General features: G+C 38.3%; 3 protein-coding genes, 2 long non-coding RNA genes and 2 pseudogenes across 8 annotated transcripts; 1 reads left to right on the top strand and 6 right to left on the bottom strand.

Moving 5' to 3' along the window:
• Positions 1-163: 163 nt before the first annotated feature.
• Positions 164-1,942, top strand: LOC133790408 (small ribosomal subunit protein eS21y). Its single transcript, XM_062228038.1, has 4 exons — positions 164-315; positions 607-688; positions 1,235-1,367; positions 1,701-1,942. The coding sequence occupies exons 2-4, from the start codon at positions 639-641 to the stop codon at positions 1,764-1,766; spliced, it is 249 nt and encodes an 82-aa protein (XP_062084022.1). The 5' UTR covers positions 164-315; positions 607-638; the 3' UTR covers positions 1,767-1,942.
• A 5,292-nt stretch (positions 1,943-7,234) lies between these two features.
• LOC133790407 (uncharacterized) lies at positions 7,235-9,358 on the bottom strand. Its single transcript, XM_062228037.1, has 2 exons — positions 8,906-9,358; positions 7,235-8,447 (listed from the first exon to the last, which is right to left on the bottom strand). The coding sequence occupies exons 1-2, from the start codon at positions 9,308-9,310 to the stop codon at positions 7,560-7,562; spliced, it is 1,293 nt and encodes a 430-aa protein (XP_062084021.1). The 5' UTR covers positions 9,311-9,358; the 3' UTR covers positions 7,235-7,559.
• Positions 9,359-12,268: 2,910 nt separating this feature from the next.
• Positions 12,269-13,110, bottom strand: LOC133789731 (uncharacterized; annotated as a pseudogene).
• Positions 13,111-37,203: 24,093 nt separating this feature from the next.
• On the bottom strand, positions 37,204-41,300 carry LOC133790405 (E3 ubiquitin-protein ligase BIG BROTHER-like). Of its 4 annotated transcripts, none has more exons than XM_062228033.1 (9): positions 41,155-41,300; positions 40,457-40,545; positions 40,202-40,356; positions 39,634-39,871; positions 39,172-39,206; positions 38,935-38,979; positions 38,157-38,284; positions 37,730-37,838; positions 37,204-37,630 (listed from the first exon to the last, which is right to left on the bottom strand). In XM_062228033.1, exons 3-9 carry the CDS (start codon positions 40,340-40,342, stop codon positions 37,580-37,582), a joined length of 747 nt encoding a protein of 248 aa, XP_062084017.1. In that variant the 5' UTR covers positions 40,343-40,356; positions 40,457-40,545; positions 41,155-41,300; the 3' UTR covers positions 37,204-37,579. The 4 variants fall into 4 exon arrangements, with proteins under 4 accessions (XP_062084017.1, XP_062084018.1, XP_062084019.1 ...); XM_062228034.1 differs by lacking the exon at positions 41,155-41,300 and adding an exon at positions 40,848-41,127; XM_062228035.1 differs by lacking the exon at positions 41,155-41,300 and adding an exon at positions 40,647-40,825.
• Positions 41,301-43,199: 1,899 nt separating this feature from the next.
• LOC133790404 (uncharacterized) lies at positions 43,200-47,667 on the bottom strand. The gene is made up of 3 exons (XR_009874006.1): positions 47,467-47,667; positions 44,101-44,239; positions 43,200-44,009 (listed from the first exon to the last, which is right to left on the bottom strand). It is a non-coding gene; the product is annotated as an uncharacterized LOC133790404 (long non-coding RNA).
• LOC133790403 (pentatricopeptide repeat-containing protein At2g22410, mitochondrial-like) lies at positions 44,253-46,799 on the bottom strand (annotated as a pseudogene).
• Positions 47,668-48,697: 1,030 nt separating the features above from the next.
• Positions 48,698-50,494, bottom strand: LOC133789368 (uncharacterized). Its single transcript, XR_009873538.1, has 4 exons — positions 50,370-50,494; positions 50,215-50,289; positions 49,697-49,758; positions 48,698-48,978 (listed from the first exon to the last, which is right to left on the bottom strand). It is a non-coding gene; the product is annotated as an uncharacterized LOC133789368 (long non-coding RNA).
• Between the last annotated feature and the right edge of the window lie 21,595 nt (positions 50,495-72,089).

Genomic DNA, 72,089 nt, shown 5'->3' with positions numbered 1-72,089 from the left:
TTATTTTTTTTTAAAAAAAACAAAAAACAAAAATAGTTATCAAACATATTTTTATTTTTTTTAAAAAAATAATAATAATAATATTTCCATTTTTGTGTTTAAAAAATTTAAAAACAATATAGTGTCTAAAAAATTATAAACCTTTCACATATGATAGATGGTTTGATTTGATTGGCTAAGCTATTTATTTACTCTGTGCGCGAGTACACAGAATCATAAATGGTTATCGAAGGCTGATATATACTTTAGCGCCGACCCTCCTCTAAAACCCTTCTTCTCTTTGCTTCTCTGTATCTCAAGTCTCATCACATCTAGGTATTTGCCTTTTCCTTTTCTCAATTTTTTATTTTGTTAGTGCTTTCATTGTTGTGTTGTTTCTATCTTTTGATGGTAATTTTCAGATTGTTAAAGTTTTTTTCTTTTTAATTATTTTTAGAAAAGTATTATTTATCGTGTGTATATTTTCATATAATTATAACTTTGTTCCTGTCTTTATAACGAAGCTACAAAATTTATTCCGATTCTGTGATGTTAACAATGAAAAAGGATTCTTTTTCAGTTCCTTCTACTTCTAACGTGTTTTTTATTATTTGGGTTTTTGTATAGGTTTTCCAGAGAAGTTAAATTCACTCGCCAATATGCAGAACGACGAAGGTGTTATCACAGAGCTCTACATTCCCAGGAAATGGTATAAAACACATTTTAATCTGTTTTGGCTGTTAGTTTAGTTCATAGCATCTTTGTGTACTGCTTAAAATTGTCTTGCATTGTTCAGTATTAGCCACTCATAATCAATTATATACAATGCATTCAAATCCCATGAAATGGTGTATAGTAATAACACAGTTTAATCAGTTTTTGATACTTAGTTTAGTTGAAATCATCTTTTCTTTTGTATGTACTTTAGCTCAAATGGATAGGCACTTGGTTTCCTTCTTGGGCACTTAAATAGCAATTACTACAATTAACTATAGTTTTCTAGTCTCCAATTGCTTAAAATTGTATAGTATTGTTTAGTATTAACATAGTCAAATCCCATGAAATATTATTATTTGTTTAGGCTTGACTTGATTGAGCTCATTTTTATCCATTGGAACTCTTAAGATAGCAATGCATTGTTTAGTGCTTAGTACTTTTACACAAATAACCAATAATATACGGTACAAGACAAATGGAGACTTATGTTTGAAAGCGAGACTGAGCTTCATGGTCTAATTCATGTGTTTGGATGCAGCTCTGCAACCAACAGGCTGATCACTTCAAAGGATCATGCATCTGTTCAGATTAACATTGGACATTTAGATGAGAATGGTGTCTACACTGGCCAGTTCTCTACCTTTGCTCTTTGTGGTTTCGTTCGTGCTCAGGTTCACTTTCGAATCTCATTTTCATGGTTTTCTTTTCCATTTTCTAGTAAAAGGGTATGCATTTTTGTCTTACTTTTCAATGTATATTACCTTTTGATGGTCAGATATATTGATCTATCAAGGTCTGGATGGTTGTTTAGTTCATGTGGATTGTGATTGCAGAAACAAAAGGCTCATAATTGTCATTTGAACTTTTGTTCTCTGACTGAGCATTTTCATGTGCACCTCATTGCATGCTTAAGAAGCTTGGTTTTTTTGTTACCAACTTCTTTCTATTCACAACTCTCACTCACATCACAGCTAACAATTTTGGCCACTCTATTTTGTTGGCAGGGAGATGCTGACAGCGGTATCGACAGGCTCTGGCAGAAGAAGAAGGTTGAAGTTAAACAACAGTAGAAAGTATCATCAAATATGTTGTGGCAGAATGAATCAGAACCACATCTCTTTTTCCCTGTCTTTTGAATGATAAACCATGAAAATTGACATTTTTTTAGTTGGAGACTTTAGTTTTTGGTGATATTATGTAGTTGGGATTGATTTTTACAATGAAGTTATTCAACTTTCAAGTGTTACTCAAATTTATATGCCTCTTAATCATGCATCATTGGCTTCTTCTTCATCATAAGTTTCTTAAATCACCAAATGCTTGTTAGTGCCTAGCTCAGGGAATTGACCAGAGACATTCCCACGCATTATATTTACGAAAGAGTAACTAAGCTTAGGATTTGTTTGAGGTTTTGCCATTTTTTTTTCTTCTCTTCTAAGCATTCATTTCATTTGTCGTGCCAGTATGAAATATGGGGAAAATGTTATTACATCTATTAATTAATTTATAATTAAATGTATAATTTTTTTCAGTAAATTATCTTTTCACCCTCACTATTTATTAAATTTTTCTCGGAAAATTTGGCAAGACCCACCTAATTTTTTCTTTTCTTTTGCACCCAATTCTCTTCTCTCCTCCCAAACAACCTTTTTTTTTAGGGAAATTTGATTAATCATACTTACATTAGCTTAATAATTAAAATTTGAACCAAAGTTAACCACCATATGATATCAATGCTCATCTTTCATTTAATACCAAAAATACCCCTCTCATAACACCTTTCCTCTCTATTCTCCCTCTTCCTCTCTACCTCTCTTCACCATACATTCTCTCTCACTCTCTCTTCACCATACGTTTTACACACAAGATTTTTATACTAAAATCTTGCAAGAAAGATACACATTCGGACATTGTGGATTGTTTGAGGAGAAACACCAAGCTTTGTGTTATTTTTGCTCATAGTGAAGATATTAAATGGGTAAGTGATTTTCTTTGATTCTTGTTGTTGTTGGTTACTTTTATGATTCATAATGCTGTTTATATGTTGGATCTATAGTTTGTTGGTATTTTTTGCTGTTTTTTTTGGTGAAAATCGTGTTATGTGAAAATCTGCGTTTTCTTGGGTTCCCTGAGTTTTTTTCTAAATGCCCGATAGTGTCCGATAGAGACCCGATACAGGCACGATAGTTGTTGAGTTTCAAGGTTAGGGATGAAGGTCCGATGGCAACCCGATGGTTGCCCGATAGTTTGGTTACCCGATGGTTATAAGGGTACGATGGCTACCCGATGGTTGCCCCGATTATTATTTTAAATCTACACATCCTTTTAAGTACGATAATGGATCGATAGTAGTCTGATATATGCCCGATAGTTATTATTAAGTTACTGCTGACCTAATAGTACGATGGTACTCGATGTTACCCGATACTTGCCCGATATTAGTGTTTTAAGTGATCAAAAAACATAAATAAAACTTTGCCCGATACCGCCCGATATGGCCCGATACTGGTACGATTCCCAAACATTTGAACTAAATTTCGACATTTTGTTGCCATTTACTGATTTTTTTTCTTTGTACATGATAGGGTCAACTTTGTTCGCGTACTTAATGTATAATGGTGTTTGGGAGCGTGAAGGTAGAGATTGGGTTTTTAATGGAGCCGAAAATTTAACGTTCGAGTTGGAGAAGGACATAACTTACTCACAACTTGTTGAACTTCTGTACTCAGAGCTGGAGGTTGACAAAGTGCAGTATGACCTGAAATTAGAAGTGAATTATAAGTACATGAAAGGGTTAATGTATCGGCCTGAACTTATAAGGAATGACAAGGGTGTAAGCTTATATTTGTCAATGCTTTTGAAGAAGCCAGATGAATTTGTTCCCCTTTTTGTGACTTTGGTGGAGAAGAATATCATTGTTGATCGTAATCCTCCACCAAGTACTGTTAAGGATACTCGTAGTGAGGTTGGGACTTATGTTCCAGAAACAAATCCGGAGGTGCTGGTAGCCACTGCTATACCTGAATCAAACCCTTTCATACCAACAGTTGACCATGTAGCACAGATGCCATTTCATGATGATTTTCCTGATTGTCCTGACCCTGAAAATGATTTTGAGGGCAATGACGACCAAGAAACAGAGGTCCGTTCTCAAGCTTTGAGCCTGAGTCCACTGTCGTACCAAATACCGAGGCAAACAACATGTAGAAGTAGACCCCGTAGAGAAGATCGCCAAACACCTGGTACTAGTAGTAGTCGTCCAGACGGAACAAATGATGCTAGAGAATTTAGTGATCCACTCTCTTCTTCGACATATTATAGTAAATTCAAAGCTCAGATGTTTACAAGAGAAGACATTGAGGATAATAGTCACTATATATCTATGGGTGGCACATCGGGCGGGGAGATTCATTTAGGAAAGTTTTTCAGAGACAAGGAACATTTAAAGAAGGTTGCTGGCTTGTTTGCAATGAAGAAGGGATTCGACTTTATAGTTAAGAAGTCTGGTACTGATGTTTGGTATATTACATGCAAGGATCCTGATTGTGGGTGGAGGTTAAGAGGGAAGAAGAAGTAACTTTCTAACATGTTCGAGGTGACAGCATTTGAAAATGTACACACATGTTCCCTCGATGTTCGAAAAAAAGATAACCGTCAAGCATCACCTTTGGTAGTTGCCGAACTGATCAAGGATAAATTCTCAGTTAACGGTTCAGATTATTTAGCCTCCAAAATAAGAGAAGATATGAAGAATTCTTTCGGGATCGAAATGAGTTATGAGAAGGCTTGGAGATGCAGAGAGAAAGCACTCCACATAGTTAGGGGTACGCCTGAAGCTTCATATTCGAAGTTACCTGGGTACTTGCACATGCTGCAGTTGAACAATCCCGATTCCATTACTGATTTCAAGGTAGACGAGGGTCGCTTCAAGTATTGCTTTTTTTCTCTGGGTGCTTGTAGGCGGGGATTCAAGTTTTGTCGACCTGTTATATGTATTGATGGGTCCTTCTTGAAAACTAGGTATGGTGGCCAAATGTTGTGTGCCGTGGCATTGGATTCAGACAGCCACATATTTCCGATTGCTTTCGCAATGGTTGACAGTGAGAACCACGACTCTTGGACCTATTTCATGAGGAAGTTGAAACAAGCGATTGGTGATGTTGAGAACTTAGCATTCGTATCGGATAGGCATCAAAGCATTGTTCATGCTTTGGAACTTGTCTTCCCTGATGCACCCCATGGCGCATGCTACCACCACATTATTATGAACGTGGCTAGCAAGTTCAAGACTGATTGCTTCACGGATCATATTTACAGTTGTGCATACTCGTATAAGAAGACAGATTTTGAAAGAGAATTTGAAAAGATAAAAGCAATGGATGTTCGAGTTGCACTATATCTTGAGGGCATTGGATTTGAAAGATGGGTTCGTGCGTACTTTCCAGGGGACCGTTACAATGTAATGACAAGTAATTGGGCTGAAAGTTTCAACAGCAAAACTAAGGACGCAAGAGCCTTCCCGATCACTGCTTTTGCTGAATTCATCAGGTTTACTATTCAAACATGGTTTGCTACTCGAAAGGAAAACGCTGAAAAGTGTAGCACGACTCTATCACCAGTTATGGAGGGGGACTTGTCATGTCAATTTGAGAAATCTCGGTTCTTAAGCGTCGACAGAGCTGGACCTTATACATTTAATGTCCACCCCGGAGGAACAGTTCAGAGCGGTGGTATAGTTGATTTGGAGGCACGACAATGCAGTTGCGGCCTATTCCAAATCATGAAGATTCCTTGTCCACATGCATGTGCTGCTGCTCAAGAACGAAATATTAGCATATACGCATTGTGCTCTCAATATTACACAAGAGAGAGTTGGAAGAGCACATATGAGGGGACAATTATGCCAGTTGGTGATGAGGATGATTGGGAATTGCCTGAAGACATTAAGAACATCCAAGTTGGAGTACCGATTGAGAAGAAACCTGTAGGCCGACCGAAGAAGCAAAAGGTCGGACGAATTAGGAAAAATCGATATCCTTCTAATGGAGACAAGGTTGTGATACAACGATGTTGTAGCAAGTGTGGTGGTAAAGGGCACAACAAAGCGTCTTGCAAGTACCGAGGTTAACTTGTTTTGTTTGTATTCTAGTTGACCTATTATGTTTTATTTCTGCTTGAACTAGTAATATTTGTTATGTGCTGGATTTTGCAGGTTTTTTTCTGTTTTTTTCTCCATTATGAAACTCTTAAATATGTAATAATCCAGTGTTGGTTCGATAGTGCACGATGCCGGTACGACAATGCACGATATTGTTTGTTGTAGGATTATTTAAATGTATCTTACAATATGGTACGACGTTGCTCGATGTAGTACGATAGTTAATGTACGACATTAGGGTACGATAATGTACAATATTGGTCTGATAATGGTACGATGGTATGGTTTCAGTACTGTTCGTGAAATTTGTGAGGCAAGTGAGGGTACGATAGAGTACGATAGTGATCGACGATAGTACGATGCAAAGATTAAGCACATTAAAATGTAGTAATTACAAAAAGAGCAATCAAAAAAATTATACAATTCAAAAAAAAATTAAGACCGTTCAACATAAGTTTTGGTAGAATAAGTCTACACACCACCTTTGCCTAAAAAGTTTCATATTATTGACAGTTACATTATCAAATGGTAGTTGTAGAAGCTTATGTTCAATATGCTCAATTACGTAACATCCGCAATCGCCACTGCATTAGAAAATAAACAATAATTTAATAAAGTTTTGTAATTAAGAAATAATAATTAATATGTGATATTTAATAAAGTTCACCTGGATTTTGTTTGCGGTACGAATTCACGTGGAATGAGTTTCCAATCGAAGGGTCTGACCTGACTCTCTGATGCTGTCAACTGAGGCGCGAGTATAACGTCATGGTTCTCAAATAAACCGGACTGTCGTAAGACCGACGGGAAAATGGTACACCAGTCAACCATCAAGCTGATCAAATCATTTTCGGAAATTGATCCAATACTGGAGTCAAAGATGTTGAGCATCCACCCATTCAGGTCTGCCTCTACAGCTACCCAATGCATTTGGTCTTTCAAGAAGAGGGCAAAATAAATGAACTCCTTGTTCTGCCAACTCGGTAAGAACTGGACTGCATCACCCCTAACCAAGTCCAATATACTGTCATCCCAACTAAATCTAGAGTAGTCAGAACCTGGAAAAGCGTCCCACCGACCCTTCAATGATTCGGGAAAAATTATAGGCATAACAACACATTTCTGAGGGTACACGTTAGGATAAAATTCTAGACGCCTCCTCATGAGATGGAATGCTGCATCTAAATGCTACATTAAAGGAAAATCAAGTCAGTAACCACAATATCGTACCAAAATAAACAAACAAAAAACTATCAGACATGAATATAGTAACTATCGTACCCCAATCGTACCATTATCGTACCCCAATCCTACATGAATATAGTAACAATAAAACCTTCTATCGTACCAATATCGTGTTAATGTCGTACCACCATCGTACCTTTATGGCAAAAACTAGTATTATACACCATCGTACCCACTAGCGTCCCACTGTCGTACCATCATCGTACATTATCGTACTACCATCGTACCTAAATTGTCCCACTACAAATTCTAAAATTATGATGGTAATAGTAACTACTTAACAAATTATATCGTACCACTATCGTGCTAATGTCGTACCACCATCGTACCATTGACATATAAACAGTTTATAATTTGACACTTATAATTATCGTACTACATTCGTACCATATCGTACCCATATCGTACCACTATATATAGAAACATTTAAATAAATTTTCAACATTATTTAATTATGAAGTTATAGAAAACTTACAGAGTCAGAAAGCCATGTCCTCGGAGTATGCAGTTTCAGGAACCAAGCAGCATCGTGTGTCCCTGAGAAGCATTCCCTCGGATATTTATTCCCAATGGTGCCAAGCAACCACTTGTGAAAGGTCATAAGTAATTTACCATCAACAACCCTCAATGGATCCACATTCACTGCTGTCTTCGATTTCTTATTCCTTTTCCTCATTGCAGTGTACTCATCGAACCACCTAGGCCTCTTTCTTTCTCTCCTCTTCTCCGGTGCTGGTGGAGCTATGTTTAAGAATTGTACTTCAGAATCTTCAGTATCTCCGATTACAGTAATTTGCATATCCTCTGGTGTGCGAAAAATGTGATCATCTACATCATCAGGTCTGTAATCGTTAGGGAGAATGTCTTCATCTACAGGAGACTGAGGGCCTTCTTCAGTGGACTGAGGGTGTGGATCTGGAACTGGCCTACTAAGATCTTCCATCATTGTCATCAGCTTCTGCAATTGACCCAAGATCTCGGACTGACCTTTAATAAGGGCACTTTGTTGCCCTTCAACCTTTTCCAACCTGGCCAAAATCATAGAGTAGCCTGGTTGCTCAGCTTGGGAGGAGGTGCTGGCATGAGGTGTTGATGGGGGAACCTCAGGTGCCTCAGGTTGAGCTGGTGGAACCTCCTTAAAAATATTTGCTGCTTCTGCTTGCTCAGCTAACTTTTCAGCAAGCTTTTCAGCCTGGCTCTGTAAGGCTTCCTGTGTAGGCTGTCCATCGGGACCCACCTCTAGTTCCTCTAACCCCATGTCCACATACAATGGGGCTTCATTGTCTGTAAGGGTCCTCACATACTGTTCTTCAGCAGGTCGGGCACACAGGTAGGGGTATACTGTCAACTGCCACAAAAAACAATGCATATTTAGATTGGAAAGTAAAACAATATAAAAAATAAGTAATTGTCATCTGTGAAAAATGGTAAACTATCGTACCCCAATCGTACCCATATCGTACCCATATCATGCAATTATCGTACCCATATCGTACCCATAACATAACAATATCGTACCCGTAAGTGAGAATTACTTGCTAACTATCGTACCATCATCGTACAACATCGTACCAATATCGTACCTCTACTACTACATTAACAAAGAATACATATCGTACCCCCATCGGACCATCATCGTACCAAATCGTACCACTTAGTCAGTTTTCAAACAGTTGACAAAAAACCACAAAATAACCCCATAATCGTACTCAAATCGTACTCTATCGTATTCCTATCGTGCAGTACCCATAAAATTGCATATCTAGAAAAAAATATAGAACATTCAAAAGTAAAGTAAAAGCTCACCTTTTTGGCAAACAACTTAATAAGTTGCTCTTTGTGTATCTCTACTTTCTCCTTGCTCTGCCAGTTGATCATTCTTGGTATGCCTTGGCCCAATCTCACAGCATGATCCTGACCCAACTCAATGATGGACTCAAAAGCCCAATACTGCAATGCTGCAGCATACCCATAAATAGAGTACTTGGCCTCCTTCTGAGTCTTTCCTTTCTCAATCTTCTTCTGTAAATGCTTCTTCATTTCAACAAAGTCTTTTTGACAAGTTTGTAACAACTTCTGGTATGATATCTTCCCCCACGGGTACTGGAAAAAGAAGTCAACGTCGTCTACCATCTTCAGCATGTCAGTCCAAACCATCAACTTCTCCTCACGACCTTTCAAAACACCCTCAACTAATAAGCACAAACTCATCTTGTACACATCATCAACTATTTGACAACTCTCAAAAGTTCTGCGCAGTTGCCCTATGCTCACTGGGGAATGACCATTGAAGTACTCAAGAATCAACCCATCCGAAGTGGTCTTCGCTTTAATCTCAGCTTCAGACGGTCCGGCCTCAAAATTTAAACCAGTAACTAAAGCGAACTCCAATTGGCTAAATCTACATCTTTTTTTCCCAATATAAAACTGGACTTCGTCAGTCTTCTCCCCTCTGAATTTGTGCAACAACAATTGATGGACTAAGGCACCAGAAAAATTTAATGGTTCCGCCATGAAGAACTGTTTGAAAGGGGATTCCTTCACCCTATCCAATAAACCACACTGTATAAATTTTGCTTTAATCTTTGGAAAGTACCAACTGCCGCGCCAAGTGATACGTCCCGTAAAATGTTCCTCTACTGGAACTATCAGTTGTGGAGGTCTTAAGTTCTGCATAAAACAAATAAATACCCAATTAAATAGAATAACAAAAAAAAACATCAAATTTTATATTCTGCAATATACTATCGAGCAACTATCGGAATCTATCGCACCATATCGGACACCAATGGAAAACTGGAACTATAACATTATCGTGCACAATCGTACCTCACATCGTACACCATCGTATTATAACATACACAACAATTTGTTCCCACTATCGGGCACACATCGTACCCAACATCGTACCCTATCGTACCTCCATCTTCAACCTCAAGTTATCAGAAAACACAACCTATCGTACCACCATCGAACCACTATCGTACCCCTATCGTACACTCATCTTCAACCTGAAGTTATGAGAAACACAAATACTATCGTACCCATATCGACCCACTATCGTACCTTATCGTACCTCTAAAAAAACCCAGAAATTTTTTTCAAAATTTTACGGTTTATCAAATTTCACACAGTCAGATTTAACACAGTCAAATTCAACAATACATACTATAACATTTTTTAATGGAGAAGAGATTAAAAAAACACATACCCTAGACATTTTTGCGCAATGGGGTGTCGGTTTTTCTTCTCCGGTGAGGGGTTGGAGCTTGGTTTTTCTTCGTCTCCGGTGGGGGTTGGGGCTTGGTTTTTCTTCGTCTCCAGTGGGGGTTGGGGCTTGGTTTTTCTACGTCTCCGGTGGGGGTTGGGGCTTGGTTTTTCTTCGTCTCCAGTGGGGGTTGGGGCTTGGTTTTTCTACGTCTCCGGTGGGGGTTTTTCCAACCGTCGGGTGAGGGAGAGAGCAGCGTCGGGTGATGGTGGGTGAGGGAGAGAGAAGCGTCGGGTGTGAGTACTTATGTTGCTCGATGGTTTTGTGGGAGTGAAGAGTTGGGATTTGGGAGGGAACGGGAAATGGGCAGGGGAAAAGCCGAAAGGTACGGTTTTTATTAAGTTTTTTTATCACTATCGTGTACCATCGGGTAAAATCGTCTACCATCGTACTATTGGGCAAGCATCGGGCACTTATCGGGTATCATCGGGTACCATCGTGTACAATCGTACTAATAGGTCTGCATTAACTTAATAACAACTATCGGGCATGCATCGGACTAGTATCGATCCATTATCGTACTTAAAGGGTTTGTAGAATGAAATAAATATCGGGCAACCATCGGGTAGCCATCGAACCTTAATGACCATCGGGTAACCAAAACATATCGGGCAAGCATCGGGTGGCCATCGGACCTCATCACTAACCTTGAAACCCAACAACTATCGTCCCTGCATCGGGCCTATATCGGACACTATCGGGCATTTAGAAAAAATTCAAGGAACCCAAAAAAACGCAGATTTTCACAGACCACGATTTTCACCCAAAAAACAGCAAAAAATACCAACAAACTACAGATCCAACATCTAAACAGCAATCTAAATCATAAAAACAACCAACAACAACAAGAATCAAAGAAAATCACTTACCCATGTGTATCTTTTTTGCAAGATTTTAGAGAGGAAAGGTATGGGATTTTGTTATGAGAGGGGTATTTTTGGTATTTTGTTATGAGAGGGGTATTTTTGGTATTAAATGAAAGATAAGCATTTGTATCATATGGTGGTTAACTTTGGTTCAAATTTTAATTATTAAGCTAATGTAAGCATGATTTATCAAATTTCCCTTTTTTTATCACTTTTCTCTCATTTGTCCTCTCCCTTTTCTTCTCTACCAAGAGGATTACCTTGATCTGCTTCCACTACCTCTACAATGTTGTCCTCATTCTCACCCACAGGATCAGTAAAGTCCAATTTTGCCTCACGAGGTGAATCATCTCAAACTCTATTTTTCTTTGTTGCCTTTTTCTTGGGCTCCGCCTTAGGGACCTTGTTAGAAACAGTATTTATTTTCTTCACACCTTTACTTAGGGGTGTTTATATCAACCGCAAACCACAGTTTGGAACCAAACTGCGAAAAATCGTAACCAATGAAACCGTTTTTCGATGGTTCGGTTTAACTAGACTGCTCAACTTTAATAATTTAATCACGGTTTCTAATTTTTTAAAATCAATTAAATCGGACCGGGCCATAATTTTTTCTAAAAAAATAATTTTTAGATATAATAGTTCAAAGGTTTGAACCCTTACACTTAAGTTAATGTAAAGTCTACCAAACAATCCAAATCAAATAATTTAATTATTTATGAAATATTTTTAGTAGTATTTAATACATGCACAAGTTTCTAAAACTTAAAAAAAAATGTAAAGCCCCACATTGTTTAAAAAGTAAATACTTTTTTTCTCACATTCAAATACTTAAACTTACAACAACAAAGACAAAAAACTTCTTAGTAGACTTTTATGGTTTTATTAATATTGTTTAAATACAATTATTTAGTTAATTATTTTATAATAAAAAAATTTTAATTTTAATAATTTAGTTATATGATTAAAATCAGACCAAATCGTACCAAATCATTTATTTATGGTTCACATGAGCGGTTTGGTTTAAAAATTCTTCTAAACCGCATCAAACCAAATCGCGTGTGCCCTCCTACTTTTACTTTTAAGTTTCTGTAGCTTATTTACATCAAATGCCCCAATATTGGAGCTTGTATTTTCTTTACCATTGAATACCCCATTCACCGGTATCTTCCGTGTCAACATTATTACCATTGGAGAGACCGTTCTCCAATCTACGACCTTTTGGACCATTTTCATCTTCACCACCATTAGCTGAACCATCACTCTTTTTCTTACTTCCTCCTTCAGGTTTTTGCACCTGCCCTTCCTTTTTATTATTAGTCCTAGGCTTGCCTACTGGCTTCGATTTCTTCAATTCTTCAGCTCGTGCCTCAGCTTCCTTTCTAAGTTGCCTAAAAGCTTCATCAAAGTCATTGTAGACTGTTCGTTTAGGATCACAAGTCTCAGCAAACTCATGCTTCACCATTGAAAGCAGTTCGTCCACATACAAGAGATGGAGGATTCGTTGATACACGGCAACAAAGACAAGGTCTAGCTCGTTATGGAAAGTCCATTTGAGGGTATAAGCAGCTCCTGGACCATCATAGTTGTAAGATGCAGCACCAGATCGCTCCTCCAAAAGACAGGACCGGATCAAAGTGTCAATTCGAGAACCTTTTAGTGCATTTCCAAGCTCCTTGCATGTTCAGAGGATTAGCCCTCCTCTGGTAAATATCAACAGCTGCTCTAACATCTTACTATTACATAATACCCTGAAATCATATACTAAAAAAAATCAAACCCAAAACACATAAAAGAAATTCAAAATGATGAAAGGAACCCATCTAGCAATTAGATGAAATTGATTAAATGTGAAAATCTGATTATCTTGCATCAAAGCGAACGGAAAGTATTTCAGAGATGGAAAAATGAACGAAAATAATAGAAGAAAAAAGAAGTAAAGTATTCCTGGAGTCCAGGGCCGAGCATAGGTCGGTATATGGCTGGTTTTTTCTATTCTAAAATTCAGATTTCGATTTTTAGTTCGGATTAGTGCGATCCAAAAACCGACCAACCTACTTACAACACTAGAAAAAACTGACCGATTTAGACCGTGGTTCAATTGGTTTAAACCGCCCAAACTGAACTTGATATTTTTTCTTTTAACATAATTTTTAAAGAAATTTAAGTTTAAAAAATGTATATTATTGAAATCTATTTTTTTAGCTTTTTTTTTTAATATGAAATTCATTCATTTAATTTGTTAACTTTATGATTTGAAAATCTAAACACATGGTTACATTGTTATATCCACAAATTTGGAACTTAAGCATATTCGGTCGGTTTCGGTTTGTACGGTCGGTTTGCAACCAACTTATAAATCGACCGATTTAATGTCGGTTTTTGCCAATGCGGTTTCAGCGGTTTTTGGTTCCGTCAGTTTCAGTTTTTTAAGTGTTCGGGCAGTCGGTTTGAGTAGTTTATTCAGTTTTTTTTATTTTTTGCACAATCCTACCTAGGGAGCTAATCAATAGAATTGTTTAATTAGGAGTACTTGGAAAAATGACTTCTTTTTATAGTACAATTTGCACTTTGGCCTAGTTTTAATAGTTTTTAACTAAATAGGCTCTTTTATTAATGAATTTTTTGTTTTACCCATTTTACCCTTAAAATAAAATAATAATAAATTAAAACAAAAACCCTAATAACTATCATCTTCTTCCCCACACCCATCCACCCACACCCATCCACAACCACCCCCGTCGCCACCGCCACCGCCACCACCAACGACTATTGCCCCCTATTGCCGGCGAACACTACTCATCACCGGCTACCGCCATTTCTCCACAAATCTGGCCACCACTCATTCAATTATTGGGAATCTATTGGTAAAAGGCATATTAAAATCCCCAAAAGGCAAACGACCATAAAACTAAATTTTTTTTTCTACTAAGATTTTAAAGGCATTTCCATATAACATATATTAAAATATGAACCTACCAAACAAAATAAACCCCTATCAATTACTAAACTCGGTAGATAAATGATCTTGAAATCATCGAAACAAAGAAAAATTAAAAACCAAACAAACTCAATTGAATAAAAAAAATGAAATATGCAAAAAAGAAAGGAAAAGAGATAATATTACTCATGCAGACACTGAAAAAGAGAATAAATAAAGCACATGAGCTACAACCTGAAAGTTCCACAACATAGAGAATACATTTAAAAATGATCTATTTTCATCACTCTAAAAGGTTCTTCACAACATAGAACTCATCTGGAAACTTACTGTAACCACCATATATATGAGCAAGGAAGAACAAGGAGGACTAATATATCTACGAAGCACGAAGTTCAGGGTGAAGTAGTTATAACGCTACAAGAAATAAAGATGGAATTCATGCTTATGCATTTTCAATCAGGAGTATGGCATAACATTTAAACCACGTCTCTTTAAACTGTAAAACATAATGTCTAAACTCTAAATCATAACTTCTTAAAATTTAAAACACAAGGTTTAAAATTTAAACCACTATGCTTAAAAATCAATACCACAACAATTAGCACTATAAATGTAAACTATAAAGCAAAATGTTTAAAAACTAAACCATAAATCCTCAAATTTTAAACCACAATGCTTAAAATTTAAAACACGTCTCTTTAAACTATAAAGCATAACATTTGAAATCACAACCACAAGACCTTCAAATTAAAACCACAAGGATTAAAATTTAAACCAGTAGACTAAAAATAGAAACGAATAGACTTAAAATCTAAACAACGTCTCTTTATCCTATAAAACATAACATTTAAAATCTAAACCAGAACTTCTTAAAAAATAAACAACAATCTTTAAAATTTAAAGGACTATGCTTAAAATCTAAACCACGTCTCATTACACTGTATATTTAAACCACAAAGCATAACATTTAAAATCTAAACCATAATTCCTTAAAATTTAAACCACGTCTCCTTATAATTTTATTTTATTTTGGCTAAATCATTGATCAGCAATAAATCTTTTATGTAATGCATGTCTTTCATATTAGAGCTTTATTCATGTGAATTTTATTGTATATTAAAACTTGGTAACACATCTATATATTGAATAAAACATAGTTATTAATGTGAATTTATGTATATCATAGTTATATTTTTACATTACTTTGATTTATAGGCTTCTTCATTAAACACTAAATATATTACTTATTATATTTTGAAGGCCTAATTTAAGGCCTCGTATGGTGCTGTGTTGAGGCGGCTCGTTACATATTTTATCAACAGAACGTGATTAATTCTTAGTTTTATTTAGTCACTGCATCAGATAAGATTAATGCCTTGATACATTTTGGTGTCATTTTGATAAAAGGAGCAAATCAAGATCAACCAACAATTGTAAGTTCAAAAACATTTGTTTGCATGTTCATTAGTTTTAATGTCATTTTGTCTTTAAATTTCTCAACACCCTACAAAATTACAAAAGCATTTCTCGTCAAATCATGTTCCTTTTTATTTTTTTATCTCGATCCTATTTTCATATTAACTAAGATACAATGTTAGAGCATCTTGTTTAAGATTATATTATATGGATTTATACATTTTTAGATCTTGTGTTTTGTCTCATTACTTGTTTGGACTCTGTGTTTTGACAAATTATTTTTTGGACCCTATATTTTGTAAAATAGTTCAAATAGGCCCCTAAACCTAATTTTGATGAATAAAAAATTGAATATAACAACACCATTCTTAGAAAAAATGACTGTATTTTTGTTCTGAGTAGTTAGTTTGATGGATTATTTGCAATTTTAGTTCAAAAAACTTTTATCAAAATCAGGTTTAGGAATCTATTTGAACTATTTTATAAAACACAGGGTCCAAAAAGTAATTTTTTAAAATACAGGGTCCAAACAGGCAATGAGCCAAAACACGGGGTCTAAAAAAACATAAACCCTAATTATATTAGTATAAAAAAAATTATTTTTGTCAAGGAACTAATGAGAAAATACTAGGTAACATCTTGATAATAAAAGTCAAATAAGAGAATTGTTTGGACTTTGGAGTTGCATTATTAAATTAGTTATGAAGACCTTGTTCCAAATTGTTACAAATGGCTAGCACGTACTTTGTTCTTATTTGAAGTCGGTGATGTGTGTAAGTTGACTGCTACATATGATGCACCGACAATAGATAAACTTGGTGAATAGATTAGATCCTGGTTGAAGTTTATTCAAAATTAATTTCTGATGAATTTCAATCACAGATGTTCTCCAGTAGAATGAATAATTCATTTGATAATAATTAGAGACAAAAATGACATTTAATAGGAATATATATGACTTTTCCCATTTTGGTTGAAAGCTAGCTACAATGACATCTTCAATAACCAAGATGCACAATACAATCCTTGCAATTTTTGATTTTAGAGAGAATCTTGAAAAATCTTATGATAAGGTGTCTTTTTTAAAGCTTTGGTTTGATATTATTGGCCCAAAAAAGAAAGAAGTGACTTAAGGTGTCTTTATAAAACTCTGGTTGATATATTGGCCCAAAAGAAAAAGAAGTGGGTTTGGATAATGTCATAGAAGCATAGGAAATCAACCATATTTTCACATTTCTAAATTAAACAAAGTACCTCAATATAAATGATCACCGCAAACAAGCAAAGATTTTAATTCCCTAAAAGTACAGTAAACATATTGTTATTGTATCAGAGCCTTAAAGGCATAAATAATGGTCTGAGACACTATTTAATGGTTATTGGAAAATCATAGAGTAAATAGCACCAAATGAAAATCATAGACTCAGCACAAAAATCAGCATGGTGACTCAAAATACAGATTATATTCAATGGAGAAAAGAATATAAAAATCATTTTGAAAGTGCATAAACCTCTCTTTTCCCTCTGCCCTTCCAAAAATCATCCCAACACGATGGAGCAATATAAAATTTTCATTTTTGTTGCCCCCAAAAAGAATTTCGATATATTAAAATCCCAGAACAAGTCTTCTACTATAAACTTTTCATTCAAACAAAATTGAAATATGTAAATCCTATAATTGGCATTTTTATAGAAATATCTTTTTTTCTTAAAAGAGAAAATGGTTGATTTAATTGTTTCCTTTTATTATAATTTTCGGAAATAGTTGTTTTCCTTTCTTATATTTTTCGGATTTGATTGGAAAATATTTGGTTTCCTTTATTCCATTTTTCGGAATCTCTCTTTCTTTTTGTGTGATTTCTGGTCAATAAAATGCTTCCTTATTTAGCATATATTGCCTCTTTTTGTTTATAAAGGAAACAAAGGTTATTTGGTACTTACCCAAAGTTATTTTGTGGTTTATTTGCTGTCATATTTTCGTGCAGCTCAAGGATTGCAATCAGGAAACTGGTTTTTAATATCATTAATTATTGTTTCCTTTTTGAGCTTGTTTTGATCCGACACAGGTCTGAGCTGTCCCCACCGATATCGAATCTGTCGGATCAGCATCTTCTAAATAAGGCAACTCTTCATCAATCAAGATTAACAACTGTGATTATTGCCTTTATTAGAAGAACTCTTTCTCTGTCTTTGTGAGCACGAAAAAGACTCTATAAATAGGGCTCTAAAGGCAGTGAGAAAGATGAACTCTTTGGTGCATTATTCGTGAGCTTTATTGTAATATTTGAGAGTTCTTCTTTGTATTCAAGATCATAAGTATTCATGTGATCTTGTTGAATTATGAGTGTTTAGTTTTTAAGTGATGAGCTTATACCATGTTCATGAGTGAATACACATTGTAATTTGAACACAGCGTTTGTAGTCTTCGGGAGAAGATTTTTACAAGCCTTGCGTCGGGAGGATGCAAGCACTCGCTGACCATTGAAGGGAGTTCAAGTGGTTGAGCGTTTCAATCAAGATCAGATTAGTGAAGAGAAGTACAACAAGTTGCGGCAAATCTCAAGAGGGAGTCTTGTTTTGTTTAAGTCAATGTTTTTGTACTTGTGATTCTTTATTAATTGGTTTTATTCTCTGGGTGTGGCCCCAAGGATTAGGTTATCCGAAAGGATTTCTGAACCTTGTAAAAATTCGCTGTGTTCTTTATTGTTTTGCACTGTCTTTTTATTGTGTTCAGTTTCTGTCGTGACAAGTTTGGTTTCTGTCCCGACAGAACTGTAATCTGTGTAAACAGTTAATTACCATTCCGCACTTTAATTAATTTACTTGGTTTAATTAATTTGGTAATTACTAAAAACGGAATTTCATTTGGTATCAGAGCGGGTCACTCATTTCTGAGTGTGATCTTGGTTTATTCCGTTTGTTGTTCTTGTTCTTGCAATGTCTTTTTTCACAGAAGGAGGTTCCATAACTTGCCCCCCTTTACTCAACGATTCAAACTATCCATATTGGAAAGTTCGAATGAGAGCCTTTATCAAATCTCAAGATGAAAAGGCTTGGAGAGCTGTTTTAAGTGGTTGGACTCCTCCAGCAGAAAGCGATGATATAACTAAGGTAAAATCTGAACTTGAATGGACTGATGCTGAAGATAAACTGTCCAGTTACAACAATAAAGCATTACATGCCATTTTTAATGGTGTTGGTGAAGGCTACATTAAATTGATTTCTTCATGTGTTTCGGCCAAAGATGCTTGGCAAATTCTTCAAACTCAATTTGAAGGAACTGCTGATGTCAAGCGTTCTAGGCTTGTTATGCTCACAACAAAATTTGAAAATTTGAAAATGAATGAAAATGAAACCCTCACTGAATTTTATGAGAAATTGTCAGATATTGCTAACAAATATTTTGCTCTTGGTGAAAAACTTGAAGAAAATGTTTTGGTTCGAAAAATTGTTAGAGTTCTCCCTGACAGGTTTCAGACAAAGCTAACAGCAATTGAAGAAGCAAAAGATCTGGACAAAATGAAAGTAGAGGAACTGATGGGTTCACTTCGAACTTTTGAGCTAAACCAAAAAATTAGACAAAAAGGTAAGACAGAGGAAAATAAGGAAAAATCTATTGCCTTGAAATCCTCTAAAGAAAAGAAGGAAAGTTCGGATGATGAGGATGATGAGATGGCTCTGTTGACAAAAAATTTCCAAAAATACATAAAGAAATTGGGAAACAAAAAGGCCATATCCAAAAACCCAAAAGGTAATTTTTCTAAACCCTTTGAGACTAATAAAAAGGGTATTCAGTGCAGGGAATGTGAAGGATTTGGACATATTCAATCTGAGTGTGCAAATACCTTAAAGAAAAAGAAAGTCATGACAGCCACATGGAGTGATCAAGACTCTGAACAGAGTGATGAGGAGGAAAATAGTGTTGCCTTAACCTCTGTTCACAAAGGTATTGTTTTCAATTACAAGGATGTACTATGCCTTAATAATTCTGTTCAGAACAATGAGAATTCAGATAGTGATTCTGATGATTCTGATTTAGATGAGGAGTCATTACAAGAGTCTTATAAAATAATGTATGATCAATGGCTGAAAGTATGTTCTGAGAATCGTCTAATGGCTGGCAATAATAAAAATTTTGTTAAAAAAATTGAAAGTCTTGAGATGATTATTGCCTCCAAAAATGATGAAATTGTTTCTTTGAATAAAGAAATTGAGTTTTTGCAAAAATGTGTCAAAATGCTTAATTCTAGATCTGGAATTTTGGATGATATTCTTTCTGTAGGAAAAAAGGTTGGTGACTACAGTGGATTAGGATCTAATGGATCTGAGTCCTCAAGAAAAACGGTTTTTGTAAAATCTATGAATTATCCGTCTGTTGTGTCAACTAACCGTGTTGCAGGAACAAGTCACGATGCTGAGAGGACAGAGTTTCCATCTGTTGCAACAGATCTACAACTGAAGAAAATTTCTCCAAAAAGAAACATTGAACATTTTGTACCAGTTTGTCATTTTTGTGGGATGAAAGGTCACATAAGACCTAAGTGTTTTTCTCTGTTAAACTTGTTCAAAAAGAATTATGATAAACACTTTGGTGGTATGAATCAATTCTTGACCGAAAGAAATTCAAAATCAAAAACAGTATGGGTCAAGAAAGTTAACTCTGTTTGCTTGGCTACTTTTACCTGTCACAAAATGCATGCATCTAGTTCATGGTACTTTGATAGCGGTTGTTCGAGACATATGACAGGTAATGCCAACATACTTACCAACTTCAAATCCTTGAAGTGTGGAGTAGTAACTTTTGGGGATGGAATGACAGGAAATATTATGGGTAAAGGTACTCTAAACATTGAAGGGTTACCGAAACTGAAAAATGTGCTTCTTGTTGATGGGCTGAAAGCCAACTTAATTAGCATAAGTCAAATTTGTGACCAAGGTTTTTATGTTAATTTTTCACATGATGAGTGTAATGTTTTAAATCAAAATGGTGATATTATTCTCAAAGGCTCTCGTTCTTTGGATAATTGCTACACTCTCACACAAAAATTCACATGTCATGCATCTTCATCAAGCTTTAATACTACTGACTTGTGGCATGAAAAACTTGGTCATATAAATTTCAAAAACCTGAAAAAGATTGCTAATGCAGGTCTCATCCGTGGTATACCCAAGTTGGGTAAAGAATCGCTTGGTAAGTGTGAATCATGCCAATTGGGAAAACAGTTGAAAATTTCCCATAAAGCATTGTCTGATGTTAATACTTCAAATGTTGTAGAGTCCAAGAACTTTACTTAGCTAAGATAGATAATAGTATGATAGTATTTATAGCATTATCTTTGTTACTATGGATTTTTGGTTCAGACCGGGAATTATTTGGACACTCATAGTAGTACTTATAGATTTTCTAAGTTTTACCTATAGTTTAAGAATATTAAGTATAACCTAAGGTTTGATTAATGTGACTGATATTAAGGATTATATTTATTATATTATAAGGTTTAGACATCAACCAATAGGATTTTAAGCACATGTTATGAATGGTAATTAAGGATTAAGTATTTTGGAGGATTAAATTAAATAAGGGTAAAGTTTGAATGTTATAGGGTCAGTCAGCAGCTTTGAGTACGTTGAGGGCTTAGTCAAGGCTGTTTACTCCATTCAAACTTAGCTAAAAATGTGTAATTTCGTGTTTAAATATTCAGCGTGTGCCGATATATCGCAGCTATAGGGGGCGATATGTCGCAGCACGTAAATACGGAAAACACGAAACGATGCACGGTCGCCTCGGGCATACTGGCCCAGGCGATATATCGCCTACAGGGGGCGATATATCGCCTCCTTCAGCATGGATTCAAACTCTTTTGAATTCATTTCCTTTCAGCCATTCAAAATCCTTCAACAGTCCAGCATCTTCTGAACGAGTCTTCAGCCTCTGCTGAACGATTATTCAAATGATTTTCACTTAAAAAGCCATTATTTTTATTCAAGTAAAATCAAGATATTTTCATTCCCAAACTCTATAAATAGGACCTAGTACCCAGCCATTATTCACCATTTGCTCTAAGTTCAGAGGCTGCTAGTGTTAAGTGAGTGAGAGAGTGTAAACACTTGGTTTGGGGAAAAACTATAAGCTTAAACATCATAAGCTTATCAAACACTTGGGAAGTAAGTGAGTGTTATAGTATTTCGGTGGATGTTAGATTGATCTTGCAATCTTTGAGGTAAACCCAAAACTCTAGTCCTTTCTGTATTCTATGTTATTTCTTTTCTCAAAACCTTCTACTCAGTCCCCTAACCTTATTCTTATTTTGGTTAGGGAATCCAAGCTCTTAAGCATATAAGTTGGTAAGCATATTTTCGTTTAATGGTTTAGTGTTCCTATTCTCTTTGATTTCATCTCCTTTCTTTAGACTCACCCTTGTTCATTGTGGTTTTAGGAGTGTTCCAAAAGTCCTAACTCAGTCCATTTTATCCCGGTAACTTTGGTAAGGAAAATAGGCTAGAATCAACATGTTATGTGCTTATGTTATCTATATGATTTATGTCATTAAAAGTGTTATGATATGTATATGTGTATGTTTGTAGGCTTGGGCATATGACCCATATGACTAACAAGACCCCAAATGGGTTATGGGCATATGACCTACTTAGCTAGTAGGACCCCACTAATCCCATGGGCATATGCTTGTTTAGTCTATGGGACCCCAAGTAATAATGGCCATTATAATAAGTGTATTATGTGTTATGATATGTCTTTACGTTATTATGACATTATGTTTATGTTTATGACTATGTGTTAGATTTTCCTTGCTGGGCATTAGGCTCATTCCTTTCTGTTTATGTGCAGGAAATAAGCTTTAGAGGCGGAAAGATTCGTGACGCTTAGAGGATGTGTATCGATGGTGAATGGAGTCAAGGAGCCGAGCGTTATTCAATTCGAGGATGTAGTCATGTTTATGTTTTTATGGTTTTAAATGTATTTTCCGCATTTTCTATGTAAATCTTTTTAGTTTTTAAGTTATTTTTGTTTTAAAGACAATGGGTACCCATATCCTACTTATTTTATGAAAGTAACCTTTGTTTCCATAAGTTTTCAATAAAATTATGGTATTTCCGCAAAAATGTAAGTTTTATGTATAGATTCGTTAATGGTCCAAGTAGTCTAGATTAGTGGGTCGTTACAGTTGGTATCAGAGAAAAAACGGTTCCTTCGCATGAAGTTCTCCTCGATACACATGCTCAAAGCTCCGAATCGGACCGCCAAGTAAGTGTTTAAGTTACAAGTTACAAGTTACTTTGTCTATGTGTATAGCTAACACTTTTAGTGTTTATGTTTTCAGTTAAGAATGAACGGAGCTTTAAGCAATGAGGATATCCGAGCCATTAAGGCTTTAAAAAGAATAAGGGAGCCAAGAAACACTGTAGGAGCACTAGAAAAGATCACTCGAAGATTGATCTTGTTCCACAAAGAGATAGGTCACCTTCAAGAGTCTAAGAAAATCATGATGAGAGCTGCAGAACAATATGTCCTAGTAATTAGGCTTTTAAAAGATTTTCCTTCAGCAATTTTAACTTTAGAAGAAATATGGGAGAATGTAAATAATGATGATGACTTACAAGCAGCCCTAAGATATTATTCTCTCATACTTAAGTTCACCTATGACTTAGAGTTTCAATTCACTAATGAGCAACAACATAGGATCTTCTTGAATCTTCCCCGAGGAAATTTTGAGGCTCAAGACAATGATGATTATAAGGAGATAGATAATGATATGCTAGATGAAGGATCGGATGTAGAAGATCCCGATTTTTAGAATAGCTAGTTTTTCATTGTTTGTTTTGTTTATTTCTTTATTTATGATTGTAATAAGTGAAAATCTTTTTCCAAATTAAGTTCATGTTATTTTATCATCATGTATGAGTTTGATTTTATTTTCGCAATCATCATAAGTAATAAATAAAATGAATAATGACTAAGTTCAGTGAAGGTGGATACAAATCAATGAACCAAGTTTCCTTATTGAGAGTTAGGGGGCCTTAGTAGTGGGAACGATTTTACTGATCCCAGCCCTCCCTCAATATGGTTAACTTTGGAACAAAGATAAGTTTCGAGCCTGAGAATTAAGTCATATAGGATGATTAGAAACACACTTAGAAAATAAAGATGACTTGTTTTTCTAAGTATAGAAACCCACTCTAATAATAAATAAAGACCTATATAATTTTTCATAAGAAGTCATAATAAATAGGTCCGAGATATGTTTGTTTTAGAATAAGTTTTTGCCTTAGAGCCTATTAGGGTAAGTTCTAACAAGTTCTCGACTGTTAGAACTTTTGGTGAAGATGTCGCTCCGAAGATCTGCACGCACCAACGGAAACGCCTCCAACGTTGTTCCAACGACCAATGATGCCCTCCAGTTCGCAGAAGAGGAGTGCGTGCTACTACTAGCCGCAACGCGCCGACACCATCAGCTGACAACACCGTGGAAATCGCTAGACGGCGACAACAAGTCGAGGAACTCTTGCAGCAACAACGTCAACAGGCGCAGACTCAGCCCCAGCCTCCGCCGCAACCGCAGCCGCAGCTACAACAAATGGCCCTAGCACCCCAACAAGTTGGTCCATATGGGGGATGGCCAGTGACGAACTACGCACCACATCCAGTACCGAATATGGAGTCAGTATATGAGAGGTTCCGCAAGCAGCACGCTCCAAACTTTAAAGGGACTATAGACCCCTTTGAGGCAGAAGAGTGGCTAAGGATGTGAAGCCAATTCTTACGCACATGAATTTCAGTAATGCAGACCGCATATCCTGCGTCTCGTCATTACTCTGGAAGGATGCCAGAATATGGTGGGACTTAGTTCAGCAGACTAACGATGTCACCACCATGATATGGACAAGATTTGTGGAGCCGTTCCACAAGAAGTATTACTCCTCGGCAGTCATCACTAATGATAGAAGAATATGCTCGTCAGTTCAACAGATTAGTCAAGTTTGCACCAGAGTTGGTCCCAACCGACTTTACGAGGTTGACCAAGTTCGTCAGAGGACTTAGACCAAAGATGGAATTAGGGGTTAAGCTAGCAGACCTGGGAACTACAACAAAAAAAAAAGATTCAGAGGAATGCTAAGAGGGATTAAACGATGGTTCCAGACCAAAGTCTTTGCATTGACCCAAGGAGGAACCCATGCTAGTAACAAGCATTTATAGGTCAGATCATATCCTCAATAGTATATGTATCGCTAGATTGGTAGCAGTATACTCGTATATCTCGTTAGGAATGATAGAAAAACTAGACAAACCTAGTGAAAGATTTAGAACTAGGTTTGTAACCGAGTTGCCTTCGGGCAGAGTAGTTCTATCATCACGAATAGTACGAGGCTTACCGATCAAGATTGAGGACATAGGACTAGAAGGAGATCTGATAGAGCTAGTAATCAAGGACTTCGACGTAATACTAAGCATGGATTGGCTAGCACGGCATGGCGCAACGATCGACTGCAAACGCAAGAAGGTGATGTTCGAAACTCCTGACGGCCAGAGACGATGCTTCATGGGACAAGCTTCAGGATTACGCACCCCGTTAGTGTCATCTCTCAAAGCTCAGAGAATGATGGAGAAAGGATGCCAAGCATTCTTAGCCAGCATCACGAATGTGGAGAAGGAGACATCACTCAAAGTTGGAGATGTTCGGGTTATACAAGAATTTCCAGAAGTTTTCCCCGATGACTTGCCAGGATTGCCGCCAAATCGAGAAATAGACTTCACGATAGAATTAGTACCCGGCACCGAGCCTATCTCTAAGGCACCATACCGGATGGCACCTACGGAACTCAAGGAGTTAAAGACACAGCTATAAGAACTCCTAGACTTGGGTTTCATTAGGCCAAGCCATTCACCATGGGGAGCTCCGGTACTATTCGTGAAGAAGAAGGACGGAAGTATGCGCATGTGCATAGACTACCGTGAGCTGAATAAAGTGAACAAATACCCGCTACTTCGGATTGATGATTTGTTTGATCAACTCCGAGGCGCGACTGTATTCAATTTACGGTCCGGGTATCATCAGCTCAAGGTAAAGGGAGAAGATATTCCTAAGACAACCTTTAGGACTCGTTATGGACGTTACGAGTTCTTGGTTATGTCTTTGGGTCTTACTAACGCACCAGCCGCGTTTATGGACTTAATGAATAGGGTCTTCAAAGACTATTTGGATAAATTCGTCGTTGTGTTCATCAACAATATCTTAGTATACTCCAAGGATAAAGTAGAGCACGAGGAACATTGAGGATGATTTTGACGCGATCGAACGAGCATCAACTTTGCGCCAAGTTCAAAGAAATGCGAATTTTGGCTTTCGCAAGTGGCGTTCCTCGGGCACATCATATCAAAAGACGGAGTTGCAGTAGATCCATCGAAGGTAGAGGCCATGAAGGATTGGCCTAGACCAAAGAACGTGTCAGAAGTAAGAAGCTTCTTAGGGCTAGCAGGTTACTATAGAAAGTTGTAGAGGGCTTTTTCTAAGATAGCTACTCCACTCACCAACCTGACCCGGAAGCAACAAAAGTTTAACTGGAACGATAAGTGTGAAGAAAGCTTCCAATTGCTTAAGGATAAGCTTTGCTCAACACCAGTACTTAGTGTACCGATACCCGACGATAAGTTCGTTGTCTAATGCGATGCATCAAAGCTAGGATTGGGATGCGTGTTGATGCAAAAATGACAAGGTGATAGCCTACGCCTCACGTCAGTTGAAGGAGTATAAGCAACACTATCCAACTCACGATATGGAGTTGGCAGCGGTGGTCTTTGCGTTAAAAATCTGGCGCCATTATCTTTATGGAGAACGGTGCGAGATTTACACGGACCACAAAAGTTTAAAATACTTCTTTACGCAGAAGGAGCTCAACATGAGGCAGCGCAGGTGGTTAGAGTTAGTAAAGGATTACAACTGTGAAATCCTATACCACCCAGGGAAGGCGAACGTAGTTGCCGACGCGCTTAGTAGGAAAAGCTATGGGAACTTAGCAGTCTTTTCCGGAATAGAAAAGCCGCTTCAGCAGGAGCTTATCGGTGCCAGAATAGAAGTGGTTGTGGCAAGCTAGCTAACTTGTCTATCCAATCAAATCTGCTAGAGGACATACGGATTGGTCAGAGACATGAGGAATCGCTAGCACCACATATGGAAGCAGTCAGAGAAGGCAAGAATACAGATTTCTCAATATCTAGCCAAGGTTTATTGAGATATAAGGATCGGGTATGCGTGCCAGACAATCAGAGTATTAAGAAGACAATCCTAGAAAAAGCGCATAATGCCCCGTACTCAGTTCATCCAGGGTCTACCAAGATGACTTATGACATCAAGGCAGTCTATTGGTGGCCAGGGATGAAGAAGGACATAGCTGAGTATGTATCTAAGTGTCTGGTATGCCAGCAAGTGAAAGCAAAGCATCAGCGGCCTGCAGGTTTATTGCAACCGCTTAGCATACCAGAATGGAAGTGGGACGATATAGCCATGAACTTCGTGACGGATCTGCCAAAGACGAATAAGCAGCATGATTCCGCTTGGATAGTAATAAATAGACTAACCAAGTAGGCTCATTTCCTGCCTGTTAAAACTTCATGCACGGCAGACCAATATGCAGACATCTACATCCAAGAGATTGTACGATTGCATGGAATCCCCAAGACGATAGTGTCAGATAGAGGATCAGTATTTACGTCAAGATTTTGGAGAAGCTTATAGCAAGCCATGGGTACTGAGTTAAGCCTTAGTACAGCTTTCCATCCTCAGACAGATGGGCAGCTGAGCGTACGATTCAGATCTTAGAGGATATGCTATGCGCGTGTATACTTGATTTTGGAGGATCGTGGAATAAGTACTTACCACTGATCGAGTTCTCGTACAACAACAGCTACCAGTCAACGATCGGAATGGCACCTTATGTGTTGCTATATGGAAGAAGGTACCGATCACCGTTGCACTGGGACGAGGTAGGAGAAAGGCAGCTTAAGGCTCGAAGCTGTTAGACAAGCTTAAGAAGCAGTAACGCTTATTAGACAGCGTATGCTTGCAGCTCAAAGCCGACAGAAAAGCTATGCGGATACCAAGCGACGCGATGTGGAATTCCAAGTTGGAGATCAAGTCTTCATGAAGATATCTCCTATGAAAAGTGTCAAGCGGTTCGGAAAGAAAGGCAAGCTTAGTCCCCGATTCATAGGTCCTTTTAGATATTGGACAAAGTGGGAACAGTTGCGTATAGACTAGCCCTACCGCCAGCACTAGCCGATAGTCACAACGTCTTCCACATCTCAATGTTACGCAAATATGTGTCAGACCCATCTCACGTCCTCAAATACGATACGATAGCGCTCCAGAAAGACTTAAGTTACGAGGAACGACTGGTTAGCATCCTAGATAGAGGGATGAAGTAGTTATGGTCCAAGAGCTTTCCTATAGTCAAAGTCCTATGGAGCAATAGTTCTGAATGCGAGGCAACGTGGGAGTTGGAGGAGGACATGCAAGGCCGGTATCCGGAGTTATGTGATAAGTAAATTTCGAGGACGAAATTCTTTTTAGTAGGGGAGAATTGTAGAGTCCAAGAACTTTACTTAGCTAAGATAGATAATAGTATGATAGTATTTATAGCATTATCTTTGTTACTATGGATTTTTGGTTCAGACCGGGAATTATTTGGACACTCATAGTAGTACTTATAGATTTTCTAAGTTTTACCTATAGTTTAAGAATATTAAGTATAACCTAAGGTTTGATTAATGTGACTGATATTAAGGATTATATTTATTATATTATAAGGTTTAGACATCAACCAATAGGATTTTAAGCACATGTTATGAATGGTAATTAAGGATTAAGTATTTTGGAGGATTAAATTAAATAAGGGTAAAGTTTGAATGTTATAGGGTCAGTCAGCAGCTTTGAGTACGTTGAGGGCTTAGTCAAGGCTGTTTACTCCATTCAAACTTAGCTAAAAATGTGTAATTTCGTGTTTAAATATTCAGCGTGTGCCGATATATCGCAGCTATAGGGGGCGATATGTCGCAGCACGTAAATACGGAAAACACGAAACGATGCACGGTCGCCTCGGGCATACTGGCCCAGGCGATATATCGCCTACAGGGGGCGATATATCGCCTCCTTCAGCATGGATTCAAACTCTTTTGAATTCATTTCCTTTCAGCCATTCAAAATCCTTCAACAGTCCAGCATCTTCTGAACGAGTCTTCAGCCTCTGCTGAACGATTATTCAAATGATTTTCACTTAAAAAGCCATTATTTTTATTCAAGTAAAATCAAGATATTTTCATTCCCAAACTCTATAAATAGGACCTAGTACCCAGCCATTATTCACCATTTGCTCTAAGTTCAGAGGCTGCTAGTGTTAAGTGAGTGAGAGAGTGTAAACACTTGGTTTGGGGAAAAACTATAAGCTTAAACATCATAAGCTTATCAAACACTTGGGAAGTAAGTGAGTGTTATAGTATTTCGGTGGATGTTAGATTGATCTTGCAATCTTTGAGGTAAACCCAAAACTCTAGTCCTTTCTGTATTCTATGTTATTTCTTTTCTCAAAACCTTCTACTCAGTCCCCTAACCTTATTCTTATTTTGGTTAGGGAATCCAAGCTCTTAAGCATATAAGTTGGTAAGCATATTTTCGTTTAATGGTTTAGTGTTCCTATTCTCTTTGATTTCATCTCCTTTCTTTAGACTCACCCTTGTTCATTGTGGTTTTAGGAGTGTTCCAAAAGTCCTAACTCAGTCCATTTTATCCCGGTAACTTTGGTAAGGAAAATAGGCTAGAATCAACATGTTATGTGCTTATGTTATCTATATGATTTATGTCATTAAAAGTGTTATGATATGTATATGTGTATGTTTGTAGGCTTGGGCATATGACCCATATGACTAACAAGACCCCAAATGGGTTATGGGCATATGACCTACTTAGCTAGTAGGACCCCACTAATCCCATGGGCATATGCTTGTTTAGTCTATGGGACCCCAAGTAATAATGGCCATTATAATAAGTGTATTATGTGTTATGATATGTCTTTACGTTATTATGACATTATGTTTATGTTTATGACTATGTGTTAGATTTTCCTTGCTGGGCATTAGGCTCATTCCTTTCTGTTTATGTGCAGGAAATAAGCTTTAGAGGCGGAAAGATTCGTGACGCTTAGAGGATGTGTATCGATGGTGAATGGAGTCAAGGAGCCGAGCGTTATTCAATTCGAGGATGTAGTCATGTTTATGTTTTTATGGTTTTAAATGTATTTTCCGCATTTTCTATGTAAATCTTTTTAGTTTTTAAGTTATTTTTGTTTTAAAGACAATGGGTACCCATATCCTACTTATTTTATGAAAGTAACCTTTGTTTCCATAAGTTTTCAATAAAATTATGGTATTTCCGCAAAAATGTAAGTTTTATGTATAGATTCGTTAATGGTCCAAGTAGTCTAGATTAGTGGGTCGTTACAAATGTGTTAGAATTATTGCATATGGATCTCATGGGTCCTATTCAAGTTGAAAGTATTAATGGCAAAAGATACATTTTTGTTTGTGTGGATGATTTTTCTAGATTTACTTGGGTAGATTTTTTAAGAGAGAAATCAGATACTTTTGAAGCTTTTCAAACACTATGTACAAGATTGAGAGTTGAAAAAAATTGTAACATTGGAAAGATTGTACGAATAAGGAGTGATCATGGTAAGGAGTTCGAAAATTCTGTTTATGATGATTATTGTAAAACATTTGGAATTTTGCATGAATTTTCTGCTCCCAAAACCCCTGAACAAAATGGGGTAGTGGAACGGAAAAAACGTACCTTGCAGGAAATGGCCAGAGTTATGCTTAACAGCAAAAAACTCACAAAGAAATTGTGGGCAGAAGCTATTAATACAGCTTGTTATACAATTAATCGTGTTTTTCTGCGCCCAGGTACAAACAAAAGTCCTTATGAAATCTGGAAAGGTAGAAAACCCAATGTTAACTACTTTCATGTTTTTGGGTGTCTATGCTATATTCTTAGAGATCGTGAGAATCTAGGCAAATTTGATGCTAAGAGTGATATGGGAGTTTTTCTTGGTTATTCCACTAATAGTAGGGCTTATCGTGTCTATAATATGAGAACCCAAACTATTATGGAATCAGCTAATGTGGTTGTAGATGATTTTAAAGATTTTTCTAGGTACTCCCATGAGGAGGAAATTGACAGGCTCATAGATGTGGCGGATCCGACAACACAGCTTTCGGAGGGGACAACAGCCACTGCTGACGTATCAAATGACAAGTCTGTCGAAACAACAACAGGGCAAACAGAGAAGGAAAATCCAGTTATTTCCTCTAACTCCGTTCAAAAAGAACCATCAACCAGAGTAAAAAAGAATCACCATTCTGACCTTATTCTGGGAAATCTTGAAGAGAGTATGGTCACTCGAAAGAGGTATGTAAATTTGGTTCAATTTGTTTGTTTTACCTCCACTTTGGAACCTAAAAATGTGAAGGAGGCCTTAAATGATGAATCATGGATCAATGCTATGCAAGAAGAGTTAGATCAATTCACAAGGAATGAGGTATGGATTCTTGTCCCTAGACCGAGTCATACCAATGTTATAGGTACAAAGTGGATATTTAAAAACAAAACTGATGAATTTGGGACCATAATAAGAAATAAAGCTAGATTAGTTGCACAGGGGTACACTCAAGTTGAAGGAATTGATTTTGATGAGACATTTGCCCCTGTTGCAAGACTTGAATCCATAAGATTATTACTAGCTATTTCATGTGTTCTTGGTTTTAAATTGTTCCAAATGGATGTAAAATCCGCATTTCTAAATGGTTTTTTGAATGAGGAAGCTTATGTGGAACAGCCCAAAGGGTTTGAGGATCCTTACAATCCTAATCATGTTTTTAAATTGCAAAAAGCTTTGTATGGGCTAAAACAAGCCCCACGGGCTTGGTATGAGAGACTAACTCAATTTTTGGTCTCTAAGGGATACAAGAGAGGGGGAGTAGACAAAACACTGTTTATCAAAAATGTTGATGAAAATATTATGATAGCACAAATTTATGTTGATGATATAGTGTTCGGTTCTACTAATGATTCTCTAGTGCAGGAATTTGTGAAACAAATGCAGGAAGAGTTTGAGATGAGCATGGTAGGAGAACTCAATTTCTTCCTAGGTCTTCAAGTAAAGCAGTCTGATGAAGGAATTTTTATTTCACAAAGCAAGTATGCAAGAAGTCTTGTGAAAAGATTTGGACTCGATACATCTAAACCTGCTAAAACACCCATGGGTACCACGGTCAAATTGTCTAAAGATGAAAATGGGAAGAAAGTTGATCCAACTCTTTACAGGAGTATGATTGGGAGTCTCCTTTACTTAACTGCAAGTCGCCCTGACATAAGTTATAGTGTCGGAGTGTGTGCTCGCTTCCAAGGGAACCCCATGGAGTCTCATGTGACTGCTGTAAAAAGAATTATTCGTTACATCAATAATACTCTTGATTTAGGCATTTGGTACTCCAAAGAAACAAATTCTAACCTTGTATGTTATAGTGATGCAGATTGGGCAGAAAACACTGATGATCGAAAAAGCACAAGTGGTGGTTGTTTTTACTTAGGAAACAATTTGGTCTCCTGGCATAGTAAAAAACAAAACTCCATCTCCTTGTCAACAGCCGAAGCTGAGTACATTGCTGCTGGAAGCTGTTGTACTCAACTTTTGTGGATGAAACAAATGTTGGCAGACTATGGGTTTGATGTTAAAACTTTAACCATTTTTTGTGATAATACAAGTGCTATTAATATCTCCAAAAATCCTGTTCAGCACTCTCGCACCAAACATATTGACATTCGTCATCATTTTATTAGGGAACTTGTTGAACACAAAACATTGATTTTAGAATATGTTGAGACTAACAAACAAATTGCAGATATCTTTACTAAAGCCTTAGACACGGTCAGATTTGATTCCCTCAGGAAGTACTTGGGGGTTTGTTTTATTTGAAATTTCCAATAAATTGATTATCTTGCCTTGCATATATGTTTTTGTAAATCTTTCGTCCTGATTGGAAGAAATTTGATGAGCATATTTTTTTTTTTATTTTAGAGAATGATTGTTATAAGTCCTATACTTTGTTGGAATAAAAAACCATATTTGAAAAATTATAGATCATCAAATTTATATTTGATCAAATCATTATATTTGTATGAGCATTCCTAATCCAGTTTCTTTTTCAAGCTCCATTTTGGAAAAGTGCTACCTATACTGATGTGTGAAAGCCGACACTGAGTAAGTTGGTACCAGGTAATTAGCAATTATATTGGAGGATACTCTACCAGCGTAAAGGGCTACCATCAGTATAAGAGTTATAGCCTCCATTATGGTTACAAATTGGAAAAAGGCTAAAAATCGCCAAATATGGGCAATGACCCTAGCTTTAAAAGGCCAAAAAGAAACGCCAAATTGCTTACACTTGCACACACATATGTCTGTTCTAGACTGTGTAAGATGGCTGTAAGACTCATACATATAATGAATTGACTCAAATATGTTTTGTGTGTGGTATGTTTTTCGAATTATGGTCTCTTAGTATTTGAAGTATAACTCATTTCTCTAATTTGTGAAAAATATGGTTATCTTGTTTCTTCTGAACAGGACTTGGGATTTATATGGACACATATGGTATGGCAATTTACACTTTATTTTCGGCAATTTTGTATTAAAAAATAATAAAAATTTTGAAAAATAAAATCTGTTATCTACCGTGTACTTAAAAAAAAGGGGTTTGAAAAATTAATTTATGCAATTTATTTGTTTTATCTCAATATATTCTAAAAATATTCAAAAGTTTCCAATTTTGAGGTGTGACAGAATTTGTTTTAAAAAGGGAGATATTTTGGCATTTATCACTAAAAATCCGGTTACCCATTTTTGGTTACCCAATCTTGAACTTGCCTCATTTGTGTTTCGAATACTTTATATATTCGGAGTCCCTTTGGTTGTTTTATGATCAGTGTTTTCTTGTTAAATCTCTCACATATAACCGAAGTGTTTAGGGTTTCTTTCTTTGTGTGTTTCACTTGTTTCTTTCTTAGCAGCCATGAAGACTCAAGGCCGTGGTTCCTCTTCCAAGTCCGTGAAATCTCAGCAGGAGACACTTCCTGTATCTGTTCCCACTGCCACTCCTTCGGTCCCAGCATCAATTCCTGCTGTCTCTCCTACTCCAGGCCGTCGTTCTAAAACCACAGCAAGAAAGAAGGTTCTTGCTCTTTCGGGTCCTATCAGTTCATCTATTCTTGGTGCTTCTAGCAAAGGAGTTACGTTCCCGAATTTGGATGCTGAGCAAATTCCTGCCTCGGCGGTTTCACTCGCCTCTCCCAAAGATCAAATAAAAGTCAAACCGGCCTTGGCAATTAGTCAGTCCAAATCAATTTCTACTGAAGATGTGTCTGCTCCATCTGATCATGACTCTGAATCCTCACTATCTCCTGATGTGTTGACACCCAAGGCAAAGGGCAAATGTAAGTCCAAAGTTGTTGGGTCGAAGAAAGGGAAAAAGGCCAAAGTGACTAAATCTAAAGGTACCAGTTCCATCTCTGATTCATCTCCTTTATCTCGTTTTAAATTAAAGGCCAAAATCAATCCTCCCCCATGCACCTCATCGGAGGATGTCTCTCCCGAGACGGAAGACTCTCAGCCTGAGTTGGATCCTTCTTTGACCGAGCCCAATCCTGAAGTACCTCTTGATAATTTGGCTGAGGAGACTGACTCTGAAGAAGACCCATCTGAAGCCTCTCCAGTTGCATCGGACCCAAAAGGCACCACTCCTTTGGCTTTTCCTGAATTGTCGTCCAAACTTGTTAAGCAAAAAGGTGCTCCTGCCCGTACCTCAGGTTCTTTCAAAGCTCACTCTATTACATTCTGTTTTAATGATAATGAGAAGAACATGCAATTCTATGACCATCGCCATTTTATTAGTGAGCGAAATTTTCTTTTTGCTCCTCATCGTGTTTTTGGGGTATTGCTTACTTTAGAGGAAAGAGGTTGGTTGCGATCCTTGTCTGGGTTTGATGGGTTTGTGCCTCGGGTTGTTAAAGAATTGTATGCAAATTTGAATGATGAATTATTAGACCAATCTTCTTTCATGTTTCATAAAGTTTATGTTAGGGGTCATTGGTATAATTTTAGCCCGTCCGAAATTACTAAGGCTCTCAATCTCGTCCCTGTGGAGATTGATGATTCTATTGAGTTTGCAAAGGATCAAGTTTTTTCTGAACTGGTTGGTCAGGCTATGGTGTGGGAACCAAGCACCTCTCTTCGTGTCACCGATCTCACTCATTTCTATGGTGCTCTTTTCAAGTTTGCTATGTTTAATTGGATGCCTACCACACATTCCTCCACCATCACTCAAGATATGGCCTTCCTGTTGTTCAAAATTGGTACTAGAGTCGCCATAGATCTTGGAGCTGTTATTTTTGACCAAATCATGTCTCTAAGTGGTGCCAAACGTAAGGGGCAACACTTGATGTTTCCTCAAGTCATTTACAAACTTTTGGACTCTCAACGTCCTTTGAAGAAGTCCCATGAGACCTTGACTTCTCCTTTGGTTGGTCCCACCTATACTGTCAAAGATGATCATGCTCCGTCCACCGCTCGAAAAGTCAAAGGAATTAATCTGGCTAGTCCTGCTTCTGGCAATGTTGTTACTGACACTCCTGCTGTCCCGACTGATCTTGGTGCTGTCCAGACAGGAATCACAAGTCTTTCTGTCCGGTTCTCTCTCATGGAGGAAACTCAGCGCCAAATTCTTGCTTCATTGACCACTCTCCATGCATCCAGCTCTCCTGTCCCATGATAATCTCAGTTTCTTTGATCTATTTTACTATTGTTAGTTGTAAAAGAACACTTCATGTGTCTTTCTTTTGGTTTCATTTCTTTTTGGTTTCTATGTTTCTTTGGCATTTTTTCAGACAATGAGGGGGAGAGAGTGACTCTATTTTTAGCACTTTGATTATGTTGCCCTGCTGTTTCATATTGTTCTTCGATTAACTGTGCTTTGGTTATCTTTCGCAGGGGGAGTCATTTTTGTTTATTTTGTGACTCTTATGGTTTTAAGCACTTACTTGTGTTTTGCAGGGATCTTTTAAAAATAGATATTCCTTGTCTATAAAATTGCCAAAGGGGGAGATTGTAAATCCTATAATTGGCATTTTTATAGAAATATCTTTTTTTCTTAAAAGAGAAAATGGTTGATTTAATTGTTTCCTTTTATTATAATTTTCGGAAATAGTTGTTTCCCTTTCTTATATTTTTCGGATTTGATTGGAAAATATTTGGTTTCCTTTATTCCATTTTTCGGAATCTCTCTTTCCTTTTGTGTGATTTCTGGTCAATAAAATGCTTCCTTATTTAGCATATATTGCCTCTTTTTTTTTATAAAGGAAACAAAGGTTATTTGGTACTTACCCAAAGTTATTTTGTGGTTTATTTGCTGTCATATTTTCGTGCAGCTCAAGGATTGCAATCAGGAAACTAGTTTTTAATATCATTAATTATTGTTTCCTTTTTGAGCTTGTTTTGATCCAACACAGGTCTGAGTTGTCCCCACCGATATCGAATCTGTCGGATCAGCATCTTCTAAATAAGGCAGCTCTTCATCAATCAAGATTAACTACTGTGATTCTTGCCTTTATTAGAAGAACTCTTTCTCTGTCTTTGTGAGCATGAAAAAGACTCTATAAATAGGGCTCTAAAGGCAGTGAGAAAGATGAACTCTTTGGTGCATTATTCGTGAGTTTTATTGTAATATTTGAGAGTTCTTCTTTGTATTCAAGATCATAAGTATTCATGTGATCTTGTTGAATTATGAGTGTTTAGTTTTTAAGTGATGAGCTTATACCATGTTCATGAGTGAATACACATTGTAATTTGAACACAGCGTTTGTAGTCTTCGGGAGAAGATTTTTACAAGTCTTACGTCGAGAGGATGCAAGCACTCGCTGACCATTGAAGGGAGTTCAAGTGGTTGAGCGTTTCAATCAAGATCAGATTAGTGAAGAGAAGTACAACAAGTTGCGGCAAATCTCAAGAGGGAGTCTTGTTTTGTTTAAGTCAATGTTTTTGTACTTGTGATTCTTTATTAATTGGTTTTATTCTCTGGGCGTGGCCCCAATGATTAGGTTATCCGAAAGGATTTCTGAACCTTGTAAAAATTCGCTGTGTTCTTTATTGTTTTGCACTGTCTTTTTATTGTGTTCAGTTTCTGTCGTGACAAGTTTGGTTTCTGTCCCGACAGAACTGTAATCTGTGTAAACAGTTAATTACCATTCCCCACTTTAATTAATTTATTTAGTTTAATTAATTTGGTAATTACTAAAAACGGAATTTCAAAATATATATTAAAACAACACCTGTATTGTGCATAAATGAAACACAGAAATGAAAATTGTCATATCTGCAAAATATCACATATTTCTCTTTCTCTTATACCAAAATCAAGGATGATCCTTTCCTATTGGCTAGCTACTCTTGATGCATAGCTCATTTCAAAAGCATAGTAAAAAAAAACATTGCATCTCAAAGATAAAAACATCTATAACAATGTTCCACAACCAAAACAATGAAAAAACAAACAAAAACTCCACAATTCTTTTTAACAGTCAGAGCTGTACAAGCTTTTTTTTTTCTTTTTAAGAAAAGGAAAACAGAAATAAGATGGACTATGGGTTCACCATGTAAACAGAAAGCATACTCCTACCTGTGACTCAGCAATTTCGTATTTATTATAAAAGCTAATACAATGCTTCTAATGGAAGTGGAAAACTAAAAGCCCAAAAGAAAAAATTGAGAGAAAAAAAAAATGGAAAGCTTAAGCAAACATCGTTGGTATATTGAAGAAAGATACCCAAAGTTAAGGAACAGAGAAACAAACGATCTCTTGTTTATATCTTCTAGCGTTTTGATCCATCACCAAACACCTCTTTGTAACAAATGGGGCAAGCCTAAAAAAAATCCCATGTAGACGTTGTCAGAAAAATTTGGGTTGAAACTAAACTAGTTGTTACCAATGTGTTTTTACCTAAAAGATAAACAGTTTTTACCTTGTTAATGCTTAGCCATCTGGTGCCGCAACCAGCATGGTAGACGTGCTTGCATGGTAGAGTCATCCGTCGATCATTTCGTTTATATTCCATCTGACAAATCACACACCTACATCCATTCAAAATAAACAGGATTAAATGTTATGAAAGAACAATTATTTTTATTATTTTTTCAAATATGAATTTATGATCTCAAACAAGCTCCAGCCAAGCAATATAACAAAAGGCTCCCATCCAAACTTCTAGTGGAATCTCACAATATTGCTTGCTTTGTTTTGTTCTCAGTAACAATTTTCTGAGTTTTATCCTATATAAGTGATGACATAAAGCATTCCCCAAGAGCAAAAGGAAGTATAAATTGCAAGGCACAAACATCATAATTTCTTGTACGGTTTGTTGGTTTCAATTCATAAGTTCAAATGTTTACCTCTCGTCTCGTGATTTCTTTCTCGTGAAAAAGCTACATTTGTATTTTGAGACTGGAAGTAAAGCAATTTGTTCTTGTGAAAGACCTCGATTTTGAGTTCCGACTGCCTCACCTAACTCAAGTAATTCCTGAACATGAAATGATAAATCACGAATAATTCTTTAGATAAACAATAAAAAATGGTGGGAGGAAAACACAAATAAAGCAGGTTACTAGCAATTAACCAAATGGACATATTCACACTCCAATGTTTAACCACTTCTGTAGGTGTAGAGGAATCACTTTCAATACCAACACACATTCTTCTCTCAAAAACAGTTTCTTGTGATTTGTAATAAACTGGTGTGATTGTGAAGAGTGTGTGTTGGTGTTTACTGGAATACACTCTGCAACTCCAAAAGTTGCTTAAACTTTCAGAGCGTGTAGTGGAATATAGGTGATCTCACAAGGTCAGAAACCATCTAAAAATATGATCTGACTGAATTTTTTCCTTCCGACAATCTCAAAAAGAGATTTTATGACCAACTTATGTAAAATAAAATATTCAACCCAGCATTTAAAACACATTGAAAATCTTAAGTTTTCTACCAGCAATCAATTAACTTCTAAGACAAGAAACTCGAATGTTAAAAAATTTCATCCTTTCAAAAGACAAGAATCTAATGGAATATCATCAACTTTCCATAATCGGAAGAAAGAAGAAAACACACAAAAATTTCATTGCTTTCATGCATGAATCAAGGGGAAGGGCACATAGCAGCTCTTTTAAAACTCTAACCTCGTAAGTCATGTTATCAGGATCAATGTTATCTTGCCAAACAACCTGCATAATTTTCGACAGAACATGCTTGAATTCATCAAGTACAGCCTTCACAACATTGTTATAGTAAATGAAGAGTATGAAAACAACTATATAGAGAGATATTAAATGTGGAATTTTGCTGAGCATATTTCAATAGAAAAATAAAAAAATAAAAATTGTCAATGTGTGATTGTTAGACAACGATGAACACACCTGATAATCATGAGAACCGGGATGTCTCCGTGGACCTGAAAAGTATAACAAAATCTTAAAATCAAATGACTAGTAGTTCATATTTCCAATTTATGGTAGATAGGAAAACAAATTGAAGACAGTGGAGATGCTGGACATAATAATAGCACATGACACGATCATCAGGTTACACAATATAAAAACTACAAATAAATCCAAAGCTCTACAGATAAAACGAATACTGACTTCTCTCTCTCCCATTCGAGCCTGTTATAAAATGCTAATATTTAACACAATAACCAGTTTTCCTATTCTATAAAGATGCTATTTGAAAGTACTACATCTTTCTGGTCCTGTTTCTTATTTTGTCAATTAAAACTGCCAAGAAACCTAAAAACACTTGCACCAGGGCCCAGAAGATAAAGAACTAGTACAAACTTGAAAACCAATTTGAAAAAATAACAATAAGAGCTAATAACTCACATTCTACAGGATTGTCACGTCTATTAACATTGGCATTTCCTTCCCACCCAGAATTTGCTGCTGCAGTGCGTTCATTGGTCACTGTTGAAGAGTTCTCTGAGGGCCTCCTATACTCATCATTTCTATGGTCATAATCATGAACCTCATAAGCATTGCCAACATCATAATAGAAACCGCTCCCAGGTTCAGATAACCCAAACTTGTAAAAACTAGTACTTGGAGTAGGGTAGATACTCTCCTACAGAAATTAAGCTCAAGTATTTAATTTTCAAATAACAAGAAAAGTGATTTGAGAAAAATAGGACATGCATAATGTGGACAAACACCTCAAGCTTTAATGATACAACAAAATAGAATGTTACATATAATTATAATTTACATCAAACCTCAAGAAATCCAATCCTTATCATTTACACAAAATAAACTACTGTCTCTCTACAAATGTATGTAGCATAAACAAGAACAGCATTCCGAATTGCCTATTTCGAATCGATTAAGGGCCTTATTTTAAGGCTAGGTTCACCGTATCTCACAAAAGAAAATTCACAGACATTTCATAAGAAAGTACCTGAGCATGTGAAGTACCAGAAAAAATAAAATTCACATGTTCATAGGTAAGGCCTTCAAAATACTCCATAAAGCTACCGGCTGAATTATAAGGATAACTACTGTTAACGTAATGAACTTCCATGTTTGGGTTCCAACTCATTCTTAACGATTAATCTGTAACACAAAAAATACATACCACATAATGAAAATCTAAGCATCGAAATAAAATTTCATAATATAAAGAAAAAATAACACATATAATTCATAGGCCAACCTGATATTTCGACTAATTCACGACTGTAGAAGCATAAAACAAAATCAAACAATCGAAAAACCTGTCAACTTTTTGAATTTCTGCAAATCCTGCAAAAAAAATGTGGCTCAATAATCAAATTAACGCAGAGTAACAAGAGTTAAAGATTACAAAATGAATCGAACAATTTGATTACGGGAACCAATCTTACCAAAAAAATATATGATTTTTTCTACCGGAAAAGAAGTTTCACTCTGTAAACCTTACATATTCATTAGCTCCTTCCTAGAAACTAAAGAATCTGCCTTTACAGATTCGACAATTTCAAATTCAAAACCGACGAGCCATTTCCTACCGAGAAAATAGTAACAGATTCATCCAATCAAGTAAAAAAGAAAAAGTCTACAAATACCTCATCATAGAATTTGAATATCCAACAGGTATCATGTCAATCCACACTCAATATTTTTTTGTTTTTGTTTTTCAAAAGACAAATTAAGAAGAAACACGATGCTTGCATAGAAAATGTAGCCTCCTGCAATTTCATAAGAAAATTTTCTCGGGAAAATGCAGAGGAGAAACAAAGAAAGCGAAATGCAGGGCGGATCAAATCAAAATAATACAAAAGAAAAGAAGTGAAAACGAGAGATTAAAGAAGCGACATTGATCGCTTTTTAAGTTGATAAGAATAGGTTCTGGTTGCTTCTGAGAGCGAATACCTTTCCATCACAGAATAATCATCTTCCTCTCTCTTCTCTCTCTCTCCTCTGTGTCTTCGTCCCTTTAAGCAGAGAGAGAGATAGAGAGAGAGTGGGTTTCTTTCAGATACACGCGAAGTCCGTTGGATGACAGAGAGAGAGATTGGGATCGGATGTCACGCGTCGTACGATAAAAAGGGTGTTCACTCACTCTCCTCTACTTTCCGCCTTTTACAGTTGGTCTTCTTTATCCTCTTTCTCTATCTTTCTTACCCACCAATTTTTTTTCCAAATGATACTATTTTTTTTTTTTTTTTTTTGCAGTAATCAAATGATACTATTTATATAATAAGAAATATATCACCTTATTCACATTTACATTAAAATTTTGAACTTTTTTCATTTCATATATGTTGGTTTTTAATCCATTTTTTGTGTTTAGAAAATATATTTCTAAATCCTAACTTTATAAAGATTGATACATGTTATATATCTACATATTTTTTAAGTTGATGATCTCATAAATAAAGATTCATGACAAAAATATTTTAAATTTATTAGACCTCGAAATATAATAAAATTAACTTAAAATATAACGACTCAAAATAATATAAAATTTTTTATTTAATACATTCAATATTCCGTCAAAGATAAAATACTTAACACTATCTCGAATGTCATTTTACCAAAAAAAATATATCATTTTACCAAATGATTTATTTCTCCTGTATCTCTATTTTATATATATTTAATACATATTTGTTATAATTTGGTTGGAATCTATAAATTGTATTTTTTTTTAAATAATAATATAAAATTTCGAAAGGCATGTAATTGGTATTGGTTTTTTCATTACTAAATAGACTATAGTTCTTATCCTTGAGGCTATTGTGATATTTTTCACTCCCACCAATCAAGGAAATAACTAAAACCAACCACTAGTTTTGAATACCATATACCAATTGGAGTAGAAGTAATGGGAGGATTAACTACTTACCTTTTATATCATAATATGTTTTGGTAAAAGTTATGCTTCACTTTTATTGGAGGAAGCTTTATCAAAACATATATAGTTAATGTACAAGGAGTAGTAGAGCTATGCATTGAATTTTATGTTGTGTCCCTATTAATTAATTGATGAGATCTAATTGAAAATAATAATAATAATAATAATATGGGAAAATTTGAGTGTTGTCCTAAGAATAATCTTTCACACATAAATGGGTCTTCCTATAAACATCTTTTTCAAGACTAAAAAAAGTAAGAAAAGTGTCACATTGTAGTAGCACAAGTGTTATGTGTGTCCCCACTTGTCAAAGCCAAAAATAACATGTTTCAAGTTTCAACAATCGAACAAATCCTAAGATTGTGGTTGGGGTTTGTAATTAGTGGTTGGCTTGAATGTAGGGCTAGCAAAAGGTCCATCAATTTAGTTGAATTGAGTTCACCAAAACCATCTAAGAAGTTGGTGTCGGTTGTGGTCGTTAGGACTAATATTAACCTACAAAAATAACATGTCAATGGAAAACATCAAGACCCTTTTTTTTTCTAGATTGAAATTTTTGCTTTTCTTAAAGAAAAAAATCTATATTTATACATATTATATTCTGGCTCTCTCTGTTCAAAACTAAGCATTGGGAATACAAAATCTTGGTACTCAATTCAAGAAGGTTGTATAGATGGCTTTTTTTTTTATATGGGACAAAGTATGATTTATAGTTCTCGAGTACAAGCTGGAAAGAATGATCAATACATGAAAATTATTATGGGTTGCATGAAAATAAAGGTTTAGAATATGCATGTTATCTATTTATTTTTCAACATGGTGAAGAAGAATCAATTATGCACAAGACTTTTTGGAATTTCTCTCATGGGGTCTACTTTTATTACGTGTGGCTGAAGAGTTCTCATGTGTTAGGAGGAAAAAAGCTTGGTGGGATTTTCCTACATGTGGGTTTATGGTCCACAAAAGAAATAATTCCAAAAAGTAAAAGACTGCCATGCCACAATATAGCATGTGTGTGCCCTCATTACACACCATGATTAGCTCCTCTGCCAATTGCAAATGCATTTAACAATTATTATTATTATTATTCTTTGTTTTTCTCTTCCACATTTGTAAGTGTTTGATATAATTCCCTATGAGACTCTTGGATTACCTCATTAAATGAGGTACAAAACAAATCAACATTTTTGACATACACTGACAAATGTTCAGGACTCTGTAATGACAAATATCTATAGGACATTGATCTTAAGTGGGGCCTAAACACTATAATTTTGTTCTCCTAACATTGGAAGTGTTTGACCCAAATGAAAAACCCCTTCTCTTTCTTATCCCATGACTGATTACATTGGTCTCCAACTCCAATACTTTTAATGGATGAGAGATGAGAAGGAACTGTATTGGGCTGCCATGGGTGGTGGTGGTGGTAGTAGTCAGTAGTCACACAGCTCTGTGTCTGACCAAAATGGCAAAGGCTGTCATCCATGTGAGCGCATAAGGTCACTAAGAAGCAAACATGAATGAGTGATTGATCAGAATGGAACAAACACCCGGCGTGCAGGTGAAGGCAAAGAAGGCATCATTATATGCTTTTTTCTTCCTTTTTGTCTGCCTACGTGGCATACCAACTCTTGAGAACAATATATCTATGGCAGCATATCTCAAAAGCCTGCTGGCTGACTCAGTTTGAGACTTGAGAGATGATTGGGATGGAATATATACATTAAAACCATTTCAGAACACCTTTTCTCTTTTGAGAAAACAAACCCCTTCTGTTAAGGAATTTAGTTCATTGGCTAACTGTGGTCAATCCTCATATCCAACTTTTTCTCACACTTATTTTGCTATGAGAAGTCTATAGCAAAACACCCTGCAGTGGATGTTATTTAAATTCATTTTGTTGTACTGCAAAAGGGATATGTGATTCAGAAACAAAGAAGATAACTTTTTCTACTACCAACCTCAGCAGCAAATGTAACTCACTCTAACTTCTTGGGTCTTCTGTGAAACTTGGAATCTACACCTGCCCCACCCATTGACGCAAAATATTATTGGGATATAACCTCTTCCCGAGCAACATAATCTGTCTTTGCTTTCCACCTGTCACTGAAAAGAATCAGTTTGTATCATTCAGACAAACAAATCAAACAAAAGAAGAAATTATTAGCTTGATTGCTCATCCAGCCAACAAGCTCAAATTTTCTTATCCAGCTATTAAAGCAAAAGCTTTTGACTTGGAAATTAATAGGTGCAATTGAAATTTGGTATCATGGTAGTCATGCTCCGTTGAGTACTTCAAATGAAACTAGTCTTATTCTTCTGGTGCAAATCATGTATTAGATTAAAGGAAGGAAGATGAAAACGGTGATGAAATGTTAAACAAATTTTAAAGAGTTTCAGGGATAACTGATAGTATTCTTGGTAAAACACCTGCGCTACTACACATGATGGTAAAATGGTTTCAGTCAGAGAAAAGCAAACCAAAGCAAATTATGTTCGTAAAACTATTGAGAGTAGATTAAAAAATATCAAAACTACATCATAATGTTATATAAATAATCATATGGAAGGAATGATGGACCATTTCGTAGTCATAATCATAAAGGAAAGAGAGATAATTTCTGAGGGTTCATACTCTAAGGGAGACAGTCAAAAAGAAATTAACAACATTCCTTTGAAATGCACTCTGTTGACACCTCTTCACCATTTTAATTTTTAATCATTGCATCCTTCAACACTATTCTTCCTTCTTACATTCTTCATCTGCTTATATGGTAAAATGACTTTCGTGAACAAACCACTAAAAGAAATCCATTAGCCGAAATCTAAACCAAGCAGAAAGTTGTACGAAAATCTGGTTGGTTCAGAACTAATATTTCTCTTGTTAGCAACCCCAGGCAGTCACATAATAGTTTAGAATGAAGATGTATATTGGCCTCTAAAATAAATAAATAAATTTCCCTTCTCTATATGTTAATCTTGACTGTCTCCAACCGTAAACTCAGATACAATGCCACTAACCTCAATTGAGCTGCAACTAGGAGTCTTATCCACCCCTCTCTCTTTCTTCATCATCTTTTGTGCCTTCGCTACCTTCTCCCACATTTTTGCCTCCTCATACATACTCAGGATGCTAATTCCAACTGCATGCCCTTTCTCCTATTAGAATACTTTTCCAGCAAAAACAATGCACCCCAAACTACAGCATCTGCCTTCATTGTCGTGCTCTTGATAAGCTCTTCAGCCTCTTCCAATAGACCAGCTCTACCAAGAAAATCAGCCATGCAGGAGTAGTGTTTGCGGCTAAGGCAAAGATGAAATCTGGAGCTCATTTGGGAAAAATACTTGCGGCCCTCTTCAACCAAGCCTCCATAAGAATAAGCAGATAAGACCCCAATGGATGTTATATCATCAGGCATCGACCCTGTATAAATCATCGTTCCATCATGCGAGTGGTCATGAGCAGCCAAATCACACATTATAGTCGTCTAAGTCAAAGATTTTCTTTCTGGCATATCGTGAAAACCCTGAAGCGCCGGCATACATGTTAAATTAGAGCGGTTCTTAAGCAAGCGTACGAAGAAGTGAGATGTTTTTCAATATAGCGATGAGTCCATATCCCAGTATTAAGTTGTGAGCATGCTGATAAGCAGCAAACCATGGTAATCTCGTCAGGCCTTATGTTACTAGCCTGAGTCTCAGGAAACAGATCTAATGCCTCTTTATTATACTTTGCTTGGACATATCCACTAATCATTGCATTCAAATCCCCTAGCTGGGCACAGGAAGAAATCAACCTAACCATTGTAACTTCATCTGGCTTAACCACTTTCATGTTCTGATACAATCTTAACGCCTCAGATGCTAGTAGCCTGAGCGTACCCAGTAATCAAAGAATTCCAAGAAACTAAATCTCTAACAAAACTTTCATCAAACAGTTTACGTGCTTCATCCAATTCTCCACATTACATGAGCATACGAATCATAGCATTGTGAAGAAATACATCAAAACAAAAACCCAATTGTAATACATGTCCAAGAACCTGAGATCCCCATCAAACTCGACTGCAACACAGCACAAACCTTGAGCAGTAAAAGATAAGTATAATCTTTCATCCCCTCATACAAAGCAACCGCCTCCCATGGTGATTCACTCTCCGAATACCCTCTAATCGCTACATTCCAACAAAATACATTTGTATTCTCCGTGTTGAACAAAATCACGGTGCCATAATCATGATTTCCTTATTAAGATAGCGCACAAAATGCGATACGACTGGAATCGAATGCGCATGTGATCAATGATCAATCCAGTGATGTTCATTTGAGCTTGGATTTGCATCGAATGATGTGGATTTGGAATTTTCAAGAAGAGAAAGGGGTGGATTAGCTTGAACGATGGTGAGAGTTGTGTTCCAGCTGGTGGTGGGTTTCTGTTTGTGGGGCGGAATAGAAGACTGCGTATGAATTCGAGAAAGAAATTGGTACGAGAACGGCTTTGGCCACCGGTGATGGGATCTGAGGCCGCCGCCTAACATCGAAAAGCTGGTCATCAGAGTTAATTGGGAGCATTTCAATGTTAGCGAGTAGCAATGGCGTTGGCGGGAAGCTATGATTACGGGTATTTCAGTTATTTTCCTTTTCCTTTTCCTTTTCTTTTTTTTTTATATATTTTTTTTTCATTTTTGTGAAATAAAGTCTACCCTTTCACAAATAAAAAAAATTGAAAATTTGTGGGACAAATTCCTACGATGAAATTGAAAATAGGCAAATTTTTTTTATTTATAACACTTAAATAATTTAATAATTTTTTCACGACCTTGGCATAAGTAGAAATCTTTGACGATAACTAATAAGTAGACGCACACGTGACGATGTGCGTCTACTTCGAATTAATTTAAGTTATATAAATTTTATTTTTATGTAAAAATTTAATAAATATTTTTTAATATTTTTAATTATTAAAAATATATAAATTTATTTATAATTCAATTATAAATAAAAGAATTATTAAAACTTAAAATTAAATTACAAATCATTCAAAATTAGATTAAATTTATTTCTTCTTGACTTCTTCTCTTTTATTTTCTTTTTTTTTTTTTTTGAAATGGGTATTCTTGGGCTTTCTTCAACAACTTTAACATGTCAATGAGAAAATAAACTCAACAAAGTGAGATTTATCATATTCAAATTATAATCCAACAGTACTACAAAGTTGAATTCTTAATTTTTTTTTCTCATGAAAGTTGATCAAACTCATAAATATGGGTATAGACTATCAGTAGGAACAATGAACAAAAAAACTCAAATTGATGAGATCGACCTACCTCAGCCAAGCTTCCATCAGATCCAAGCCTGCGGGAACATGAACAAAGAAACCAGAAAAACTCAGATCAACACTTGATTCACAATAAACAAAAGCCTGTGAATATTAAACCCATAAGAAAACTAAGAAACATCCCCCATCAAATCTGAAGCTCAAAGTCACGAAGACGTGAACGAATCTCGTCTTCTCTGACCCAAAGTCATGAAGTTGTTAAAATTAATTGAGCATCAAACAATAATCAAGAATTGATCAAACATAGTCATGCTCAATATTGCACAATGAAATCATCTTATTTAAGGCATCAAACATAATAAGAAAAAGAAGTTTTACATACATTTGTGATCAAGTCTATGAACCATCATTCTCCATGATTATGCTCATCACATTTCACCCACCTACACATCAAAGATCAAAAGCGTACTTGGGGTGTAGATGAACACTACTCTCTTTCTCTCCTTTTCCTCTAAACACCCATTGTTCACACACACATAATAAAGGTGTAACCCCTTTATAAAACATAATGGGCTTATTAAGCCTAGATACCCAATGAGATGATTAGTTGTCCTGGCCCAATGGGCTGGCCTAAAGACATTGAGAGTGTGTCCATGGGCCCCGAGCGTGTCAGTATATTATGTCCATCCCATTATGGCCCGATGGTAATAGCATGCAATACCGATTATATAGTTATCCTTACATGCTAATCACGACACTACGTGAGCAACGTATAATTATGTCAGTCCATATAAAATATTCTAACAGAAGTCTCCCGTTGGATCTGAACCTCAAAGTCACAAAGTCAGATCAAAAGCTCGGAATGCACCCCGTCTTGTCTTCTCCGTCCCCAACCCTAGCGACAAACTGGTCATGCCCTGCCCGATAACCCATAAAATAATGAAGAATTGTGAAGATGAAATCAGAAGAGATGGGAAAAAATTATTTGCCGCCAAATCTGTCCTCACAACCAACTGCCTCTTACTATTGAAACCAACAAGAGATCTTGAAGAAAAAAAAAAGAAAGAGAGGAAACATGGGTAAGGGAGAGAGAAGGGAAGGAATTCTTGGATGAGATAGATTCTCAATGAATTTCTTTATACGTGGAGAAGGAAATAGAGAGGAAGTCATTATGAAAATTCCTATTGTACTTCTCATTGAGGATGATCCTAAGACTTATAGATAAGCACCCTCACTTATTTTAGTTAAAACCATATTTGAGGTGTTACGTTTTAAAACTATATCATAATTTCTTTCTGCGGAAGTCTGGACATTTTTTTTTTTTTAAACTTGAAAACTTATTTCACATTATTTACATTAAACATAAAGTGTGTCTCAAACATATTATACATAAGTATTAAATAACTCAATTTATTTTCAAAACATAACTTCACACTTTATTACAAACATCTCAATGATAACTGAAATAACCCACAAAAAGGTCGATGTGTTCATATGTACAAATCAGGGTCAGGACCATGCTTCAGTTCTCCTCATATCATTCACATATTTCTTTCTCTACCTGCAACACAAGACAACTGTGAGCCTAAAGCTCAGTAAGCAAAGTAATGCATGCAATGCTAATGATTACCCAATATCAATGGACATACACAACTTCTTTTTAAATTTTGGGCCCCTTAATATTGTGCACACTGTTTGAATTGGTCAATGCATGCAGGGCTTGTTACACATATAATACAAAATCCCATGGGTTCTCCTCCGGCTAGCCATCACCACAGTAGGGCACATTAAAAACCTTATTCCATCGTTGCCCCGTCGGGCTCAAGAGTTAAGGTGGCCACACACTGTGGTGTCAATACATATAACAATAACTCATATGGAGGAGAAATAAAAACGGAAACATGGCAAACAATATAATTGGTTCACTAAAACCTAGCCCAAATTATTGGGCAGCCACTATAAGCCTACTATAGGCCTCCGTTTACACTTATTAACACTTTCATTTGCCTTTTCAAAACAGTGGCACTGAACTTAAACTTCTTATAACAACTTTCTTTTATGTTGCACAAAACTTGCAAAGGCATCATATAATTAATCATCATAATATCATGCATGGTCTTATATCATATAATAATTTACCATATCACTATTATGCCATGCATACAAATTTATGATGAAGTGTCACTGTATGTTAATACCACTTACTCACAAAATATTCATATAATGCATACTTTCACATAACACATAATTCTTGTGTTGCAGTTGAGTACTTTACTTACCTTTTGTCCAAAATATAGTTCACCGTGTAACAAGTGGTGTCTTAGGTATTGATGTGCTTATCCTGACAATGGCATGGATTTCTCATCATAATGAAGGCAGTAAGACATTGAACTCTCATTTAAAAATACTCATAAAACATCATATCAAAATCATGCCTAAAATGCCTTAAACCACCTAGATCGAGCGTTAGATTTATCTTAGACACTTAGAGAAATTTTGACAGAGTTTCCCCTTAATTTTAGCTATCCTCAAATATCAAAATCAACCAATAATCAACATCAAATAACCTGCCATAACCATATATCCCAAATACCAACATGATTCATCATAAAGTTATCATATACCGATTTTGATAAAATTCTTATCTCCTAGATCATCACCCAAATTAAATGAGTCTCCACATATATTCAAACATTTATAAACATATATACTCTCTTCTAAACTCAATCAAATAACCAAAAATCATCTTGTACTCCAAGAACCCCAAAAACCTCATAAAACACAAAATTTCACTTACCGAGCAACTTTTCGGCGAAAACAATCTCTTCAAGCTTTTCTAAACCTCAAACCACTTGGAAACCCCAAGAAATATCTTAAAAAGGATAAAACACCATATATAAGCTCTCAGAAAAATTCAAAAACATAGTTTAACTTCCAAGTACAAGAACTTACCATAAAAAGGTTAGAACTAAGCTTAATCTACTTCTTTGGCTTTGCTTTCACTTGGATCTCCTTAGAATTTCTTCAAACCAGCCAAGAAATGGTTTTTGGTTTTCTTTTCTCTCTGTTTTTCAGAATAATGGTCATGCAAAGTGATAAGGTTGATGAAAATTCCTTATTTTCAATGATTTAGCCTTATTGTATCAAAATTTGACACCTTTCATCTCATCATTTCACCTTTTGACTTATGAAAACCTTATTGTTGTGAATTTTCTAACGATTAAAATATGCGCAAGTATACACAGTCGACAACAAGTAATACAGTGATAGAGTATCAAAGTTCGTCTCCACAGGGACTACTAAACTAAAAATAATGCAATATCAACTAATAACAATTTACAATTCAGTAACCAAATCAAGAGAAATTTTGAATGATTAATTCTGAAAATAAATGTAAATGAGCAATTTAATTAAACTAAAATTCAGAGATCAAAATGAAGGAATTCTGTGTAGATTTCAGATACGAGGAAAATAGGTCTGGGTGGTTAATTCCCCTCTGTTCGTTCCAGTTGTTAAAGCAATGGCCCAGCAATGGTTTAGCAATTGCATCAGAGTTAACAGATTTCACAAAGATCCAGTAGTTCTTTCCAAAACTTACTGATAACGTTTACAACTCAACTCAACACATTCCTGTATTATATCAGGTTGAACACTGTCATTTAAACACCAAATCTCATGTTATACAAGGCAGCAAAACATTCCTATTTTACCACTAATATTTACCTAAAAAGGCACTTCTCTTGCATCAATTAAGTGGGATCGACTAGCCTAATTTCTTCCAAAATCAGATCTAGCTAAATAATTGTTACTTATGGCCAGTAAACAACAATCAGTTAACATTAACAACACTTAATTGAACAACGTCACAATTACCACAACCATGCATCAAAACATTACTTCATAATATAGGGTTCATAACCACCCAAACCCTTAGGATATTAGTTCATAGCTGAAATTATAAACACCAATCCAGTACAGAAAAGTTCCATTGAATATAATCTGAAAACTAGATAAGAATTTAATACAAAATGAGAGGAAGAGAGATTAGAGAGATGAGTGGTGAGCTCAGGGTTCCCTTAGGCGTCTGCCTTCCTCTTCTCCCTCTGTTTAGTACTTCCTTCTTCTCTCTTCTCTTTCTTTTTTCTCTGTACTTTTCTTAGTGAAAATATGCAGAATTCTTCAAATATTCAGAGTGGGTTTTTTTTTTCATCTTTAGGCTGCCTCCTTTTTAGGGTACTTGGTTTACCCTAATTAGCAAGTCAAAGTCAATCTTGCCCTCTGTCCTTTGCCACACCACCCAGCTGACTTAATTGTACAATATTCTCGCCACCTCAGCGCCACTTATGTCTCATTAAGTCCAGCTCGCATTTGTCACGTTTCCTTCCTGGGCTCTGCCAATTGCTACGGTGATGCTACAACATTGAAGCAGCAACATGCATTTTCCAAACTTGTTGTTTCCTTTTTGATTCCAAAGTCCCCGATCACTTATTTCAGCTTCCTTTCCTGCTTAACACATACACTAAACTACATAAATCACTCAACAATATGACACTTATCACTTCAATAATTTCGACTTAATCATCTGCTAGGCCTATTATCCTTATGTGTAAAACACTCACACCAAACCTTAGGTCCATATGACTTCATACCCAATAGTTATGCTTACCCGATCAAGCGTAGCGCACTTATGCTAAGCTCGTTTTGACTTTGCATCAATACCACTGATTATGTATACCTCCCATCAAGAATTGATCTAATGGTTCTAAAACCATTTTTACATCATCAATGAGACCTTAATCATACATTGATTACATTTGGTAAATCCATAAATACTCAATTTTACACCCAAATACTAGTAATCGACATTGTACTATTTTTCACTACTTAACCTATTTTGCCTTCTATATCTCACTTTCATCACTTAATTCCATGCCTTGTCCATATTTTTCATACTTTCTTATATCTTGAGCACATCAAACACTCATAAAAGACAACTCAAATGCCACAAGGTTAATAATATTTAGCATACATATAGACATCACATACACAACTTTTATACTTATACATGAAAACACTTATAAGAATATGCATATGCTCAAATTATACATATTGTATGATATGTAATGCAATGCAATCATGTGATTATTGGCTATATTATATCAAAATAATGTGGGTGCTACACATGCAATCTAGATATAGTGCATTTTGGAAAGAAGCCATCAATGATGAGATGAATTTCATTCTTTCCAGCAACACTTGGGAATTGGTAGATCTCTCTCTAAGCCAATTGGGTGCAAGTGGGTATTTAGGAGGAAATACCACATTGATGGCACTATCCAAACCTTTAAAGCTAGATTAGTAGCTAAGGGGTTTAGGCAAAAAGAGGGTATTGATTATTTCGATATCTATGCGCCTGTTGCAAGAACAACTTCTATAAGAATTTTGTTCGCTTTGGCTTCTATACACAACTTGTATGTTCATCAAATGGATATCAAGACAACATTCCTTAATAGTGACCTCAATGAGGAGGTTTATATGGAACAACCCGAAGAGTTTATCCTACCAAGATATGAACATAAAGTGTGTATGTAATGCCCTACGTCACTATGGCTGCTTCCTGGAATGACGACTGGCCCTACAAACCAACACGAGTCTTTCCATCATGCTTTTTCCTCACTCACACACTTCCTGGGAAAACTTCCCAAGAGGTCACCCATCTTGAGATTACTCCAGGTCAAGCACGATTAACTTTGGAGTTCTCAAGTGATGGGCTACCGAAAAGAAGATGCATCTTGTTGGCATAGGTAGTACTCATCAATCCATTTAAGCAATCTTCAACTGTGCAGTCCCATACCTACACAGTCTTAGAATCATCACACTTGACTTTCCCCAGGCGGTGTGGGATTGCACAGCTTTACCCGGTCTTTCCCCTTACGGATCACGGGATTCTGACTGTCACAATCACCACCCCTTACGGGCCCGACGTCCCTGTCGGCCACACTTTCGGCTAGGTCAAGGCTCTTATACCATTTGTAATGCCCCACGTCACTATGGTTGCTTGCTGGAAAGACTCGTGTTGGTTTGTAGGGTCAGTCGTCATTCCAGGAAGCAACCATAATGACGTGGGGCATTACAGTGCAGACTTGTAAAATCCTTATATGAATTGAAACAAGCTTCTAAGCAATGGCATGAGAAATTCGATCAAGCCATCATGTCTAATGGGTTTAGGCATAACAATGGAGATTAGTGTTTGTATTCCAAAAATTGTAAAGGATATGTGATCATTGTTTGCCTTTATGTGGATGCATGCCTATTCTAAGTGATAGCATGAAAGGAATAGAAGAAACGAAGAGGTTTTTATCATCAACCTTCAAGATGAAAGATCTTGGAGAAGTTGATACCATACTTGGTATCAATGATGAGATGAATTTCATTCTTTCCAACAACACTTGGGAATTGGTAGACCTCCCTCTAAGCCAATTGGGTGTAAGTGGGTATTTAGGAAGAAATACCACACTGATGGCGATATCCAAACCTTTAAAGCTAGATTAGTAGCTAAGGTGTAACGCCCTGGATAACCAAGACCGTTACATTGTGTGTTTGAAGTAGTGCAAGACTTGCTAATCAAGTCATTTAAATAAAAATGTGAACCTAACAACATAAACAGGTTAGGTTTTAAAGGTTTTGGACATAAACGAATAATTTTCATTAAAATAAATGTTTGATACATGGGATCCCAAATCAGGGTTCAAATGACATAATTACAGGATTTCTAAATGTTATAAACAATCAAGCCACTCTAATGGTAAAATACACATTTTAGGTTTCCATCCCTGTACAATCCCTCGACTGTGGCGGCCGAGCAGCTAAAAATGTACACCTCGCCCCCAGAGCTCTCCAACCCATGGTCAATTCGTCTTACCCTTGCCTTTACCTACACCACGTAGCACCCATGAGCTGAGGCCCATCAAGAAAACATAATATCATAGCATGATCAATATCAATAACCAATTATTCTACAAAGCATAACCAAGTATTCAGCCATTCATAACATTCACCTGTTCAATGATAACAATCGACAAATTAACAACTTGTCATCCAAATAATCAACATATCATATTCATCAGATTAACACAATAATCAAGTTCATAATCAACAGTTTATCGCAACCATTAAACAATATTCAGAGTCGGCACCCTTAGGCCGCACCCTCTATTTAACCCATTGTCTTCGGCTCACTTAGGCTGCCCCTGGTGTTATATCCACTGACTCCGGCCAGCTTAACTGAGCTCAGTGATTAATAAACTGTCCTCAGCTACCAGTGGCTGAGCCGCGCCCTGTGCGCAAGTATTGACTCCAGCACTCTTAGGTCGTTTATCACATGTCCCCATGGCATAATACCACCTCATGACATTCATACAATTATAAGGAGCTCTTAGTCCCAACATATTCATATGGTTTATCACAATCATATAACAGTGCATACGAATTGTTGACGTCGTTTTTCGTCAACAGTGAATATAGAGCACGTAAACAATAAATAGTTATGACCAGAAAAATATAATGAGACAAATAGGATTTTTTACGTGGTTCAGCAGTTAATTCTGCCTAGTCCACGAGTCTTTGTTATTAGAACTTTAAAATATTTCTGGAAACTCTTCAGAGATGAATTCTCCATAAATCCTCCCAAGATTACAAAATTTCCCTCCTTTACAAAGGTATATCACCTCTCTATTTATAGAGGAGATTTCAGAATACAATCCCACACGTCTCTGGGAAGTTATTCTTTATGTCAATAAATTTAATGGCTTTAAAAGCCTGTAACTTCTATATACAAGGAAACGTCCCCTGAAGACCAGGGGGCGTATAACTGAATAATAAATATCCCTTTATTATAGGGAAGTTACAACAATAAGTATAGACTGCGTCTCTCCAAGTAACTCACTAAGACGTTCGAAGTCAGCAATCAACATCGTCAGCATCGTACCAGCCCAGGTCTCTGAGTGACTTTCGAGTATCATTTTCTCCTAGACCACATAGTTTCGAGCTCATACTTATGTCAGGCTCGGAACTTACTATCCGAGGCCACCCGAGAATAGACGTACTCCGATGTCTGTCTTTCGAGCTTGTAAGGACTTCGAGGCTCCCTCTTCGAGGTTGCCACCTGCTTTGTAGGTTCGGCGCCTAGGTTGCGAACATGTATTCTAGATATTGCGAGCTCACACCTGACGAATCCAGCTTTCGGGATTACAATTCTCAAGGCTCGAAAACTGGGTGTAACATTTTTCCCCCTCAAAAGTATTTGTTCGAATCCTATGAGAAGGAAACTTTTGAACTACTTTCCTCGGGAACTGCACCGTCACCCATGTTCGAGTATGGACACGTGCCAGTTGGGTATTGCTCACTCAAGGTACTCGAGTACCTGGGAAACCTGCCCACGATCGTTCGCCTGCCACCTTTTCGGCGCCATCTTGTCATTTGTCCCTGACCGTCAGATTTGATAAGAATCCTGACTAATGGCTCGGATTAATCCCTTTGTTCTACCTCTGATTGTCTATATATAAGGCCTTAGCCATTTTCCTCATTTTAATTTAACATTCATCAGAAGAAAAAAGGAAAAAGAAAGGAAAAACCAGAGGCTATCCTAGAAAACTTCTTGCTTTTGCATGTTTTCCAAGCCAAGAAGACAAAACCACGCTGGTATTTTTGACTTTGTGAGATCGTACTTGCAGCCGCTTATACAATCGTCCATTTCCCTGTTTCCGCCGATTGCATTGTGTAAGTTTTTTGATGTATATATATATTGTTATACCCAGATTTCGAGCCATGTTAAATGTGACCTCGAAAGTTGGATTCACAACGAAATGAACTCGTAAAGTTTGAAGTATGCTCCAAGATTAAATATCGAGCCTACAAGACTGAGACGACCTCGAAATATTCACGATCTCGAAGGGTAGCTCCCGAGATGCATCTATCCTCGGGAAGACCTCGGATCAAGGGTTCCGAGCCTGACACACGTACGATCTCGAAGCCATGTGACCTCGGGAGATGTCATTAGCTCGAAAGCTGATGAGAAACCTAGTAGAGTAAGGGCTTGGAGATATATGATAATGACCTTGAATATCTACAAGTGTTGTCTATAAGGGACGCGTTCTGCATTTATTATTGTAAATCCCATAAAATCATGGGATATTATTCGATTAGTTATACGCCCCCTGGTATTCAGGGGACGTTTCCTTTTATATCGGATTGCAGGCATTTAAAGCCATTTAATTTATTTACACAAAAAGAGTAACTACCCAAAATATGTGGGATAATATTCTGCATCCTTCTCTATAAATGGAGAGGTCATGCACCATTGTAAAGGACCGAAATTCTTAATCGAGAGAGAAAACTCTGAAGAATTCATGCTTAAGAATTTTCAGAGACAATCTTGAGTTTAATAACAAAGACTCGTGGACTAGGCAGATTTAACTGCTGAACCACGTAAAAAATCGTGTGTTGTATTGTCATATTTTAATTGGCCAAAACTAGTTATTGTTTACGTGCTCTTCTTTCACTGTTGACGAAAAACGGCGTCAACAGTTTCATTGTGTAAGTTTTCTAATATATATATATTATCAGTTTCTGGCTTTGCTGCTTTGTATATATATTTTTTCTTCTGGGAATGCACAGGTTCATCTTGTAGTTTGATATACTAGGATGTGTCGACTGATAGATATTGCATTTAGGTTCCGCCATTGTCAATCAAAACCTAGTTTATGCGCAAGACAACCCAAATATGGTTCTTTTTATGAGTTTTTAAATTTGTTAGGACCTATCTTGCACACCAAGATATCGGGTACAAAATCTGGGTTTTAAAGAATGCACGATTCTAAAAAATACCACTTTTGAACAACCGCACCTTTTCCCTGATATTTCGGGATTTTCAAAAATTAAATCCACTTCCTTCCCTTTTTCGTGAAATACACGTCGTGACCCTTAATCGGGTCTCCGGGATCGAACTCATCTCGTACCCAAGCATTCCCGAGCTTGTTCCACCAAGCTTGGTATTCTTAATTCCTTGCTTGCATGGCCCTCACTATTTTTTCTTTCTTGCTAGATGTCACAGAATCTGGAAAGACGGTGGGGGTCGCTGCTTGCAACTCCGTACTCGCCAAAAACTTCGAGCCCAGAATTGCTATTTGCTCGGAACCAACGTCTGATTCGCGAATACAATCTCGCGCGCGAACAAGAAGAAACTCGAGCTCACTACCGCCGCCAAATCGTCGAGGTCATTGAAAAGAAGAGAAGAATCCTTTGAGAGGCCCTTTATCCAGAATCTGATTCAAGGCCCCAACCGATCCCCCTTGATTCTAGGTTGAAAGTGACCATCGCGTACCATCCGGGGGAGCTCCAATTCTCACTGATGGGGGAGCCTTCTACCTCGCAGCCACGGAGGGAGTTCTTCGAGGCCGAGCACTACTGGAGCTCGGTTACCTCGACAGGTCAGATAAACGATATCCTGGCCTTTCACGGTCTCAGACTGTCAAGCTCTTAAAGGTGTCGAGCTCCTACTTCCAGCGAGCGAAGCTGCCATACCCCAGGAGATGGAAATCCTGATAACAAGCTGAGGTATGCGGCTTGGAGCCAGGAGCATATGAAGGCAGGAACGTTGCTGCCTTTGAAGTCTTTCTTCAAGGACTTCACAAACTTTGTTGGGTTGGCTCCATTCCAGCTCAACACTAATTCTTACAGGGTTCTGTCTGCCCTGAGGTCGTTATACCACGAGTTGAAGTGGGAAGGACCATCACCATAGGAGATCCTGTATCTCTTCTGTCTGAAAAGCAATCCCTCCCGAGCTCAGGGAGGATACGGCTTCTACTATCTTTCGAGTTACCCCAAGGAGAAAAAGGTGTTCGAGGATCTTCCCAACCATCCTTCTAACTTTAAGAAGGCCTTCTTCTGGACAGATGGCCTATCTTCGTCTCGATACTATTCATTCAAACGGATTCGTAAGTGTAATGCCCCGGATTCCCTAATGTGGTTTAGCGGCTGGATTGTAGGCTGGGAGGGCCATAATTGCTTAATTACGCTATTAAATGTGTTTATGCATATTTATGAGAATTGTGTTATAATATAATGTTAATTGTATGCATGTCGATGATATATGTGAGACCACATTATGATGTGGGTTTGTTCGAGCTGTTCGACATGAGACGATCGTAGTTATTGATTAGCGGTTTAGTCACAACAGGTTTAAGTGTCGGGACTTGGTTAGAGTCTCGGGGTGATTTTGATGATTAGAGCGTTGCTGGGAGATAAAGGGGTAACGGGATGTGAATTATTGGTGTTTGAGATTATTGAGAATAACGGGAATTGGAGAGCGTTAATTATGATTAACGAGTTAGGAAGAAAGTACCAAAAATGCCCTTGGGAGTCTTTAGAAACCATTAATTGACCTAGGGGTAAAATGGTCATTTCACCCCTAGGATAGATATAACCTTATTTAGCTGAAAATGTGATGGAAAAACAGAGTATCTTTGAGAGTTCTCCCGTACCTTCTTCTCCTCACTGTTCTTTGTGGTTTCTGAACCAATTTTGAGGATTCAAGCTTAGGAAGCAAGCCTTGGGAGTTTGGGAGTGTGTTCCATCATTGAAGAGCTTCATAAGCCAAGCTTTGGGTAAGTTTCTAACCATAGTTTCTCTGGTTTGCTCTGTTTTAGTTTTGTTTTGCAGCTGAAATGTTTAGGGTGAATTCATGGGTTTTGTTGGGAGTTTTGGCTAGGGTTCCCATGCTTGTGATGTTTGGGATGTGTTGGGATGGTTTTTGGGTTCATTTGGCATCAAGAATAGGCTTTGGAAGTTTGGGAATCGAGTTAGAATCGAAGGAGATGAAGAAGGTCGGTTCAGGGAAGTTTTGGGCTGGAGGTAGCGCTACAGCGCCCACCCTAGGGCGCTATAGCGCTCCTCAGGAGACTTTCTGGTGCTTGGGCGGTTCTGAGTTTAGCGCTGTAGCGCTAGGGGTTGAGCGTTGTAGCGCTACCCTCCTTCCAAACCCCGTTTTGAGTGTTTTTAAGGGTTTTTGACTTGGGGTTTCAATCCTTAAGGCCCGGGATCGATTCTACTCACCGTGTGGGCATGTTTCGAGGTCCCAAGGGTGGTGCTTAGGTTAAGACCCTATTATTGTGGATTCTCATTAATGGAGGTTATAATTGGTTGTGACTAGGTAACCGCTAAGGAACTAAAAGACCGATCGTTCTCAGGGGTCGTCTTTATCATACTTCTCGCTCGAACTTGAGGTAAGAAAACAGTGTATGGATACAGTTGCACCCTGTACAGGTATATGACATGCATAGTTTGATATTGAGACATATTGGTTGATATGTGTGAACGTGGATTGCATCTTAAATGCTAATGAATACTGATTACCTGTTTAAGACACTGACTAGTCAGGGACCGACTCTAAAGTCGACGATCACGCATTGAATGGCTCTATCGCATTAATGCGGGACCGACCCTAAGGTCGAAGAACTTATAAGCGCTTGCCTGGTCTACGACCAGATGATTATAGCCAAGGTATATGACCCCGGTGACTGTTTGTCACAAGGCTAAGGGACGTTGTCCATAGTTTCGACTTTAGAGTCGTGAGGAAGGTTATGTTGGTGACCAATCACCATGCACCTGTCCTGAACAAACTTATGAAAGAATCACCTATCAGTTAAGCCCTGGTGACCCTATCGTCACATGGCTAGAGGGAGCGATGCTCATTACTGTGACTTTTGGCTATTGTCACCTATTTGTTGGACTGATAGTCCTGGATGATTATTATGATCGTTGTTGTTATTATACCGTATCTTATTGTGTTTTCTTGCTGGGCCTTGGCTCATGGGTGCTATGTGGTGCAGGTAAAGGAAAGGAAAAGCTTGGCCAGCCTTGAGTGGAGAGCTTGGGCGATGTGATGTACATACAGGGCCGCTTGACCGCCACGGTCAAGGAGTTCTCAGAGGGACTAGGGGTTTACCCTATTTTTGCCGCTTAGGCCGGCGGAGTTTGTAAATTTGGAACTGTAGCGACTCTTTTGTATTACGAACTACTTGTAAACATTTTGAAAGGCTCATGAGCAGTTTATTTACTTAATGAAATGTACCCTTTCCTTTTACTGGTTTTCCACTTTAACCTGATAATAACGCTTAGATCACGTTTTTAGCCAAAGGACTCGGGTAGCGAGTCAAATTTCCGGTTCACCGTTTTCCGTAACTGTTCTGGGGTAGCCAGGGCGTTACAGTAAGTACCCCAACCTTCTTTATCTCTGTGCTCAGATTTTTATCTGTAGGCTCGTACTTAGTTGAAATGTATTTTATTTTCCAGCCAACTATCATCGTCCTACTCCCACTGACGTGATGAAGGAGCATATAGAGACTCTGCTCCAACTCCCTTATGGCAGGAGGTCTCTCTCATACCTTTTACATGAAAGTAATCTCCGAGCTTGCGAGCTCTTGGGAGATGGCCAGTCCACTTCAGATTGGTCCAACAAAAAATACGACCGCTGGGAGCTCGTGCCTTTGCCAACAGGCATCCTCCCTCCAAGGAGAGAGATGAGGCCCCCGCCTCCAGTTCGCCGACGGAGCCCGCAGTCAGGGAACGAGGCCAACAATGAAGCCTCGAGCTCGGGTTCGGATGATCAAGGTACAGTCATCCTAAGCTCAAAAATGTGGTCTCCCACCCTATTAAAACACAAACCCGATAGGTTAATGTTATGCAAGGACGATAGAGACCATTTCTATATATGGACTTGGGTAGATGAACAGGTTCATAGGTTTGACAGTTGGCTCGGGAAGTATGACACTATGTACAGCCTGAACGAGGTATGGGACAGAATAGCCGTCCAATATGGGACCAATGACTATAGGGACCTTTCAAGGTTGACGTCCATCTATAGTGAAGGTACTCCCCCCACCTCTTCTGAAGATGGAAGGATTTCATGGTCTCCGAGTTCAAGCTCGGAGGAGAGTTCCAGTTAGGTTTCTCTCCACTTGCCCTTTCATTACTTTGTATATCTGCGCGATGCTGAGTCACTTTATATACTTTTTCTTTTTTGTTATAACTCACACTGTAGTGTGACTGTGCAGGTGAGATGTACTCCGACCTTGAAAATATTCTCGAGAGCGCCGGAGCCAAAAGGAGCAAGCGCCCCAGGGGGTCGCGAAAAAATGACCGTCCCGCCAAGGTCCTTAAGAGGACTGAAAAGACACCTCCCCCACCAGCTCCTCCTGCTACAAGCCTTGCTGTGGGGTCGACCTCACTGGTCGGGACATCCTCGACTCCACAGGTCGGGGCATCCCCAACTCCACAGGCCGGGGCGTCTACTGTGGTCGAGCCTCAATTCCCATCCTGGTCCACTCGACGTTCGGTCCACCTCCTAAAAAACCTCTGCTTCCTTTACCCGCAAGTTGTCGGTTTCTACTCACGTCAAGGAGTATGTAGTCGACAATGCTGCCGGGTCCCATGGGGCTACGCTGGGCTCGGACGTCTTGTCCCGAGTGGGCCAGAGCTTTAGCAGTTTTGATGCTCCCCACTAGCAATTTTTGAACAACGCCCGAGACTGCAACACACTCTACGAGAAGAGTGTCGAGCTTACCGCCTCGGTAATTTTCTTTTCTCGCTATCAGCTATGTTTATAGACAGTCCGTATGCTAATGCTGATTTCTTTACATGCCAGGTTCTTGCTATCTTTGCTCAGCTCAACCATAAGTTGAATAACGAGGTCCATTCAAGAAAATCCTATGCTCAGGAGGCGAAGGATATTTAGCTCAAACTGAGTGATGAACTAAAGGCAACAAAGGAAAAGTTTGAGGTGGGAGCCGAGGAAGCTGAATGCTAGGGTCGCGGAGCTTGAGAAGGAAAATGCTAGGCTCATGGAGGCTAATACCAAGCTTGAAGAAGACAAGGTCGCCACTTTTGATATAATTGAGAGTGAAAAGGCTCGCCTCCTAGCTGAGTACAAAGAGAAGAAGGACCAAGCGGCTGATCTGGCCATGTACAGAATGTGGGCCAACAATGAGGACCTCGATACCAGCTTCCTAGGTCCTCTTGAGGCGAAGCTCTTAGACAGGTGGAATGCTCGGCTTGAGGCGGAGGAGGCTGCTCGGGAGGCTGCTCAGGAGTCTAGTGCAGCTGGTGCTGAAAAGGCTAAGGAGATTGCTCCTTCTTGAATTCCATCTCAGGGTTGCATCCCTTTATTTTTGTAATTGTTTTAATTTATGCCCGTAGGGCTGATACAATTTCATTTTCTTTTCTTTTTAATATATATGCTTTACACTTCTTGATTCGAAATATTTTGCACATTTTATATTAAAGAATCGCGTATGTTTGTTTATTCGCACAAACATAATTTGGATTTAGGCTCGAGGTTCAATGCATTCATGCACAGTTTGCTCGAATTATCCGCTTCCGATCTCGTTACTTGTCAAGGTCGGATATTACTTTAACCATGCACTTGTAGTACTTATATGGTATGTAATGTCAACAATTTAGTTATATCTTACTTTTTAGTTACTTTTTCTCGTCCTCGGTTATCTCTCCGAAGTTATGAGATTGAAACTATTGTTTTGTAAGATACTCCAGCCTTGACCTCGGCTTATCCGAAGGAGGTTATGTTCGAAATTATGCTCGATTCATTTTAGCTGGTTTGTTCCAAACCTGTTAAGGTCGTGTTAGGTTAGTAATCCATACACTTAATTTTTAATCTAGTTTGCATATTTGGTTACATCCAAACATTGTTATCTTTTGAAAATTTGGTTGTCCAAACTTTCTCAGCTCGCGTATTTGGTTATATCCAAATACTTGCAAAATTTGGTTATGTCCAAACTTTCTCAGCTCGCGTATTTGGTTATATCCAAATACTTGTATGTTTTTGATAGCTTGGTTTTACCAAATCATCCCAACTGGCGTATTTGGTTATCTCCAAACACTTGCATGTATTTCGTATATGTTATTTTATTTTTCAAGCTGCTGGTATATGTACCAATGATGCCCCCTTAATATCCTATGAGTGTGACCATAGGTTATTAAATTAAGAGGGATTGCAAAAATAAAGAAAAACGTAACATATTGAACAAAATAAATCTTTATTTGATAGAATCCAAAAGTAGACAAAACAGTACAGATAAACAAGCATGGTTACAGGCAACATCCTTCCTATACTATTGATAGTAAGGTCTCAAGTGTTTGCCATTCCATGCTCGCGATACTAGGCTCCCTTCCAATCTCGCTAACTTGTAGACACTGGGCCGGATGACTGACTCTATCTGGTAGGGTCCTTCCCAATTTGGCCCGAGCACGCCAGCTGCTAGATCTCGCGTTTCCAAAAATACACGTCTTAGCACCAAATCTCCCACACCGAACTTTCGATCCCGAACTCTCTTGTTGAAGTACCTGGTAGCTCGCTGCTGGTAGGCAGCGTTTCTCAGTTGAGCTTCGTTTCTTCTTTCTTCGATCAAATCTAAGGTTTCTTCGAGCTGAGTGTGGTTCGAGCTTTGGTCATAAGCGTGAGTTCAGATTGTAGGTATCTCGACCTCAATAGGCAACATAGCTTCGCAACCGTATGCTAGGGAGAACGGGGTATGTCCTCTTGATGTTCGAGCTGTAGTCCTATATCCCCATAAGACTTGGGGCAATTCTTCGGGCCATCGTCCTTTTGCCTCCTCCAACTTTTTCTTTAGCGAACTCTTGAGAGTTTTGTTTACAGCTTCGACCTGGCCATTCGCTTGGGGATGAGCTACTGACGAAAAACTCTTTATTATTCCATTTTTTCGCAAAAATTGGTGAACAAATCGCTGTCGAACTGGGTCCAGTTGTCGGATACAATTTTCCTCGGCATCCTATATCTGCACACAATGATTTTACCACAAAGTCAAGGACTTTCTTGGAAGTTATTGTTGCTAACGGTTCCGCCTCTGTCCACTTTGTGAAGTAATCTATGGCAACTACAGCGTACTTCACACCGCCCTTGCCAGTTGGGAGAGAGCCTATGAGGTCGATCCCCCACACCGCAAACGGCCATGGGGAGGTCATCATGGTCAGCTCGGATGGTGGAGCTCGAGGGATCGTGGCGAACCGCTGGCACTTATCGCATTTCTTTACGTACTCGAAGGAATCTGATTTAATGGTAGGCCAGAAATAACCTTGGCGTATGATTTTCTTGGACAGACTATGCCCCCCAGTATGGTCTCCACAAAACCCTTCATGAATTTCTGCTATGATCTTCTTGGCTTCGGGTGGAGTTACGCACCGAAGTAATGGCATGGAATATCCCCTTCTATATAGATTTCCGTCCAGAATGGTATAACAGGGAAGTTGATACATTAACTTTCGAGCTTGGTTCCGATCTTTTGGAAGGACTCCAGTTTCGAGATACTCGACTATCGGGGTCATCCAAGTAGGTTCGGAATCAATCATACACACGTCTTCCTCCTCCGGCTCGCTGATGCTAGGTGCCGAGAGGTGTTCTATTAGCACCACCTTTAGCTCATCATTCTCAGTGGAAGTAGCGAGCCGAGCTAAGGCATCTGCATTTGAATTTTTCTCACGTGGGACTTGTTCGATCGCGTAAAACTCGAAATGTTCCAATGCGGACTTTGCCCTTTCTAAGTAAGCTGCCATTTTTGTGCCACGAGCCTGGTATTCTCCCAAAATTTGGTTAACCACGAGCTGGGAGTCGCTATAGCAATGTATTGCTTTAACTTTGAGTTCTTTGGCCATACGAAGTCCCACCAGTAAAGCCTCGTATTCGGCCTCGTTATTCGATGCACTGAAGTCGAATCTTAAGGCAGAATGAAATCTGCTCCCTGCAGGAGTAATCAAAATGATCCCTGCCCCCGATCCATTTTCATTAGATGATCCATCAACGTAAAGTTTCCACAGCTCGTGGGTCGGGGTTATAACTTCATCGTTGGTCATGCCAGTACATTCCACTATAAAGTCCGCCAATGCCTGTGCCCTAATGGTTGTTCTCGGGTGGTATGTGATCTCGAATTGCCCGAGTTCCGCTGCCCATTTAAGCAGTCAACCTGAAGCCTCCGGTTTGGACAAGACCTGCCTAAGTGGTTGATCAGTCAATGCATGGATGGGGTGCGCCTGGAAGTAGGGTCAAAGTTTTTGAGGCGAATAAATTAAGCTGAGAGCTAGCTTTTCCATCAAGGAGTATCTCGACTCTGCCCCCAGTAATCTTTTGCTGATGTAATATACGGGGCCTCTGTACCTTGTCTTCTTCTCGCACGAGCACTACACTTATTGCATGTTCGGTAGTGGATAGATACAAGTATAATACTTCCCCCGTGACAGGCTTTGATAAGATGGGGGGCTCTATGAGGTGCTTCTTAAGTTCCTGGAAGGCCAGCTCGCACTCTTCCGTTCATTCAAATTTCTTGCTTCCCCTCAATAGGTTAAAGAACGGGAGACAACGGTCCGTAGATTTCGAGATAAACCTACTTAGTGCTACCATCCTACCAGTCAAACTTTGGACATCTTTGTACCTTCGAGGTGAGGGCATGTCGATTAGGGCCTGGATCTTGTCTGGGTTAGCTTCTATCCCGCGAGCATTTACAATAAAGCCCATAAATTTTCCGGATGACACCCCAAAGGAACATTTTTGTGGATTAAGCTTCATGTTATACTTCCGGAGCACGGCAAAACATTCTTCGAGGTCGTCAACATGGTTATCATTAAGTTGAGACTTGACTAGCATGTCATCAACATAAACTTCCATGTTGTTTCCTATTTGCTCCAAAAACATCATGTTTACGAGCCGCTGGTAAGTTGCCCCAGCATTTTTGAGCCCGAACGGCATGACATTATAACAGTACAGCCCCTTCTCTATTATGAAGCTCGTATGCTCCTGGTCAAGGGCATGCATGGAAATCTGGTTATATCCAGAATAGGCATCCATGAATGACATCAGTCCATGCCCTGTCGTGGCATCCACGAGCTGGTCAATCCTTGGTAAAGGGAAACGGTCCTTTGGGCAAGCCTTGTTGAGGTCCGAATAGTCAATGCAGTTTCGCCACGTCCTATTTGGCTTTGGGACCAACACCAGATTGGCTACCCAGTCAGGGTAAAAAGCATCCCTAATGAACCGGTTTGCTTTTAACCTGTCGACCTCCTCCTTTAGCGCCTTTTTCTGTCATCATCCAGTTGTCTTCGCTTTTGTTGCTTCGGTGGGAAGCTTTTATCGATATTCAGTGCGTGGCTTGCTATGTTCGGACTTATTCATACCATGTCTGAATGGGACCACGCGAAGACATCCTGGTTTCTCTTCAAAAAACAAATTAGTTGCTATTTTGTTTCTTCCTGGAGATGTTTTCCAACCTTTACCTTTTTCGAGGGATCAGACTCTTTGAGCTGAATCTCTTCGAGCTCTTCTAATGGTTCAAGATCAACCTTCTCCTCAACCCTTGGATCGATTTCTTCATCAATCTCCAAGACCGTCCCATCTTTGTTTTGAACAATGACGAGTGCTTGTGCGCTTGTCTGTTTCTTTCCTCTTAAGGAAATGCTGTAGCATTCCCTTCCAGCTAACTGATCTCCCTTCAACGTCCCGATGCCACTAGGGGTCGGGAACTTAACGGCCAAATGCCTTACAGACGAGACTGCCCCCAGCCCTACCAGGGCAGGTCTCCCGAGCAGCACTTTGTAGGCTGAAGGTAGGTCTACTACTATGAATTCCATCATCTTGGTTGTTGAGACTGGGTAGTCTCCCAAGGTCACGGGGAGTTCGATGGATCCCATGCAGGCGATCCCTTCTCCTGAAAATCAGTATAATGTAGTCGCACATGCTTTCAGGTCGCGAAGGGAGAGTCCCATCTTTTCTAGGGTTGCCTTATAGAGAATGTTAACTGAGCTCCCATTGTCTATGAGAACTCGGTGAACCCTCTTATTTGCCAGCTGGAGAGTGATGACCAGTGGATCATGGTGAGGAAGCTGAACATGGGACGCGTCGTCTTCAGTAAAGGTTATTGGCTGGGATTCAATCCTTTGATTTTTGGGAGCTCTTGGTTCGGGTTCATAAGGAGATCCGTCCCCAGTCTTTAGCTCGTTCACATATCTTTTTTGGGCATTCCTGCCGATGCCCGCGGGATGAGGCCCTCCCGAGATAGTTATCATGTCTTCTCCATCTATCGGAGGGGGCCTATCTTCTTCCCTAGCTCGAGAATTGTTGTTTTGTGCATGCTGTGGCGCGACTGCCCTTTGGCTCGTAGACGCCTGATTAGTATTCTGGTTTTTGACATATTGTCTGAAATAACCTCTTGAGATCAACCCTTCGATCTCGTCTTTCAACTGTTGACATTCATCAGTAGTATGCCCGGTGTCTCTGTGAAATCGACAATATTTGCTGGAATCCCTCTTGGACTTCTGATTTCTCATTGGGTCTGGACGTTTGAAGGGGACCTGGTTTTCATTAGCCAGGTATATGTTCTCCCGAGATTCGTTGAGCTCGGTGTACACTCTGTACACGGAGAAATATCTCTCCCCCTTCTTTTTCTTTCCTCCCTCGGCTTCGGGGTTACTTCCTTCGTTCTTTTTTCTCTTGAAAGGGTTTTCCGCGGCAAGATTTGAAGCTGGTGGGTCCGTCGAGGTTGTGGCAAAGTTCACGTTTATCGTTGTAGTTACGGGCTGGGAGGTCACATTAAGTGTCGACCTCGCTTCCTCTACATTGATAAACCTCTGTGCTCGTTTGTTAAACTCGGTCAGAGACCTCACCGGTTTTCTCTGCATGTCATCCCAGAGAGCACTCCCTGGCATTACCCCTACTTGGACAGCCATTAGATGACCACTGTCATCCACATTTCGAGCCCGGGCAACTTCTAAGTGAAACCTCGTAAGGTAGCTCTTTAACGTTTCGCCTGGCTGCTGTCGGACATTAGTCAGGGTCGATGCCTCGGGCCTCACCCCCATCATGGCTCTGAACTGCTTCTTGAAGTCCTTAGACAACTGATCCCAAGAAGTGATTGAGTGTATTCTATATTTCTCAAACCAACTTTTGGCTGGTCCCGTCAGCGATGCTGGAAATAACATGCATCTGAGCTCGTAACCCACGTTACTTGCTCTCATTATGGTGTTGAATGTACTCAAATGGCTGTATGGGTCGGATTTTCCCTCAAAAGTTGGAACTTGATGGATCTGAAATCCTTGAGGAAATGGAGTATTGGAAATATGGGGAGCGAACGGTTCAAGCTCCTCGTCAGAATCTTCATATCGACCCTGAGCTTGCTCATTTTTCAAAAGCCTGAAGGCCTTTTCCAACTGATCAATTATTTCCTGGACTGGGTCCGTGAGGGGTCTTGCCCGAAACTGGCTGTCGTCGATCATAATTCCAGGTTCACGTCCCAGCAGGGGGTCTTTACGCCTATTTAGGCGATCCCTCAGGTCCAGGTTTGTTAAGTTAACATTACCCCGATTCTGGTTCAGGTGTTCTCGCAGGTTGGAGCGATTCTTGCGGCTCCCAGTATTCTTTCGACCTCGATCATTCATACTGACTGATCTGGTATCTCCATAATCGTCACTAGTAAAGCTTCTCGCATGATTATTTCGAGATGGGTTTCCTTCTCGTCGCCTTGTCTCTGCAATGCGAGACCAGGATGTTTGACTTATTTCAGATGGGGTGCCTCTCCGCTCCCGGAAAGCTTCTCTGTTCCCTTGCCTCCTTCCTACGTGTCTTTCCTCATTATCTTGAACTGGTTGAGCATTCCTGCGAGGAGGTGAAGGGTATCTTATAGGCGATGGAGGGAATCGTATGGGTGATGGTAGGGGTGGCAATTTGGGTCACGACACGATGACACGACACGACACGACACGACACGATTAAGGTAAACACGAACACGACACGTTTAATAATCGTGTCGTGTTCGTGTTTGAGTTTTTGACACGTTTAATAATCGTGTCGTGTTCGTGTTTACCTTAATCGTGTCGTGTCATAATCGTGTCGACCCATTTAATAATCGTGTCGTGTCATAATCGTGTCAGACACGATAACACGAATACTTTACATAGGTTTTCTGATTTTTTTCGTATAATTATGATTAATCGTGTCATAATCGTGTTATCGTGTTCGTGTCGTGTTGACCCGTTTAATAATCGTGTCGTGTTCGTATTTTTGACACGTTTAATAATCGTGTCGTGTCATAATCGTGTCGACACGAATCTGACACGTTTACACGAATTGCCACCCCTAGGTGATGGTGGCTGCCACCCATTCCGCGGCCTAGAAGGTCCGGAGTTTGCCCGTGATGGGTTGGTTGCATTCTGTGTGTTTCCAGGGATTTGAGTCCGAGCCTCTGCAGGGGCTCGGTTGTTCTCAGTTTCCGCTGGTATCCCCATAGCTGGATGAACCGGAGCCTTGGCACGGGTACTTCTTCGGGGTCTCGTGGGAGCAGATGGCTCCGCTGGCGCTAGAGGTTGCTTTGGCCCTTTTTTGGCAGCATTTTTTCGCGGACGTCCCCGCGGCCTGCGGGGAGGGACATGCACGTCCCTCGGAGGAGGGGCTTGGTTTTCACGCGAAGGCGGGAGCAGAGCCCCCTGAGCCTCCACAGCTATCCTAGCCAACTCCTCATTTTGCTTGTTGGCTTCAGCTAACTACTGTTTCAGCTGCCGGTTTTCAAGTTCCACAATGGGAATGTACCGCTCAGGATTGTAGTACATATCCTCATCCCTCGGAGGTGCGGGCGGTCCCCGAGAATCGGACGACTCGCTTCTCGCTTCAGCATCCGGATTCACCATTGGCTGCTTCCCAGGGCATCTCGGATAGTTTTCCTCCGGAATGCTTCGATCGTTTGCGGCCATAACTTGTTCAGGGACTGAATGCTTAAGGCTCTCAATGAAAGCACCAAACTGTTGACGCCGTTTTTCGTCAACAGTGAATATGGAGCACGTAAACAATAAATAGTTATGACCAGAAAAATATAATGAGACAAATAGGATTTTTTACGTGGTTCAGCAGTTAATTCTGCCTAGTCCACGAGTCTTTGTTATTAGAACTTTAAAATATTTCAGGAAACTCTTCAGAGATGAATTCTCCATAAATCCTCCCAAGATTACAAAATTTCCCTCCTTTACAAATGTATATCAACTCTCTATTTATAGAGGAGATTTTAGAATACAATCCCACACGTCTCTGGGAAGTTATTCTTTATGTCAATAAATTTAATGGCTTTAAAAGCCTGTAACTCCTATATACAAGGAAACGTCCCCTGAAGACCAGGGGGCGTATAACTGAATAATAAATATCCCTTTATTATAGGGAAGTTACAACAATAAGTATAGACTGCGTCTCTCCAAGTAACTCACTAAGACGTTCGAAGTCAGCAATCAACATCATCAGCATCGTACCAGCCCAGGTCTCTGAGTGACTTTCGAGTGTCATTTTCTCCTAGACCACATAGTTTCGAGCTCATACTTATGTCAGGCTCGGAACTTACTATCCGAGGCCACCCGAGAATAGACGTACTCTGATGTCTGTCTTTCGAGCTTGTAAGGACTTCGAGGCTCCCTCTTCGAGGTTGCCACCTGCTTTGTAGGTTCGGCGCCTAGGTTGCAAACACGTATTCTAGATATTGCGAGCTCACACCTGACGAATCCAGCTTTCGGGATTACAATTCTCAAGGCTCGAAAACTGGGTGTAACATGAATATAGGGAACACTTAGTCCCAATCTATCCACATAAACGGGTGCAATTTTCTTACCTATAATTCCAAGTGCTTTGATTAGGAAAGACGACCCCCGAGTACGAACCTGCCCCGAGCCCAAGCGTACACCTAGTCACAACCATGATAAATGATTCCATCAATATTTGTATAAAGGTTTTCAGATAGAGTTCTAACCTCCGGGACATCGAATTCCACCAAACACGGTAGTGGGATCAATCTCGAGCACCCTAGGTTAGGTTCACGCGCTTAAAAACTCCAAAAGGCCAAGAATGCCCTTAAGGGCCACAGCCCAAGCTCCCTATACCGTGGCTTGCCCCCAACCAGAGGCCCCGCCTCGCCCAAAAACTGACACGGGCCGCGGCTCAGCACTCCCAATGCTGCAGCCCGCCCTTCTTCCTCAGCACAAATTAGCTTTGAAGGGCTGTGGCACACCAGGAACTGAGTCGCGGCCCGACCCCTTCGAACCCAGAAAATTCACCATTTTTAACTCTCAAACCTCACTCAAATCCACCCAAAACCATCATAATGATACAATCCAATTATCACAAACTTTCTAACATACTTTGAGCAACATAACCCAACAGAAACCCAGTCTAGAAACTCATCAAAATAACATTTTAATCTCTGAAACCCATAAGCTCAAGAACATCAAAACCAGTAAGAAAAACCCAGAATTCAAACACTAAACCATAAATTGAAGCTTACCTTTACTGAAGAACCAATCCTCCAAACAATTACTGAGTTTACTCCCAAATCTTCTGCCTTAATTCAACCTTTAAATTCAGAACCCAAAACTCTTAGAATCCAGCCCCAAAGCTACATAATAAAATGACCAAAAGTGTAACTTAATGCTTACCTCAGTTCCTGGTTAGATTCTCTAGCTAACCTTGAGCTAATTCTAAAGCTTCAACTCAATTTTCCTGAGTTTCTAGTCAAGTTCTTCCTTGTTTCTGTGGTTCCCTTGAAAGAGAAAGCGAGAGAGAAAAAAGGT

Source organism: Humulus lupulus, chromosome 7 (genome assembly GCF_963169125.1).
Source record: "Humulus lupulus chromosome 7, drHumLupu1.1, whole genome shotgun sequence".
Taxonomy (NCBI): Eukaryota; Viridiplantae; Streptophyta; class Magnoliopsida; order Rosales; family Cannabaceae; genus Humulus; species Humulus lupulus.
This window is presented reverse-complemented; position numbering and strand designations above follow the sequence as displayed.

Bases quoted from the DNA above. Each gene is read 5' to 3' on its own strand.
- LOC133790407 (XM_062228037.1), bottom strand. From the start codon at position 9,310: ATGAGTTTGTGCTTATTAGTTGAGGGTGTTTTGAAAGGTCGTGAGGAG. The intron at 8,448-8,905 runs GTGAGCTTTTAC...TTTTTGTGGCAG, and splicing joins TTAAGTTGTTTGCCAAAAAG to TTGACAGTATACCCCTACCT.
- LOC133790405 (XM_062228033.1), bottom strand. From the start codon at position 40,342: ATGAGTTGGAACCCAAACATGGAAGTTCATTACGTTAACAGTAGTTAT. The intron at 39,872-40,201 runs GTACTTTCTTAT...TAATTTCTGTAG, and splicing joins CTGGTACTTCACATGCTCAG to GAGAGTATCTACCCTACTCC. The intron at 39,207-39,633 runs GTGAGTTATTAG...TATACTTTTCAG, and splicing joins ACGTGACAATCCTGTAGAAT to GTCCACGGAGACATCCCGGT.
- LOC133790408 (XM_062228038.1), top strand. From the start codon at position 639: ATGCAGAACGACGAAGGTGTTATCACAGAGCTCTACATTCCCAGGAAA. The intron at 689-1,234 runs GTATAAAACACA...GTTTGGATGCAG, and splicing joins CTCTACATTCCCAGGAAATG to CTCTGCAACCAACAGGCTGA. The intron at 1,368-1,700 runs GTTCACTTTCGA...TTTTGTTGGCAG, and splicing joins GTGGTTTCGTTCGTGCTCAG to GGAGATGCTGACAGCGGTAT.